The sequence below is a fragment of the Capricornis sumatraensis genome, chromosome 9 (assembly GCF_032405125.1).
Source record: "Capricornis sumatraensis isolate serow.1 chromosome 9, serow.2, whole genome shotgun sequence".
Taxonomy (NCBI): Eukaryota; Metazoa; Chordata; class Mammalia; order Artiodactyla; family Bovidae; genus Capricornis; species Capricornis sumatraensis.
The window spans coordinates 95,028,365-95,100,453 of NC_091077.1; the positions used below are offsets into that span (position 1 = coordinate 95,028,365).

At 40.5% G+C, this 72,089-nt stretch overlaps 1 protein-coding gene across 1 annotated transcript; it reads right to left on the minus strand.

The window, feature by feature from the left end:
* Positions 1–1,955: 1,955 nt before the first annotated feature.
* On the minus strand, positions 1,956–51,492 carry PCSK1 (proprotein convertase subtilisin/kexin type 1). Its single transcript, XM_068980228.1, has 14 exons — positions 51,313–51,492; positions 48,086–48,190; positions 43,994–44,104; positions 41,692–41,838; positions 39,617–39,693; positions 33,374–33,462; positions 30,016–30,188; positions 28,784–28,996; positions 26,221–26,321; positions 10,346–10,579; positions 7,906–8,063; positions 6,454–6,587; positions 4,558–4,719; positions 1,956–2,333 (listed from the first exon to the last, which is right to left on the minus strand). The coding sequence occupies exons 1-14, from the start codon at positions 51,490–51,492 to the stop codon at positions 1,956–1,958; spliced, it is 2,262 nt and encodes a 753-aa protein (XP_068836329.1).
* Positions 51,493–72,089: the final 20,597 nt, after the last annotated feature.

The window sequence follows — 72,089 nt, forward strand, 5'->3', positions numbered from 1 at the left end:
TACCTTTGGATGTGCTGCAATTTTCCAAAATTCTATTTAACACTGTGAATCATACAACATGTAATACGTCCATGATAGAGAGACACTGCTGCTCCTTCAGGGGCACATCCTCAATACATCGTGCATATTGCTCTAGAAATACCCTCATTCTGCACAATCGGGGGTGAAAGTCTGTCTTACCAAATTCACTTTAAAGCAAGTGACAGACACTAGGGCTCTCCTGATCTAGTTCAATGGAGTTCTCTTCCTGGTCCAGCGGCCTAAGGAAGTTCAGACTTCATGGAAGGATCGCAAACAGCCGACTGAGTGGGAGAGTGCAGGTACGGTCAGTGACTGGAGCCTTTGTGAGAGCGGGAAGCTAGGGGCTTGGCAATTCGTGAATTAGAATAAGTGAGCATCTGGGTGAGGTGAGATAAAACATGTACGTCAAATAAGATTTCAGAGGTATTTTCAAGGGTCTAAAATACCTTTTCTTTTTCGGCCAATAAATTAGATCGTGACAAATTCTTGTAATTATTATCACACTGTTCCTATCTGAAAGAAGTTGGGGATTTTTTTTTCCTAATGCTTTTACACTGTGCATGTTCATTTAGTGCAGGAATAGGCAAAACCAAATGCCTATTGAACGCGCACCGGTCAGGTGGCCGTGATAAGCAGCATGGGTGAAGAGGGCACCACGGGGACGTGTGTCCAAGTCTATAACTGCTAGGCAGCTGCTACTCAGCTCCGGCCAGCTGTTCCTGCGAGGGAAGATGCACTAACAGTCAGGTTTTATGTGAAATCTCATAGTTTCAATAATCACTCCCATTTTTAAAACATTTAACTTGACAAACAAAATCTAGCTGAGGGTCAGATGCTGCCTGTGGGCGGCCAGCCTGTGTCCTCTGAGTTGAAGCTTGGAAACAATTTGAGAATTTGGAGACTATTATCCATAAGACTGGAGAAGTGCCTTCGGTGTCAAGGAAACTCAAAGATCCAGAAAAAACTGCTCTTTATGCAGTTTAAAACACAACAGATCTTCCATTGGCTCTCCCTGTGATGAACACGTTCCTGTTATTACTTTCCTTTTCCATGTTATGAGTGGTGGTTTCCTGTTATGACTATTTTTTAAAAAATTACGACTAGGAATTGGCCAAGTCCCTAATCAAGTTTGTTCTAAGAAAGCGGTATCAATAGCTCTCTCAGTATTTAGTTTGTGGCTGAGAAAGGAGAAGGCGGGGGGGGGGGGGGGGCCGGTGGGAAGAGAGGAAGGCCAGCGCTCACAGCCTGAGTAGCAGTCACCTTCAGATCCATGGAGGCCTCTCCATGGTACACCAAGCAAAGAATATTCTGAAACTGCTCACACCAGCCAGTGCAGGGTTTGAGGCCTGTTTCTGGATCTGAATAACCCAGCCTTTCCCCAAAATGACCTAACGGCCTCTTCCTGAATGATCAGCACTTTGGAGCAGAAAAGCCTGGGATATGAATCTAATTAAGAGCTCCTTCATTAGAGACTTTCCAAGCCCTTCTTTGGCATCAAAATTTGAAGAACTGTATGGCAAAGACAGGGAACAAGCTATTAGAAACTGTCTTCCTTCCTCTCATTTTTTTGCAGGTTGCTTTTTCAAAGTAATCTATTGCCCTGTGTACCTTTTATTTTGATACATGAAATGGGAGGCCTGAGTAGGCGTTCTCGTGTGGTATGAGAACCAGGTGTGAACTGTGGCCCCAGAAAGAACAAAACATTTGACTTGTGCAAGCAGGGAAGACGAGCTTTGTGCAATCAATTCAGGAAGTTGGATTTACTGCATGAGCTCCTAGCTTTCAAATATCCAGTTTAGGGAGAAAAAGAAAAAGTACTGCAAAGGATATTAGAAGCAGAAGAATCAAGGACAAAACACCCACTTCAGACACAGGCAAAATCTAAGCGGGGAGGAAGAAGCGTGACTATCTCCAGCGTTGGACCATCACATATTTTAATTTTCCTCCCTCAGAAGGTCCACCAGGGCTTGGAGCAGCCGGTCGTCCCTGTGCTTGTAAGGTTTCGTGTTGTAGAAGCCATCAACATAGTCGTTATACAGACTGTCCTCAGAGTCTTTAAGCTGGGAAGGTTTGTTCAGCCTTTCCAGGGCTTCATAGAAATTTTCGTAAGAGATGTTGGGCTTCGCACTTAGGGGCTTCTTTGGTGATTGCTTTGAGGGTGAGTTTCTGCTGAAAGCGCTCTGCAGGAGTCTCAGCATGGCCTCAGAAGGGGCACTCTCTGCCAACTCATCCCTTCTGCCCCCGACTCTACTGCCGCTGGGGCTTTGGGATGCCTGAGCATTCTCATTCGGGCCCTCTTGTGTAGGCTGCTCCTGAAACACAGAAAGCCACCGGACAGGGGGAGAAAGCTCGTTATTTAGGAGCCAGCAAGGCAGCTACAACACACATCCACTGCCTGTGCCTCGCAAGGCCGTCTGGGGAATAGAGAGAGTGCAAAGCTTGGACTCACACTAACTGGGGTTTCAGTCTGCATTTCCCCATTCACTAATGCATCTTTGAGGTGAAGTGAAGTGGAAGTCACTCAGTCGTGTCCAACTCTTTGTGACCCCATGGACTATCCAGTCTATGGAATTCTCCAGGCCAGCATACTGGAGTGGGAAGCCTTTCCCTTCTCCAGGGGCTTTGGCACCTTTTTAATCTCCCCGTCATGTGGCAGGAAGAATTCCTCCGTTTCTGTGGGTTTTGAAGCCTGAATGGAATGATGTAGGTGAGTACGCACACCTGTTGGTTTCCTTTGCTTTTCAGCCTGCTGTAGTAGAATGCATGGTAGGAAATTTGATAACATTGAATTCATTCACTTTAATGTCCTAAGTTCTGGATGGAAAAGTTAATTGTAAAAGATAGTATGGTCTTATCCTATGGAAAATCCACAGTTTGCCACTCCGTTTCCTCCCGTCCGTGTTTTGGGAAGGAGCTGCTGGTAAGACAGGCAGGAACTTCCTGCAGAGGCACCAGTAATGCTGTCGTGTGGCAGCTCTCTGGAGGCCTCTTGCTCGGTTAGGAGCTGCCCTTTCAGCCGCTGAATTGTCAGAAAGGGTCTGGGAAGAGACTTGGGCAGTGGTCCAGGAAAGGGGGACACTGGAGAGATCAGAGAAATGTTTCTTGGTCACCTGTTGTGGAAGTATTTCACTATTTTAACAATCAAAAGAAAAGTGAAAGTGAAGTCGCTCAGTTGTGTCCGACTCTTTGTGACCCCATGGACTATAGCCCACCAGGCTCCTCCGTCCATGGGATTTTCCAGGCAAGAGTACTGGAGTGGGTTACCATTTCCTTCTCCAGGGGAACTTCCTGACCCAGGGATTGAACCCAGGTCTCCTGCATTGTAGGCAGACATTTTACCATCTGAACCACCAGGGAAGTCCTAAACAATCAAAGGGTTCTGTTAATACCCCTTAGGGAATCTTGGAGGAAAAAGTTCCTGCAGGGCGCCCCCTGCCTCCAGGACTGTGCCGAGGAGGCCTCCGGGATAGGGCCCCAGCGGAAGCTATTTTGCAGAATGTAAACGGGGCCAGAATATGAGCTGAGGCCGTCACACAGCTAGTTTATACATTTCTTGAATAAAGAATGTCTTTGTATCTTCCAAAACACCCGTCACAGAGCCAGGCCTGTTCAGGGAATGTTGTCCTGGAAACTCTGATAACCTACCTGCTACAATCTGAGGCACAGTGCCAGAGGCCTGGGGGACACATAGATAAAGAAAATGTGTTTTCTGCCCACCATCTGATAAGGGAGAAGCCAGTGGCTTCTGGCTGAGACCCAGGACTGTAACTGACTGACTTCAGCTTTCCTCAGCAAGTTTCTGAGAAAAACCGAGATTCTGTAGCTCCCCTTGGAGTTGCCAAGAAGCATCAGTTAAGGAATTAGTAAAGAGAAGCATGCATGATTTGGTCACTTGACCTTTGGTCTTCTTTCTGTAAAATGGACATACTGAGATCTATCCTTTTAGGTTATAAGCATTATAAGTTAAATGAGACAGTGTGGAAAATCCTTTAAAACTAGGTGCAATACAAACATTAGGTATATGTGAGCATACAAAAAGATAGCTTTCTTTAAAATTTGATACTCTTGTAAATGGAGAAAATTCATGTTTGAGAATTGAATAATATTGAATTCATTCATTTTAATTTCTAAATTTTGGATAAAAGAGGAGGTGAGACAATTTTCTATCAAAAGTAAAGTTCACTTCTACTTCCTTTCCTCCCAACCCATTTTTTAACTCACGTCCTGCCTAAAAGTTAGGGGCAGGTTCACCCACTACACTGTTGATTGTGTGTGCATACTAAGTCGCTTCAGTCATGTCCAAGTCTTTGTGACCCTATGGACCGTAGCCCGCCAGGCTCCTCTGTCCATGGGATTCTCCAGGCAAGAATCCTAGAGTGGGTTGCCCTGCCCTCCTCCAGGGGATCTTCCTGACCCAGGGATTGAACCCACATCTCTTATGTCTCCTGCACTGGCAGGCAGGTCCTTTACCACCAGCGCCACCTGGGAAGCCCAGTTCAGAGAAGAGCATGCCAGGAAGAACAGAGCCACACAGACCTCCCTGGGATCCACCACCTTCTCCACCCCTCTTCGGTCGTTCTGCACAGTGTTATAGGACGTGTACACCCGGGGCTCTTTCATGTGCTCTGGTTGGGAAGAGGTCCCGTGCAGGATCAGCTTCCAGTTCACGATTCTTCCTTCGTTTTGCATTCTTCCAGACTAACGAATAAGCATACATAATGTTAGTGTGTGTTCTGAGCAGTATAAAACACATGGCTTCAAGATAGCTGAGAGATTTTATAGTGAAAATCTAATTTTCAAATTCTGTGCATTCCGTGTGTAGAGCTCTGTGTACAAAGACGTAAATCGCTAGACTCACTCTTGCTATGAAAATGAGTAGTTGACAGGTTCAGAGATTTACAAACTGGTTGTTTTTAATTTGAAAAGGAGAACTCTCTACGTGAACCTTCTTTTCTATATTGGGTGTGTTCTTGAAAAGTTGATAGTCCCTTATATAATGGGAATTATATTTACCAATTATCAACTTGTAGAAACATTCCACTGGAATGAAAGTCTGGAGTATTATAAATAGCCTTCAACACTGAGCAGTCCTTAGGAACTGTATATTTATGGGAATAATAATTTTTACAGGCTCAACAATTATGTTAAAAATAATATGCTAAAATCTAAAATATTAAAAAAAAGACTACTCTAAAACAGTAGTCAGATTTTGCAAACTTGATATAAAACAGTCCCATCTTGGTTAACAGATTTTCTTAGTTTCCTTGTGGTGACGTTGAGTTAAAGAATGGAGGCCAACTTCAGGAACAGAACCATCAACTAAAAACATTTTCTTCTTCCCCGTGTGAGAGCAGAAATTTTTACCACTTCCATGGCTAAATCACAATTTTAACAGTCTTTAGGTGAAAGCTGTTCTCAGAGAAAAAAGTAACAATGACTGTAGAATTTGTATTAATTTAATTGACATCTTCAAGGATTTTAAATCATTTATTTTTGAAAAGTTATCTAGACATTAAATCTGGTGCTACTGATCCTTATAACACTGCTAGCTCTGGAGAGCTTGAACCCGAAACACCATTCATTTATATGTTCACCTATAGAAAATGCTAGAGAAATGATACAAAAATAAATGAGTCAACTGAATTTGAATTTTGCTCTGAAACTATTTTTAGGGACTGTGTTACAATTATAGAAGAATATCAGAGTGTTAGCAAACAAAGAAAACTGAGAAATACTTTTGCTTGTTTCATAACTGAAATAAAACAAAAAAATCATATTAAATAAAATATTTTGTCTAACAAGTAAACTACTTCTAAATAACCACTGTAGTAAATATTGTTAAGAGTTTCTTTATATGACCCCAGCAGATATTAGTTGCTCAGTCATAACTCTTCGCAACCTCTTTGCAACCTCATGACCTGTAGCTTCCCAGGCTCCTCTGTCCATGGAATATTCCAGGCAAGAATACTGGCTACTTCCTACTCCAGGGGAAGCTCCTGACCCAGGAAATGAACCCCCATCTCTTGCATCTCCTGCACTGATAGGCAGATTCTTTACCACTAGCACCACCTGGGAAGCCTTGACCCCAGCAGAGTGTCATAGTTAAGCTGGTGTAGCATTCACAACCACGCTTATGAATACAGCTGATTCTGGTGTCTGAGTAGCTCATGTGGCTGGCTGTGTTCTGACATGGAAACATTTGTCCCACAGTCTGTCATGATATGTATCAAAATGTTTTTTCTTCCTTCTTACATGGCTGGTGCCTAATTTTTTAAAAAAATTATTATTTTTATAGCCAAGTGGGCATAGCTTAAAACATATATACCTTCTCCTTGGCCTCTCTAAGAAGTGATCAAAGTTCCTTTGGGTCCTTACTGATGCACTAACTTTAAAAGTGAGCTTGTGGTTCAGTATCCTCTCATTCATACTTACCATGTCTGTAATTTTCAAAGTCCAAGTGCCTATGGGATTCTCTCCCCATGTGTGAACAGACATGAAGTCCCAGTTCTTAAAGCCATTGGGAGATGTGTCCCGCTCTCTTTCAGCCAACAGTACGGTACTGGTTCCTGTTTTCATGCAAGAAACACAAGCTAATGAGTGTCCTGAGAGAACGCATAGCAGGACGCACTCCAGTGTTTGATAACTGAGAGTGAGAGGGGGAAGACATAAGCCTTCTGAATTTCCCCTTTGAATATAATGCCAGGATGGCAACATGCCCAAGGGAAAAAAAGTTTTATTCACAGTACTTAGTGCATTGCCTGGCACATAATAAGTTTTCAGTAAATATCCTAGAAAAATACATAATGGATGGATATATTGAATAAGGTTTATTTGAATAAGGAGAACTCAGAGAACTATGCTTATGAACTACATTAAAGAGAGTCAGAGACCTAACATACATATTAATGGAACTATCACTTTGAAATTTAAGAGAAAAATTTTAAAATTTAATAGGTTCCTGAGTCTATAATGCAGCATAGACCTAATAAAACCATGTATAATTTACTAATATCTTTTGATATAAAAATTCCTAGTAAAAGTTACTGTAAATTTTCACATCCAAGTTCTCTATAGATCAGTAAATAATATTTTCAAGAGAAAATGTCAGTGGAAAAGCATTCTACTAGTATTTGGGGCCAGTTCCCAGATATTAAGAAAGCACATTTCCAAAATTAACAGAGCCAGCTCCAAACCTCTAGTAAGTTCATGTTCTAGAAGGATGTTATACAGATAGCTCATCTTTTTCATACATCATTTATGGGAATTGAATTTAGTCAGTTGAATCCTATTAAAGTATAAAAAAGGATTGGGACAGCTTCTCCTAGTTGGATTGTAGCTTATATTTCACAAACTCTTTACCACCCATGATCTTGTTTGATTTAGTAACCTTTCAGGAAAGGACAAATGTCAATATATCATACCATAAACCCTTAATCATGTAATTGTGGAAAATTTCTGTAGTCTTCTCAACTCTCATAGGTCAGAATTCTTGGTTTTTTAATTAATTCCTTGGATGTGTCTGATGTATCTGTCAGTTTAATTATTAGACTAACTTTCACTAATGAGAGAAATGAATGATATAGATCAGTGACTTGGGAAAATGAACACAATTTGAAAATGCATAACTCAGAGGGTTTATTAATTGGTATTATTTGAGTAAACGTCATTCTTTGCTTATCTAAGGATCAGTTGAAATAAGCAAGGTAAATAGAGTTCTGATGCCCAAAAAAATTAAGCATATTTTTTAAGACCTGAAAGTATCTATTGAAAGACTTAGGCCTATATAGAAGCAAATATCAATCATTGATTTGAAAGCATTTAATTTATGCTTAAAATTTTAAACACATAGTTTAGAATAAATTGAATTTTTTTTTTTAAACTTACCAGCGGCCGAAGTGAGGGTGACATGAAGGTCTCCTCTGCGGGAATATTCAATTGTTGCTTCAAATTGCACATGTTCCAGTGACTTGATAGCATTTTCTTGACCTTCACAAGCTCTTGTTGGAATTTCTATGATGACTTCTCCATTAGCTTTCAGGGCTCTAAATACATTAAATAATCATCAGTGAACAAAGTTGTATCTCTTCCTTACATTTTATGGAAATGTGTACACAGCACTCTTAAGTAGATACTCAGCTAGGCGTGTTACCTCTGTTATGAGAAGAACCCCATGAAGACAGGCTGATAAATCCCTGGAGGAGGAAATGGCAAGCCATTCCAGTAATCTTGCCTGGAAAAGTCCAAGGACAGAGGAGCCTGGCGAGCTATAGTCCATAGGGTCTCAAAGAGCCAGGACTGAGCATGCAAGCACACATACATACAGATAAACAGAACAGAGTGGAAACCCAGAAATAAACCCACCCATTAGACCTGAAACTGCAAAACTTCTAGAAGAAAACATAGGGGAAAAGTTTTATGACATTGGTCTTGGCAGTGATTTAATGGATATGACAATCAAAGCACAGGAAACAAAAGATAAATAAAAATAAGCAAGCAGGACCACATCAAAGGAAACAAACTGAAAAGGCAACCTAAGAACACTAGACAATATGTGAGAAACGGTTAATCTCTAAAATACATAAGAACTCCTATAACTTAATAGCAAAAATCCTAACAATCTGATTCAAAACAATGAGCTGAGGACCTGAATAGACATTTCTCCAAAGAAGACATACAAGTGGCCAATTGATATTTGGGGGGTGGGGACAAAGTTCACCATAATTAATCATCAGGGAAATTCAAATCAAGGTCCAAATCAAGATACCCATCAAGATCAGGATGACTTTTACTTAAAAAAAAATAAAGATAAAAAAATAAGAAAAGACAAGTGTTGGTGAGGATGTGGAGAAATTGGAGCTCTTGCACAATTGGTGGGCATGCAAAATGGCGCAGCCAGTATATAAAACAATATAAAACTTCCTTAGAAAATAAAACTACCATATGATCCAGCAATGTCACTTCTGGATATTTATTCAAAGCGATTGAAATTGGGGTCTCAAAGAGTTACCAGCATCCCCATGTTCATTGCAGTATTATTCTTAATAGCCAACATAGGGGGACAACCTAGATATTCCTCAATAGATGAATGGATAAGGAAAATATGACATGTATATACAATGGAACGTTAGCTTTAAAAAAGAAGGAAATTCTGCTATATGTGACAGTATGGATACAATGGGAAGACATTATGATGGGCAAATGAACCAGTCACAGGTAGATAAATATTGCATAATTCTATTCATACAAGATTTCTGAAATAGTTGAATTCATAGACTCAGACAGTGGAATGTTGGTTTTCTTGGGCTTGTCGGGGTGGGAGATGGAGAGTTACTAATCAGTGCGCATCAAGTTTCAGTTAAGCAACATGAGTAAGTTCTAAAGATCAGCTATACATTGTACCAATAGTTAACAGTTATGTATTGTACACTTAACAATTTAAGGGGGTAGATCTCATGTTGAGTTCTGAACATAAGGGGAGAAAAGCAAATGGTAAGGAACACAAACACAGATATTTGAATGCAATAAATCATTTGTTATGGCATCAAATTCAAACAGGTTTGTCTTATATTAATCCAAAAATGGTCCATTACTGAAACATAACTTTTTCAGAAATGATTTTATCTCCCTAATGCATGCCCTCCAAGCCTCCCACCCTTGGATATTTTGTGTGAGTGTGCCTTCAATATAGTTGTGGTTGTCTTGATACCAGATTCTGCTTCTGCACCTAAATGTAGTGGGACAAGTATATTCTAAATGAAAGCCTTGGGGCATAAAGCAGGGTTCTTTTGGAAGTCGGTTTTGGGTAACACTGGTTGGCAAGTGCTGCATCTCATCAATTCTAAGATGCATTAAAAAAAAAAACTTAACATCTTTGAATTTGGGATGAATTTTAATAAACTGATGATTTGAAATCGTTTAATTGGCAGTGATTTTTCTTAGTGGTCTATAGGACAGTGGAGCACATTCAGTTCGGTTGCTCAGTCATGTCTGACTCTTTGCAACCCCATGAACTGCAGCATGCCAGGCTTCCCTATCCATCACCAACTCCCGGAGCTTGCTCAAACTCATATCCACCGAGTTGGTGCACATTAGCTTACTGCCATATTGTTGGAGATGGGCTATGAAAGGAAAATACAAGTGTGTTGTTAACATGATTTGCAAATCTTTGGTCTCTGTGACCTCTCATGGAGCCATGGGGAACACTGGAAAATGCCATCCCCATCTACTTCAGAAGGGTAAGGGTGAAAAATTAGGCAGAGTGACAAGCATCATTCTCAAATAGTGCCATGGCACACAATTGTTTAAAATTCCTGGAGACACTTACCTGGGCTTAAAGTCATTGTCCTTGACAACACATTCCTTCTTCTCAGGCACACTGCTCCAGGTGCTGGGATCAGCCAAATCCACCAGAGCTTTGGCATTTAGCAGCCCGAATCCAAATCGACTGTTCACCATCAAGCCTGCTCCGTTCTTTTTCCATCCAGGGTTATTGGCCAGCGGGTCATACTCAGAGGTCCATACAACCAGGTGCTGCATATCTCGCCAGGTGAGAGTTGGACTGGACAGGAAGCGACCGAAAAATGTTCAGGGACAAAAAGGAGTTTCCTTGCAAAAGCAAGTGTTGAAAACAAGCATCTCCATTCAGAGATGGCAAAGTGTCTTTTGCAACTGTGCCTCCGCAATTTTAGTGTGTATCACTATTGGTATCACTTTCATTCAGAATTTAAAATTCAGTCTTATAAATTATTAAATTTTGGTTTTCAGTACTGTAGAAATGTAGGACCAAGTTCTAATGACTTACACTTGACTGGAGCAAAAATTAAAAATGATGACACTTCCTTTGTGTCCTCCATTCTTATGCAGTCCATTAACAACCTAAGAATTTTCAACATTATGAACCCACAGTTGAGGTCTTGACTTCCTTCTTAGGAAGACTCAGATTTAGACATGGACTGGTTACCCGCTCCTAAATATTTTTTTGTCTCTTTTTTAATATGGCAAAAGTGTCAAGAAGCTCTTAGCGACTTGAGCTCATTCTTACAAGGCAACTTGCTGAACAGAGTGGGAATATGCAAGGAAGTAGTTCATGTCTTTAAGAAGCTTCAGTCAGTTCAGTTGCTTAGTCATATCCAATTCTTTGAGACCCCATGGACTGCAGCATGCCAGGCTTCAAATCCAGTAAAAGAACTAAGTCTTTTTAATAACTGTATCTATTGAATCCTGCATTCATACCATAATGTATTGTTGGACTTTGAAGGAGAAATAATTCTTTGGGGATGGAAGGGTTCTAGGAAGGCTCTTCTAGGAGGAAATATTTTGAGATGAACTTTAAAGAATGGGTAGAACGTTAAGAAGTGGAGAGCGGGAATGAGAGAGATTAGTCAACGAAACAAAACCTCTGAGCAGGGGAAGTACAGGATATGCCCAGAGTACGGTAACCATCTGGTTTACCGGAGAAAGGAAGAGGCAAAGAGGAATACTGAGCCAGGTGGTGAGGACCTTGAATACCAGGAAAAGGAACTTATACTTTATCCTTTGTGCAAGGGGGCGCCATAGAGGATTTTTGAGCAATGAAATGGTATAATCAGAAGTCTTGGTAAAATTAATTTAATAGCAATATAAGGATAAATCAGAGGTACGTGGGCGTGTTGGGTCTGTTAATAATGAAGACAAAGCCTTCCCTGATCACCTTATTTAAGATTTCAACTCCCCCATAATACTCCTGTGCTCTCTTATCTTGCTGTGCATTGTTTTTCTTTTATACTGCTTATCATCTTCTAACATACTGAGCAACTCATTTGTTTTGTGTGTTATTAGCATCTGTCTCCCATCCTAGAATCGGCAATGAAAAGGGCTGAGATTTTTATCCTTCTTGTTCTCTGATGTGTACCAACCAGTCAGAAGAATGCCAGGCACAGGGTATTTGCTGGGTAAATATTAGCTGGTTGGATGGTTGAACGTGTCTAAGTGTTAACTAGCCTTAAATACAATTTTAAAACTTACTGCCGTTAGTCATTAGAAGTCTTTCATGATCTCAGGCCTTTCCTTAGCTCTGAGACCTGCATTGTTCCTATCAGGCCAGTCAAGCCTTATTTAGATAAAGAAATGCCTAAATTGCATCCTCCAGGGTTCTATCTTGCCACTAGGTTGTGAAACAGCCAACAGGGGAGTCTGGCTCAGTTGGGTGTTGTCTCCCCAGAGCTGGTCATGGACTGGTTTAACAATCCCTTAGTGACAACAGGGGGCAGAGCACGCTCCTAAACATGGAGGAGTCTGCTCCTTGTTGAAATCCCAGTCCTCATAAGAAGCTTTACAAAGTCTGTAGCTGGTGGCCTCGTGGGCACGCTGCCGTCTGCATGCCAGCCTGGGTGCCAAGCCCACGCATCACCCTCTCTGAAGGAAGCTGTAGTAGTCAAGGACTCCAGTCCTCCTCTCCCAGCAAGCTCTTTGCATATTTACATTCCTGGGCCTTCTTATCTGAGGTCATGGGCACCTCGGCCAAGGCTTCCTGATGGGCGGAAGAGGGGGAAACCTTGAAAATACCTCTCCCCACTCTGACTCAGTGCCCAGGACTTCTCCACTTCCAGCCTCCCCCCTCACCCCCACCCTATCCCAGAGTCCAGGAAACTATCAGAGGCTTGCATTGGCTCCCTCAACAGTGAGACAACAAGCCCCCATGTCCATACTTTTAACCTGACCTTCAACTGGTGCACCTTTCCATGGGAGAGGGTGGGGGGAAATGGAACAGGGAAAGTTGGTGTTTTCTCTGGCTTATACCATCGTGGTATGTGATTGAAGGCTTAACTCTTTCATTTTTGGTGTGTTACTTTAAAGCTGCTCTGACACCTAGCAGCTTAATATGCCCTCTCTCTGCTCAGCTGAGCTCCTGGCAAATGGCATGCTTCAACCCAGGGAGTGACTGGTAGAACCCTTGGAAAGACTCTAGTTCAGTGATTCTCCAAGGTTCAAGGCTGCTTGCATCATAATCACCTGGCACACTTGTAAATAATGAACATTCTTGAGTCCCACCCTGAACCTACTGAGCCAAAAATACCTGAGGGTAGGGAGGGATTTTTTATCTGAAAAAGCTGTCTAGCCAGTTTTGTGTTACAGCTACAATAATAGGAGTTGAAAGAAAGAATACAAGTATCGACCTAATTAAGGTAATTAGAAGTCACTGGGGTCAGAATCATGGCGTCAGAATAGGGAGTAGTAAAAAGCACATTAAATTATATTCTATTACCAAGGACCTGTGTGACCTTAAGCAAGCCACTTCATCTCCCTGGGCCTGAGTGGACTCACCTCTAAGATGAGAGGTCGAGTATGACAGTCTGACCTCCAATCTGCCCAGGATCATATATATTATCCTTCATTGTACATCTCGTATCCACATTGGCCATCCCATGTTGACGAATAATTAACTAGCTGAGCGGAAATGGCTGTTTTCTCCATGTGGAAACTAATTCTGGCCTATATAGCATGTTATTGAAATTCTTGCTTCCTTCTAGTCTTTTAAAAGGAGTTTTAGGTAAAAGCTTCTTACCAAAGGTGGACTCACTGAGGTAGTCTGTGGGCCACATGCCAGTTTACCCCTTGGACTCTCATGTGTGTTTGTGTGTGTGTGTGTGTGTGTGTGTGTGTGTGTGTGTGTGTTGGGATGAGGGTAGGTACCAAGGAGGTAAAAGTCATGGTCTTGATAATGATTCTAATCAAACACGAAGCAGATTTCTATAGTTAGAGCATTGGTTTTTATTCACTTGCAGGTTTTGTTTTATTTTTGATTATTTTCTTTTACCTATTCTTTGCAAAATATCCAAAGAGGCTTCATTGTCAGGCAGTTAGGAAAATTAAGGCTATTTCTCTAACAGAGTTATTTTTCATTTGAGTGATTGCATTTCCTAATGTGAAAAGGACCTTCTTCTAACAGCAATGCATCTCTTTCCTGACAGCCTTCCTCTGTTAATCAGCATCTCGCTCATCAATGGCATCCACAATAATTAAATTTTTAAAAATATGCATTGGGTTGCTAATCAAGGATATGTTTACAGAAAATAAGGGCTGTGGAATTAAACATTGAAATTAAGCATTGCTTCTATTAGGAAAATTTAGGTAAAGTATTCTGGAGACAAAATTCTAAAATGAAAAAGTCTTAGAGGCTACCTGGTTTAGCCTCTAATCACAACTAGGTAAGCCTGGCCGTTAAAGATTTTAGTCATTTCTTGGTTACATTTCCCAACCTCTCTAAGCCTCAGTTTCATCCTTAATAAAATGTAATTAATAATTTATATGTCACAAGGATGTTGTAAGAATTGGAATTAGCATTGTATATAAAGAGATTAGCACCGGTTATGGCCGATAGTAGTAGCCTGATAAATGCTGAATGCTGTTATTGATGATAAATTTAGCCCAGAGTTGTTCTTCATTCTCCATAGTTGTTACTTAAGGAAGAACACAGGGTTAAATGATTCTCCCAATCATGTTTGTCTAGGACTCTTCTAGAAATTCTGGCATTCAGATTTTCTGAAGTAAAATTAGGCATCTGGTATAGACAACTGAATAGAGCAGAGAAAACTGTCCATCTGAGAACAGACATCTCAATATTTGTATGTACTTTGGCAGGAAGTTTATAAATGTTAAGATAGATTATGTCCATCTTACGATGACTGAATCAAAATTAAAGGAATTAAATTCTTATTACATACACCAGGGAGATCATAGACTCTTAATGTCTCTTAAATCATGAGCAGCATAAGAATCTGATGGAACCGCAAACGATTCTCCCCAAAATGCCAGACACACACTTTTAAACATTTCTGCATCTAGTTGCAAATAAGTTCTTGGACCTCATATGTTTTGTAACAATCTGTGGAGCCCCTGCTTTATAAAGTGATCCATTAGGAATTAGCTGAGATTAATGAGGCTAGATCATCCTTAGGTAATTTTCTCTTTATACTGAAAGAGGAGGCTTGAAATTTTAGAAATCAGATATGACAATTTTAAAATTTCAGTTCTTAGTCAAAATAACATTACATCTGTTCAGTTAGATGAATGTTTCTACTATTCTGGTCACTAGAGAAGATGGCTAGGTCTGGCTGGTTATATTTGTATGCATCTGATAGGTGTTGGATAGGGAAGACAAGATTTTTAAGGAAAGTTTTCTTCTAAAAGCTCCCTGGAGCTAAAACTTATATCCTAAAGTCATAAATGACATGATCTTTTTTCACCACCTGTGTAACTACTTGCTTTCATAAGATCTTACTTCTTCCACTCTGGACCTCTTCCCACCAATCTCAGCAATTCATGTTAGATGATCTGTATAAGCTGACACCTTCAATTTCAAACTGGAGGATCCTTTTAAAAGGAAAAGGCTAGAAAAAAAAATGATCTGATCTGGCCCCTCTATTTTATAAATGATAAATCAAGCACTCAACTGGAGGTTAATTTGCCTAAGGTCACATAGCTAGTGGCATGCCTGGGACTTGAGGCCAAGAGTTCCCTGCCCTCTTCACTGCTTAGCTGATCTTCCCTTACATGTGGTTTGGGGCTGCCGATGCTAGTCTTTGCTTGTGCCTGTAGACTTTGCTCTCTGTCCATCCTCTACCTGTTAAAACTGAGCTCAGATTCTGAGCACAGCTTTTCTGCTGGACCCAAGAGCTTCAGATTTGCTTGTTTCTGATTGAGCATCTGGATTTGCTCTTCCCTAATCAGATACCTTTCCAGTTCCTCCAAGTAGGTAGGCTTTGATACGAGCCTCACTCAGCCTGTCTTGCTTAGCTGCCGTGGCATCATAACTGAGATACCAGAGACTAAACCGCAACTCCACGGGTGGTCCCAGGGCTCCTGGAGTGATGCAGTGCACATCTAGCAAGTGCACACCTTTTCCAGCTATGGCCCAGGCCAGGCGTTCTGTTCTGCTACCACGAACCTCATCTACCGAACATGACATGAGGGGACTGCTTTGTCTTCTCTGTAGAGAAGATGGATGGTATTCTAGGATTACCTGCTTATTAGGAAGGATAACAGTAATCTGTAAGTTTAAACACTTCCTCTATCACTCAACCATAGCACCCGACTTAACATTTAAAGATTTCTCACCACACAACATCAGAAAGCAGAAATAAGGATGAATAAAAAGGTGTGGGCATACAGTGTGAGACAGAAGGTTTTTCCTCTGTATTAAGTATTAGACTATTGAATAACGATTTTGAAGGGGAAATGTTGCTAAATCCCTATTTGGTAGCATACACTAAAATAAATTCCAGGGGGATTTAGAAAATAAATATCTAATAAAAGACACATAAATGTATATTTATATACTTTGGGGTTGCAAGGATTTCCCTGAGCATAAAAAAAGGAAAAAAAAAAGAACTTAGAGACTGATAATGGTAACTGTATACATAGTAACTTCATTAAATTAAAAATTACATGTAAATAAAATTAAAAGGTAAATGCCAACTAACTGAGCATTAGTAGCTTTTCTAACTAAGACCATAAAACAAAATCAATGTCATAAACAGCAATCACAGATGATAAATGGCAAAAGAACATAAAATATTGAGCTTCATTAGTAATAAAATAAAAGCATATAAAGATGAGATGCCATTTTCACCTATCAAAGTAGCAAACATTTTAAAAGATAATAAATATAGGTTTGATAAGGCTTTAGGAAACTGACACTTTCACATGTATATTGCTGATGGGAATATAAAATGGTACAGTCTTTCTAGACTAACTTGACAATATGTATCAAGATCATTAAAGCATGCATTCCTTTTGACACCAGAATTTCAGTTGTAAATGTTTATCTTAAGGAAATTATCAGAAACAGTAACTGATATCAATGGACAAGGGTGTTTAAGCATGAATGGCTTTAGTAAGATTTGCATTTATATAATGGTATATATATGCAGGACAGGAAGCAGCAGTTAGAACTGAACATGGAACAACAGACTGGTTCCAAATAGAAAAAGGAGTACATCAAGGCTGTATATTGTCACCCTGCTTCTTTAACTTCTATGCAGAGTACATCATGAGAAACGCTGGACTGGAAGAAACACAAGCTGGAATCAAGATTGCCAGGAAACATATCAATAACCTCAGATATTCAGATGACACCACCCTTATGGCAGAAAGTGAAGAGGAACTAAAAAGCCTCTTGTTGAAAGTGAAAGAGACTGAAAAAGTTGGCCTAAAGCTCAACATTCAAAAAACGAAGATCATGGCATCCGGTCCCATCACTTCATGGGAAATAGATAGGGAAACAGTGGAAACAGTGTCAGACTATCTTTTTGGGCTCCAAAATCACTGCAGATGGTGACTGCAGCCATGAAATTAAAAGATGCTTACTCCTTGAAAGAAAAGTTATGACCAACTTAGATAGTATATTCAGAAGCAGAGACATTACTTTGCCAACTAAGGTCCATCTAGTCAAGGCTATGGTTTTTCCAGTAGTCATGTATGGATGTGAGAGTTGGACTGTGAAGAAGGCTGACCGCCGAAGAATTGATGCTTTTGAACTGTGGTGTTGGAGAAGACAATTGAGAGTCCCTTGGACTGCAAGGAGATCCAACCAGTCCATTCTGAAGGAGATCAGCCCTGCGATTTCTTGGAAGGAATGATGCTAAAGCTGAAACTTCAGTACTTTGGCCACCTCATGCAAAGAGTTGATTCACTGGAAAAGACTCTGATGCTGGGAGGGATTGGGGGCAGGAGGAGAAGGGGACGACAGAGGATGAGATGGCTGGATGGCATCACTGACTCGATGGACGTGAGTCTGAGTGAACTCCGTGAGATGGTGATGGACAGGGAGGCCTGGCGTGCTGCGATTCATGGGGTCACAAAGAGTAGGACACCACTGAGCGACTGAACTGAACTGAACTGAACTGAATGGTATACTACAAAAAAGATAAAAGTCCTGTTTTTAATTCTTATGTCCCCTGATGTGTTTTGTCAGTTCTACGACTGGGCTTATATAACCTAAAAAGAAAAGGGATAGTTTTTAAAACATGTTATTCCTAATACTACCCACAGGAGACTATCTGGACAAAGTCTGTCTCGGTGGGAATAACCAGAAGTGAGAAGGCCTTAGAGCTGAGTGGGAGGAGGGCATGTGTTTCTAAAGGTCAGGGAAGATTGATTTGGATGTGAGAAGGTGCTCTTAATATAGACGGACTAAAAAAATTACAGCATAGGGGGCGGTCCTAAGATGGTGGAGGAATAGAACGGGGAGACCACTTTCTCCCCCACAAATTCATCAAAAGAACATTTAAATGCTGAGTAAATTCCACAAAACAACTTCTGAATGCTGGCAGAGGACATCAGGCACCCAGAAAAGCAGCTCATTGTCTTCAAAAAGAGGTAAGAAAAAATATAAAAGACAAAAAAAAAAAGACAAAAGAGGTAGGGAGGGAGCTCCGTCCCGGGAAGGGAGTCTTAAAAAGAGAGAAGTTTCCAAACACCAGGAAACATTCTCACTGCCGAGTCTGTGGCGAGCCTTGGAAGCAAAACGGCAACATAACAGGGAGGAAAAATAAATAAACAATTAAAACCCACAGATTACAAGCCCAACGGTAACTCCCCCAGCGGAGAAACAGCGCAGATGCCTGCATCTGCCATGAGCAAGCGGGGGCTGGGCAGGGAAGCACGGGCTGCATTGCTTTTTAAGCATTGGGCCTGAATGCCCCGAGGGTAACCAGAGCGAACTAACCTGGGCTAACAAACCAGACTGTGGGATAGCTACCATGTAAACCTCTAACAGAAGACACCACCAGGACCATGCAGAGAACAAAGGATGGAACAGAATTAGCCAACTGCAGATCATCCCCCTCCAGTGACAGGCAGCCAGAGCTGGAAGGGCCGGAAGGGGGCAATTACAGCCCCAGAGAGACATTATCTACCAAACTGCAAGCAGGCTTCTTTGCTAACTAAGACTTCTTGGGGTTTTGGACAGTCATCATCTGCCGGAGAAGTTGCGTCAGTTGTACACTCAGAAAACTGAGCAGCAGGGACGGGAGAGGCGATAAGTCACAGCGACCACGCTTGCCAAACACCTGAGCTACTCGGACCTGGCAAGGGCACAAAACACAGGCCCAGCCGAGTCTGTGCCTGAGGACTACATGAGTGCCTGAGCCTGAGCGGCTTAGACCTGGGAGGTGCATGCAGCCCAGGGCCGGCACAGACGGTTCCCGGAGGAGCAACCTAGAGCCTGAGCTGTGTACACCGTGAGCGGTGGCAGGCCCAGGGTGGCTGGGACACTGCGAGCACATGCTAGTGTTATTTGTTTGCAGCGTCCCTCCCTCCCCACAGCGCGACTGAGTAAGTGAGCCTAAAAGAAAGTGTCCACCACCGCCCCCCTTGTGTCAGGGCGGAAATCAGACACTGAACAGACCAGCAAACAGAAGAAGCTAAAACAGAGGGAACCACCTTGGAAGTGACAGGTGCAATAGATTAAAACCCTGTCGTTAGTACCGACTACATAGGAAGGGGCCTATAGATCCTGAGAAATATAAGCCAGACCAAGGAACTATCTGAAAATGAACTGACCCCACACTGCCCAAAACACCAGAGAAAGTCCTAGATATATCTTTACTATTTTTACGATCATTCTTTTTCTCTTTTTTTTCTTTTTTCTTAATTAAAAAAAATTTTTTAAGTCCTCTATTACTCCTTTAATTTTCATTTTTATAACCTACTGTTACTTTTCAAAAAAAAGACTCTATTTTTAAAGCAAACTTCATAAATATCTATTTTTTTTAAATAATTCTTGTGACTTTTTTTTTCTTCTTCTTTTAATATTGTGTTTTTGAAAATCCAACCTCTACTCTAGATTTTTAATCTTTGCTTTTTGGTATTTGTTATCAGTTTTGTACCTTCAAAAACCCACTCTTCAGTACCTATTTTTACTGGAGAGTGAGATTACTGGCTTGATTGCTCTCTCCTTTAGACTTTCCGTTTTTTTCCACCAGGTCACCTCTGTCTCCTCCCCCGCGCCCCCTTCTCTTCTCTACCCAACTCTGTGAATCTCTGTGTGTTCCAGATGGTGGAGAACACTTAGGGAACTGATTACTGGTTGGATCTGTCTCTCTCCTTTTCATTCCCCCCTTTTACCCTCCTGGCCACCTCTGTCTCCTTCCTCCCTCTTCTCTTCTCTGTATAACTCCATGAACATCTCTGAGTGGTCCAGACTGTGAAACGCACATAAGGAAATGATTACTGGCTAGCTTGCTCTCTCCTCTTTTGATTCCACCTCATCTCATTCAGGTCACCTCTAACTCCCTCCTCCCTCTTCTCTTCTCCATGTAACACTGTGAACCTCTCTGGGTGTCCCTCACTGCGGAGAAACTTTTCATCTTTAACCTAGATGTTTTATCAATGGTGCTGTATAGAAGGAGAAGTCTTGAGACTACTGTAAAAATAAGAATGAAAACCAGAAGCAGGAGGTCTAAGTCCAAATCCTGAGAACATCATAGAACTCCTGACTCCAGGGAACATTAATCAATAGGAGCTCATCAAATGCCTCCATACATACACTGAAACCAAGCACCACCCAAGGGCCAACAAGTTCCAGAGCAAGACATACCATGAAAATTCTCCAGCAACACAGGAACACAACCCTGAGCTTCAATATACAAGCTGTCCAAAGTTACTCCAAAACCATTAACATCTCATAACTCATTACTGGACACTTCTTTGCACTCCAGAGAGAAGAAATCCAGCTCTACCCACCAGAACACCAACACAAGCTTCCCTAACCAAGAAACCTTGACAAGCCACTGATACAACCCCATCCACAGCAAGGAAACTCCACAATAAAGACAACTCCACAAACTGTGAGAATACAGAAAGGCCACTCCAAATGCTGCAATATAAGCAAGATGAAGAGACAGAGGAATACCCAGCAAGTAAAGGAACAGAATTAATGCCCACCAAACCAAACAAAAGAGGAAGAGATAGGGAATCTACTTGATAAAGAATTCTGAATAATGATAGTGAAAATGATCCAAGATCTTAAAATCAAAATGAAATCACAGATAAATATTCTGGAGACAAGGATTGAGAAGATGCAAGAAAGGCTTAACAAGGACCTAGATGAAATAAAAAAGAGTCAAAATATAATGAATAACGCAATAAATGAGATCAAAAACACTCTGGAGGCAACAAATAGTAGAATAACGGAGGCAGAAGATAGGATTAGTGAAGTAGAAGATAGAATCATAGAAATAAATGAATCAGAGAGGAAAAAAGCAAAATGAATTAAAAGAAATGAGGACAATCTCAGAGACCTCCAGGACAATATGATGCTCCAACATTCGAATTATAGGAGTCCCAGAAGAAGAAGACAAAAATAAAGACCATGAGAAAATACTTGAGGAGATAATAGTTGAAAACTTACCTAAAATGAGGAAGGAAATAAGGACCCAAGTCCAAGAAACCCAGAGAGTCCCAAACAGGATAAACCCAAGGCAAAACACCCCAAGACACATATTAATCAAATTAGCAAAGATCAAACACAAAGAACAAATATTAAAAAAGCAGCAAGGGAAAAACAACAAATAACACACAAGGGGATTCCCATAAGGATAACTGCAGATCTTTCAATAGAAACTCTTCAGGCCAGGAGGGAATGGCAAGGCATACTTAAAGTGATGAAAGAAAATAACCTACAGCCCAGATTACTGTACCCAGCAAAGATCTCATTCAAATACGAAGGAGAAATCAAAAGCTTTAAAGACAAGCAAAAGCTGAGAGAATTCAGCACCACCAAACCAGCTCTCCAACAAATGCTAAATGATATTCTCTAGACAGGAAACACAAAATGGGTGTATAAACCAGAACCCAAAACAATAAAGTAAATGGCAACAGGATCATACTTTTCAATACCTTAAATGTAAATGGGTTGAATGCCCCAACCAAAAGACAAAGACTGGCTGAATGGATACAAAAACAAGACCCCTGTATATGTTCTCTAAAAGAGACCCACCTCAAAACAAGGGACACATACAGGCTGAAAGTGAAGGGCTGGAAAAAGATATTCCACGCAAATAGAGACCAAAAGAAAGCAGGAGTAGCAATACTCGTGTCAGATAAAATAGACTTTAAAACAAAGGCTGTGAAAAGAGACAAAGAAGAATACTACATAATGATCAAAGGATCAATCCAAGAAGAAGATATAACAATTATAAATATATATGCACCCAACATAGGAGCACCACAATATGTAAGACAAATGCTAACAAGTATGAAAGGGGAAATTAACAATAACACAATAATAGTGGGAGACTTTAATACCCCACTCACACCTATGGATAGATCAACTAAACAGAAAATTAACAAAGAAACACAAACTTTAAATGATACAATAGACCAGTTAGACCTAATTGATATCTATAGGACATTTCACCCCAAAACGATGAATTTCACCTTTTTCTCAAGTACTCATAGAACCTTCTCCAGGATAGATCACATCGTGGGCCATAAATCTAGCCTTGGTAAATTCAAAATTTGAAATCATTCCAAGCATCTTTTCTGACCATAATGCAGTAAGACTAGATCTCAATTATAGGAGAAATACTACTAAAAATCCCAGCATATGGAGGCTTAACAACACGCTTCTGAATAACCAACAAATCACAGAAGAAATCAAAAAAGAAACCAAAATATGCATAGAAATGAATGAAAATGAAAACGCAACAACCTGAAACCTGTGGGGCACTATAAAAGCAGTGCTAAGGGGAAAGTTCATAGCAATACAGGCATACCTCAAGACACAAGAAAAAAGTCAAATAAATAACCTAACTCTACACATAAAGCAACTAGAAAAGGAAGAAATGGAGAACCCCAGGGTTAGTAGAAGGAAAGATATCTTAAAAATTAGGGCAGAAATAAATGCAAAAGAAACAAAAGAGACCACAGCAAAAATCAACAAAGCCAAAAGCTGGTTCTTTGAAAGGACAAATAAAATTGACAAACCATTAGCCAGACTCATCAAGAAAGAAAGGGAGAAAAATCAAATCAATAAAATTAGAAATGAAAATGGAGAGATCACAACAGACAACACAGAAATACAAAGGATCATAAGAGACTACTATCAGCAATTATATACCAATAAAATGGACAATGTGGAAGAAAGGGACAAATTCTTAGAAAAGTACAACTTTTCAAAACTGAACCAGGAAGAAATAGAAAATCTTAACAGACCCATCACAAGCACAGAAATTGAAACTGTAATCAGAAATCTTCCAGCAAACAAAAGCCCAGGTCCAGACGGCTTCACAGCTGAATTCTACCAAAAATTTAGAGAAGAGCTAACACCTATCCTACTCAAACTCTTCCAGAAAATTGCAAACTTCCAAACTCATTCTATGAGGCCACTATCACCCTAATACCAAAACCTGACAAAGATGCCACAAAAAAAGAAAACTATAGGCCAATATCACTGATGAACAGAAATGCAAAAATCCTTAACAAAATTCTAGCAATCAGAATCCAACAACACATTAAAAAGATCATACACCATGATCAAGTGGGCTTTATCCCAGGGATGCAAGGATTCTTCAATATCCGCAAATCAATCAATGTAATTCACCACACTAACAAATTGAAAAATAAAAGCCATATGATTATCTCAATAGATGCAGAGAAAGCCTTTGACAAAATTCAACACCCATTTATGATAAAAACTCTCCAGAAAGCAGGAATAGAAGGAACATACCTCAACATAATAAAACCTATATATGACAAACACACAGCAAACATTATCCTCAATGGTGAAAAATTGAAAGCATTTCTCCTAAAGTCAGGAACAAGACAAGGGTGCACACTTTCACCACTACTGTTCAACATAGTTCTGGAAGTTTTGGCCACAGCAATCAGAGCAGAAAGGGAAATAAAAAGAATCTAAATTGGAAAAGAAGAAGTAAAACTCTCACTGGTTGCAGATGACATGATCCTCTACATAGAAAACCCTAAAGACTTCACCAGAAAATTACTAGAGCTAATCAATGAATATAGTAAAGTTGCAGGATATAAAATCAACACACAGAAATCCCTTGCATTCCTATACACTAACAATGAGAAAGTAGACAAAGAAATTAAGGAAACAATTCCATTCACCATTGCAACAAAAAGAATAAAATACTTAGGACTATATCTACCTAAAAAAACTAAAGACCTATATATAGAAAACTATAAAACACTGAAAGAAATCAAAGAGGACACTAATAGATGGAGAAATATACCATGTTCATGGATCAGAAGAATCAATATAGTGAAAATGAGTATAGTACCCAAAGCAATCTACAGATTCAATGCAATCCTTATCAAGCTACCAGTGGTATTTTTCACAGAGCTAGAACAAATAATTTCACAATTTGTATGGAAATACAAAAATCCTCAAATAACCAAAGCAATCTTGAGAAAGAAGAATGGAACTGGAGGAATCAACCTGCCTGACTTCAGGCTCTACTACAAAGCCACAGTCATCAAGACAGTGTGGTACTGGCACAAAGACAGAAATATAGATCAATGGAACAAAATAGAAAGCCCAGAGATAAATCCACATGCCTATGGACACCTTACCTTCGACAAAGGAGGCAAGAATATACAATGGATGAAAGACAATCTCTTTAACAAGTGGTGCTGGGAAAACTGGTCAACCACTTGTAAAAGAATGAAAGTAGAACACCTCCTAACACCATACACAAAAATAAACTCAAAATGGATTAAAGATCTAAATCTAAGACCAGAAACTATAAAACTCCTAGAGGAGAACATAGGCAAAACACTCTCCAACATAAATCACAGCAGGATCCTCTATGACCCACCTCCCAGAATATTGGAAATAAAAACAAAAATAAACAAATGGGACCTAATTAAAATTAAAAGCTTCTGCACAACAAAGGAAACTATAAGCAAGGTGAAAAGACAGCCTTTGGAATGGGAGAAAATAATAGCAAATGAAGCAACTGATAACTAATCTCAAAAATATACAAGCAACTCCTGCAGCTCAATTCCAGAAAAATAAATGACCCAATCAAAAAATGGGCTAAAGAACTAAATAGACATTTCTCCAAAGAAGACATACATGTGGCTAACAAACACATGAAAAGATGCTCAACAGCACTCATTATCAGAGAAATGCAAATCAAAACCACAATGAGGTACCATTTCATACCAGTCAGAATGGCTGTGATCCAAAAGTCTACAAGCAATAAATGCTGGAGAGGGTGTGGAGAAAAGGGAACCCTCTTACACTGTTGGTGGGAATGCAAACTAGTACAGCCACTATGGAGAACAGTGTGGAGATTCCTTAAAAAACTGCAAATAGAACTTCCTTATGACCCAGCAATCCCACTGCTGGGCATACACACCGAGGAAACCAGAATTGAAAGAGACATGTGTACCCCAATGTTCATCACAGCACTGTTTATAATAGCCAAGACATGGAAGCAACCTAGATGTCCATCAGCAGATGAATGGATAAGAAAGCTGTGGTACATATATACAATGGAGTATTACTCAGCCATTAAAACAATACATTTGAATCAGTTCTAATGAGGTGGATGAAACTGGAGCTGATTATACAGAGTGAAGTAAGCCAGAAAGAAAAACATCAACACAGTATACTAACACATATATATGGAATTTAGAAAGATGGTAACGATAACCCTGTAGGTGAGACAGCAAAAGAGACACAGATGTGTAGAACAGTCTTTTGGACTCTGTGGGAGAGGGAGAGGGTGGGATGATTTGGGGAAATGGCATTGAAACATGTATAATATCATATAAGAAACGAATTGCCAGTCTAGGTTCGATTCAGGATACAGGATGCTTGGGGCTGGTGCACTGGGATGACCCAGAGAGATGGTATGGGGAGGGAGGTAGGAGGGGTGTTCAGGATTGGGAACACATGTACACCCGTGGCGGATGCATGTTGATGTATGGCAAAACCAACACAATATTATAAAGTAAAATAAATAAATTTTTAAAAGGCTTAAAAAAATTTACAGAATAGTGTGTGAATTAAGATCCCAATTTTGTAAGACAAGTGTGCATGAAACCTACCTCAAGATGTTAACTGGAAGAGAACTTATTATTTTTGGTAGTTTTTTTCTATAACCATTATTCAGAAAAGAACATATGCTATTTAAAAAGAAGGAAAAGCAGCTTTTTACAGGTGATTAGAAGCGTTCTGGGCCTTACTTTGCTTCCAGGGCTAGAGCGAAGATGCCCGCGGCCAGGGGTGCAGAGGCTGAGGTGCCCGTGTGGGTCTCCGTGCAGTCGTTGTGCAGGTCAGCGCTCGTCTGGGGGGTATCAGGAGAGAAAGAAATGTGGGAGAACATGTGAGGCATGTGATCCTGTCCCTGGGGGTTAACCCTACCAAGGGCTGCATCTGCTCTGATCAGGAAGGCCAGCTGATTCGATTCGCTACTTCCTCTTCTGGGCCACAGGCGGATGTTTGCCATCTGCTGATATTTTAGCTCCCTCTCCTCTATATGCAACTTGTCTATAATTCTGGCATCAGAATGCCTTTTCTGGGGATGAAGTCCTCCCACTGTGATTTTTTTTTTTTTTTCTCTACTGAGATTCCCAAATGAAATGCTGTCTGTGAAAAAGGGACTGTTTCAGAATCGCTGTGAATCATGCTGGCCCATTAATCATCAGGTCCATTGTGTTTGGCCTGGCATATTTAGAAATTTTGTCTCATGCCCAATTCCCCATTACCTTCAGATTGACATTTGACTGCCTCTTCAGCAAAAGGAAGTTGTGCTGATTTTGGCCACTTGAACTACTTGCGCAAAACGTGTTGAGTGTGTTTCGCTTGCACTCACTGTTGATGTCTTTGATGGCCGGGAGTTAGCATCATGTTTTTACTTTGAAAATGGTGAGTTTTTCAAATGAAAGTGTGCTAGACACAGATCAGGGCTCAAATTCTAAACCTGCCACTCAGCAGATGTGTCCCATGGCAAGTCACTTGGTTGTCCCTGTCTGTCAAGTGAGGTTGACATTTCTTGACTCATATTCTGAAGCTGAAATGAGATCCTGTCTGTGAAAGCAAATTTTGACACAATGGCATTGCATGTAAGGAATTACCCGGGCTAATTTTAGCTTACTGAAGAGGTTGCTGAAACGAAGGGAAGAAACCAAAAAGACTTCCAATTAGTCTTCCTTAAGGACCACAGTATTGTTGGTTGAACCAGAAGTTGGGCCAAAGGATTGCTAGCAAGACACCCACCCAGGCTCTTGCACTGTGATTTTTAGCTAGAGATTTCAATGTGTGGGAGGGAAGTGTAAAAAAATAATTTGTTCCATTATCACCTCCTTTAGCTTCCCACTTGGAGTCACTGAATATCTCCAGTGATAGTGGCTCTGTTCCTCCGAGGGCTACAGAAGCAAGTTTGCCCTTTTCACCTGCTGACGTAAGTAAGCCCTCAGAGATGACTGTGCTGAGGAAAAGGTTTGTGTAAGACAAAGGGTGTGTTACTGCAACTGTCTCAAATAGAAGCCACCAGCTGTCTCTTCTATGGCTTGTGTACCTAAAAAGAGGGATCTTTACGAAGATGCAAATTCTTCCTCCTTCTTCAGAGCAGAGTAGCTCAGATGAGGTCTGTCTATGAAATGGTGACTCTGAAATGGACAACAGGCCATTTTTTTTGAAAAGCTACTCTGGACACCCTTGGGTTTATTAAGAGCTGGAGGCTGTGCATGCAAGCCAGACACATGTCTCATAGGCTTCTTTCAAAGGCTCTAAGTTATCTCTGCTGTCAAGAGTCCATGGGTAGAATGTCACTGTCTCTTTGAGTAATTGAAACTACCAGAATGAGAGGGAGGCCAGGGCTTCCAAGTTGAGACCCCAGTTTTACTGTCTTAACTAGAGTAGGTTGCAGAGTGGTCCTGCATGAAGATCTTAATTCTGACAATTGTGTTGAGATGTCATTAATATGAATTTTACACACATTCCAAAGGCTAATTATTAGGGGGTTGACCCACAGTCTAATTAGATCTTGACCTATTATTTTATTAAGATCTACATGCTTTAGCTAGTTGATTCTTCTCTGTGTCAGGAGTTAAGTTTGAGGCTTTCCATTTTTAAATTAAAAGTGCCTCTCTTTGTTCTCAAAGCCCCCGAATGGCCCTTCATCATCGTGCCCTTGAAGGGAAATCCAATAATTGCCCTTGGCAGTCTGACTCATGGAAGAGAAGGCACAGCCAAGCGTGGGCTGGAGATGCTCTCTGAGCATATAACCTTCCTAAGCTGCTTATTCGGATGCTGAGAAGTTCATCTCAGGGGAAACATAGGCTGTTATTTTCCTGTAGGTCATCCGTTCTTAGGAGACATAGCTGGTGCATGCTCCATACTTTTATCATCCACTAAAGGGCAAGTCAGACATTCTCCCTGCTATTAAAGGATCAACAAGTACCAGGGTGATAAGCCCCCACAACCCTAAAATCTCCTTTAAGGCTGTTTGCAGGGAGGCATCACACAAGCTGAAGAGCCATTTGGAGTCTCGGTCATCGAATGACAAGTTGGTGGCTTCTCAGGGCTGAGTTTAGACATGACCGCGGGGTAACAGCATCTTAGCAGATGTATCATTATCCCTGAGAGAGAAGACTTCCCAATACACACCCACCCTTCAGGTGAGTAACGTGTGAGTCTCCCCAACTGAGACAGGAAGCTTAAGCAAATCCATCTGACCCAAGGATCCTTTGGAAGGTGAACCGTGCTCTCCTACCTAAGCAGAGAGAGGCAGAAAAAGCAGCTTACAATTCGCTGGTCAGTGTAGTCCCCGCTGCTGTACGAGGTGGCCAGCGTGGAGGAGCACTTCTCTGCGTACCAGGGGGATAGGCCTTGCTGTGAGGCACTGCTGATGGAGATGGTGTAGATGCTGTCCGTGTACCCATCGCAGTCACAGTTGTCTCCCTGACGCCCCCCATTCCCGGAGGCCCAGACGAAGATAGAGCCCTTTCCTTGTCTGCCCTAAAGGAAAAGCCAAAATTTACCATGTCTGTTATCATCTGCTGAGATCGCTGTCATCTCCCAATAAAATCCCCGAGAAGTATATCAATGCATGCATGAAGTTCTCAGAGACAGGAATTTGTGATCAGTTTTGTCTCCAGGTCCTCCAGCAGGAGGACTGTCCTGAGACTATGTGTTACAAGCCCCTGGTGGGCTCTGGCGTGCTGGTCCTCCTCCATCCTCCTCTCTGGGATGGTGTGAAGTGAGGACTTTTCTTTTTTTTTTCTCTTTATTATGTGGATTCATAATCTGGCCTTCAGCACTCACTCATTATTATTATTATTTTTGGGGGGGCCATTCCCTTGGCTTATGTCACTCCATTTGAGTCTTTGAACTTCCTCTCTTCATTTCTGGTTGAATCTTCTGGCTGACTGATAGTGTGACAAAATCAGGCATTATTCAGATCTGCTTTGCAGCTGCGTTTAAAGGGACTCTTCAATTGAATGGAACTCGTCAAGGCTACTCTTTCTATGGTTTTTCAATTTGTGCTCTCCAAAGTTTCTACTTTTGTTTCGTCCTGTGCAGAACTGGGCCTTAGAATCTTGGCAAGGATGCCCTCAAACCCAGTTTTAGAGCAACACAACCAAGGCACAAGTGTCCACCAGGCACGTGTAGAGAGGGAGGCGGCACGTTCCTGAATTAAAGGGTGCCTTTTCAGAGTATCTGAAAGAAGTCTGGGGAGTAGTTTACTTAGTGTAGACATTCAGAAGCAGCAGGAAAATGAGAAAGGACCTATCCAGAGTACTTTTGAGTAAATATTCTAAGAGGAATGAATATCTGTTGAATGTCAGGCCCAAATGGGGAAAACATTAACTTCCATCCCTCTGAAGAATGATTTGGCCCCTAAATGCAGCTCAAATCATTAACAGCAGCAAGAAATTCACAACCATTTCTTTGCACATAAGCTAAGCGTTCTTCCCTTCTTTTCCTTTTCCAGTGATCAGGTTTCATTTCAGTTGGGTCTGTGTTAAGCATCTCACCTGTTTGACACCATATTCAAAAGCCTTCTGGGCCAGTCGGCCAGGCCCCTCCACAGTTTTCCCATCATCGTTAGGGCCCCAGCTCGCACTGTAAATATCCACATGCCCAGGATTAAATCCAATTGAGCTGGCTTCAATAGCATCGGTCACAATGCCATCTAGCATTCTTATGCCTGAACAGCAAAACAGACAAATACAAAATATGTTGATATCAGTGTGTGCATGCAGGATGGCACAAGGCTCTTAATATTTTATTATTCAAAGGACTCTCCAAAGAGTCAAAAACAGGGTAACCATTGTATGTCCCAAATGCCTGTGACCCAGCTGCTAACAGCACCATGGGAAGATACAAGTCACTGCCTCCAAAAGCTTTCTTTATCTGCCCTTTAGAGGTAACTATTTGTGCTATGCAGTGGGCACGGTTCTTGTCAATTATAAAAATGTCATGGGCATGTAGACACTGCTGTATTTAAAATGGGTAACCAACAAGGACCTACTGTGTAGCACGGGGAACTCTGCTCAGTGTTATGTGGAAGTCTGGGTGGGAGGGGAGTTTGGGGGAGAGTGGATACATGTATATGTATGGCTGAGTCCCTTTGCTGTTCATCTGAAATGATCACAACATTGTTTGTTAATTGGCTATACCCCAATACAAAATGAAATGTTTTTCAAAAAGCTAAAGTATAATCAGTAAGAATAGAGGCTTATTTTTCCACTGGGAAAAAAAAAAGTCTCCCTTCTCCCTGCTGACCTAATAACCTGAAAATGATGGGATAGTTTTCAGAAAGAGGCATCAAACAACCCTCTGTCAACATGCCTGTTCATGACTATACCATGAACAGCTGTGGCCCAGCCAGCGCTTTACAAAGGGCTCTGTATGGGAGCCCGGGCAGCTTGAGAAGACCTACCTACAAAAGGAGACTAACAAATAGGGAAAGAACTCCTGTTTCTAAGCACTGATTAAAAATAACCCAGAGGCCATTCTTTTATGTGTTTGCTAAGAAACATTTGCAAAGGAACATGCTTCCTTTTCTCCTAAATCATTTCAAGGATGAAATCATTGCCATGGATTTCACTCCTGAGGGGGAATCATTTTTCATCAGGAGAAGGCAGATGCAGTGGCTCGTTGTGCTTTCCAACAGGCTGTCACCCATCATCAGACTCATGGACGCAAGAGCCAGGAAGGCAAAAGCAGTTTAGACAGATATCGGCAGCTACCTGCTTATTGCTGGCTTCAGGCTAATGATGCGATGGAGTGCACAGCCTTAGGTTTTCACACTACTGTTTACGATGGAGCATGGGTAAAGGAACGTGGAGCTGACATGACTAGTAGAAGTCATATTTATTTTTTTAAGAAAATTGTTTAAAATGCATTTTTGGGGAAAAAAAGTCCCAGCTTTACTCTTTGCTAGCTCTGTGATCTTGGGCAAGCCACTTCTTTGTGCCTCAGTTTCTTCAACTGTAAAATGGGTTTGATCACAATGGCACCCCACTCCAGTACTCTTGCTTGGAAAATCCCATGGACGGAGGAGCCTGGTAGCCTGCAGTCCATGGGGTCACTAAGAGTCAGACACAACTGAGCGATTTCACTTTCACTTTTCACTTTCATGCATTGGAGAAGGAAATGGCAACCCACTCCAGTGTTCTTGCCTGGAGAATCCCAGGGATGCGGGAGCCCGGTGGGCTGCCATCTATGGGGTCGCACAGAGTCGGACACGACTGAAGCAACTTAGCAGCAGCAGCAACATGTGCATTGAGGATATACTGTATGCAGCTACTATTACACAGGCCTTAAGTGTGTGAACTTATCTATCCATATGAGAACCATTTGAGGTGGATGCTGTAATTTTTCCCAGGGAGAGAGACTGAGGTCAGAGAGGGATGGGGACTTGCCCAAGGCCACACGGCTTGCAACTGGGGAGCTGGGACTTGAAGCCCAGAAATCTGGCACTCAGATCCATCCTGTCTTGGGAGTTAAATGCTGGACACACAGTAGGTGTGTTTTAGTTTCCTTGAGGATCTTGCTTCTGATTCCTCCTCTGTAAAATGAAAGGGCGAGATGATTCTCTCACAGACTATAGCTACTTTGTTCATCACCCCTTAGAAAGTGCTGTCTTTTTGTAGGTGATTATGTAATTGGTGCTCCTGCCTTCATTTTCTGTAGATTAACGTGTCACTTTGACAACACTGGCATCAAAGGACTCAGGAAAGACCCCTAAAACCTAGGAGTATGTGCTGTGTTAGTGAGAGATGCATTCTGTATGCTAGGATGTATATTTATTTGATTTCTGAAAAGGATTACAAAACCACATTCAAGGTATGCTCATGTAGAGCTTGAAAGAGTCTCACCTTCGTGGCCATATTCTACAATGAATCTTTTTTGTTGTGGTTTTAGAAAACAAATTAAATGCAAAGTTAATAGTGTATCCATGAGCTCCAGAGAAATGGCTAGAGTGAAGAGAAGAGGCAAGTGCTTTATTCTCTCTGACCCCCTGCAGATCCAGAGGAACGTGAATGGCAGCAGTGGGCTCCCTTGTCTTCAAGTTGGTGTCTGCCGACTGACACGGTGGCAGGAGGCTAGGGGGTGAGAGGAGAAGGAAGTGCTCCTTTCAGGATCCTCCCTGCCTCGAAGCAGCTCTGCTGTTGTGCTCCGGGCCCCAGCTCTTGTCCTGTGGCTGTCTCGTGTGGCCACAGCTTTCTCTTCCCAGTTTCCATGACTACTTCCTCCCTTGGCTCCACTAGGTCTGAAGGTGGTAACATCTGCTTACAACAGTCACATGGCTGTTCAGTTCCCTTGAACTCTTGTAAATAGTTCCTTTATCAAATTGTGCTGATGGAACTTACCATATGCTTACCCATGAAGACATTGAAACAACCAGAGATTCTAAATTCTTGCTACTACAGATAACCTTTGTCTTCTTTCTGTAATACATATGCATTCTTTTTATTTATTTTTTGACTATTCTTTGTTGTGAACTGAAGGACTACAGAACCCAGAGGCAAGGAAAGTCTTTGCCTAAATTTACCTTTTTCCGTCTGTTCTCTTAGCCAGAACTCAGTAACAAGCCCTTCTAAATCAGAACACAGAGAAAATCAGATTTGCTTTGAAAGCTATTCAACATTTCCATCCTCCCTCTCCTCCCCCAAAAGAGATGTATGGGCTTTATTCAGGTATCATTTTCTGAGAACCCAGATCCATTGATTTGCACATTTCAAATCACACTCAAGTTCTGTAGCAAATTTTGCATGGGGTTCACTTCTTCCTCTGGTTGTTGAAAAGTCCCCTCAGCCCACCCCATTTACACCACTTTACACAAGACTCAAAGCGTGAATCTATGGGAACAACCCTCTGCTTTACCTCCAACTCTGGAATTGTATGCAACTCCGACCCCACACTTGTGATTATTTGCTTGCATCGCAATTTCTCCTGCACATCTGGTCCCATGTCTGAGGATGAGAAAATAGAATTTATAAAATGTAAATGAGGGCAAACATTGGTTTTGCATACAAATCGATGGTCCATGGATATACTACTTTTTGTCAGCCTTGTTGCCAGTTTTTATCCCATCAGTGTTAGATGACATGTAGATAGGTGAAGGGAACAAGTACCTGAGACCAAGCATATGAGTTTAAATTCTAGCTTCTGCCACTAATTAGGGATATGACCTTGGGAAAGTGACTGTTCCTCCAAAAGATGTGGTATCCCATGAAATACTAAGTATGCAGAACACTTAGAACAGTGGCTGGTATACAGAAAGAACCAGGAAGTGTTAGCTATTAATACTTACTATGAGCAGCTCTGACACTTTCAGAAACCACATGAAGGAAATGGTTTTGGTCCCATGTTTTTGGTGTTGAAGTGACCCCTTCCCTCCCCCCTCACTGGTGACTTCCTTGGATCGGGTTAATCTGGACCAGTCTTAGGGGGATATGTAGAACAGAGCCCCCTCTCAAGCCCTCCTCTCCTAACCATACACCAGACTAAAACATCTGAAGTTTTCCTGGTCCCAAGGGGATTTCAAATTTTTTAACAAGGTACTCCAGGCTATTTGGGATGCCAGGGTGCTCCTGCAACTCTAACTGGGACCAGCAGCCTGAACAAGACTAGTTTTGCAACCAGACGATGAGGGTAATTTACGACTTCAGAATATTTGGGGGAAAAGAAAATCCATCTCTTAAACAGACCAAAGTCTACTGTTAAAGTATCATTTCTGAAATTCTAGAGATAGTGATTATCTTTTCCTGTCACCTTCCTGACCTCAGGAAGGTCAATAAATTGAGGGAACTTTAATGTGAACTTGGTTGCTTCATGCCTTTATTCCACTGTGAAAGCTCCCAGGAGCAGCATGAAGGCTGTGGACGCCTTTGGAGGAGCTGCTGACCACATATGCTGACACAGAGGGAAAAGAGCAAGGGTTAGGTCTGAGCAAATGTCAGCCAGCTCCTTCTGATTACTACTCTACTGGACATCTATTAATTTAGGCCAGAATGAAATAGAAAAATTCTTAATTGACTGGTCTTTTAAAATAAACCTGTTTCACTTTTCTTTTTTTACCTAAAATACCAAAGATGATTTCCTGGTCTCCTTCCACTGAATGATGGCCTCCTTTATTTTAATACTGAATAGGAGTCCTAAGTCAGAACAATGCAATTCACAGTCTTCCCTGATGAAGCAGGCACCGACTTCTTTTTGATTTTCCAGCATTTTCCCATTTGGGGAAGTAACCCTCAGCCACTCATTGTGAGTCTCTATCATGAGATTTGTCCTCCCAGACAGCTCTCAAGAACTGATGCTTTAAGTTCCATGTGAGCCTTGTGGATCTTGCTATGAGGCATTCTCTGTTGAGAATGAAGCTAAGTAGAGGTGAGCAGCGCTAGGAGATGGAGATAGAGTAATAGGTGTCCTCAAGGAGTATTATTTGAGTTTCTGGATCTTGCCATGCTTGCAGCTGATCATCTCTTGGGTAAAAAATATTTTAAAATCTCCATTTTCAAGTTAGGATTCTCTCACTTGCAACTGAAGCTGTCCTGACCAATATACATTCATTCTCTGCAAAATGGATGCATATTGAACTGAAGAAGGCATCTTATGCTTCTTTGGGGGCTTAGCCCTCTCTACCTTTGTAGAAGGGAAAATTCAGTTGCCATTCTCTGAGAAATATGCTACCAGAAGTCACCACCACCTGACTTTCTGTTCATACAAAATGGAAGACAGGGTCCAAGATAGCAAGGTCTCCAGGTGGATAGATAGAGCTTACAGAATCAGCCTGTGGGCAGACATCTCCAGCACTATACCTCTGTCCTAAAAATGATTCAACATGATACTACCCATTATTTATCTCTCTTTACATGCTAAGGACTATTTTCTTTAAAAAATGTAGGATCATGTACAAATAGGAATTGATATCTTTCCCTCCTCTTATCCTCACTTCTCACCTCCGTACCTTGAGAAAAAGAAGACTTTATCAAAGTGCTTCCATGTCATTCTTTTTAGACATATGGCTTTCTTCCCTTAAATCAGCCTCTGGGGTAAAAGCAACCTCTATTATCTTAGAACACAATGGTTGTAACTGGCATTTAAACACATTTATTTTTAAAAAATTATTTCAGATGGTAATTTAAAGACTACCATGGCACTTGTTAAAATATCCTTGCCATATATGTTACATAGCTAGAAAAATAATCTGAAATTTTTGTTGAAATATTGATTACAAATTCATGCTAGATTACTAGTAAGAGTTACCTGCACTTTTAAGATTTTGTTATTTAGTGATGCCTCTCTTGATTTGCAGAGAAGAATTCAAATGCAGCTTTTATTAACTTCATTTACATAGTAATAAAGAACAGCAGCAACACAGATAGTTTGGAGAGATAAAGCCCTTGGAACTGGGAGATAATAGGTCTCTAACTGCTATGATGGCCAAAACAAAATGGGGCAATTCATTTTCTAAACCTAAGGGATTTATTTCTGACACTATGCTGGAAGGGTAACTAACTCTATTTTTTATTGTGCCTTTTGATAAATGATGGGGATGTTAGCTTTTTGGTTGATGATCAAGAGGACCCTGAGATATAGTTGCTTTTTGTGTAATTTTCAAATAGCAGATTCTGAATTGGCTCAGAAAATTGACTTGTCTCTGCTTCTGCTCTTATCAGATGATATTATTCTTGTCATGCTTTTTTCCTCACTGAAAGGAGTTCTACCTTAGTTGCTAAATGAGAAGCCTTAATCATCATTATCATAGTACATGTTTAACTTGTTCTATGTACCAGACACTATGCAAGTCAATTATATATATAAACCTATTTAATCCTCACAAATCCCCAGTGAAATAGGTACCATCATTATCTCTTTGGCTGTTGTTCAGTCGCTCAGTGGTGTCTGACTCTTTGTGACCCCATGGACTGCAGCACACCAGGCTCCCCTGTCCTTTACCATCTGCAGAAGTTTGCTCAAACTCAAGTCCATTGAGTCTGTGATGCCATCCAACCATCCCATCCTGTGTCATCCCTTTCTCTTCCTGCCTTCAGTCTTTCCCAGTCCCAGGTCTTTTCTAATGTGTCAGCTTTTTGCATCAGGTGGCCCAAAGTTTTGGAGCTTCAGTATCAATCCTTCTAGTGAATATTAAGGATTGATTTCCTTTAGGATTGAGTGGTTTGATCTCCTTGCAGTCCAAGGGACTCTCAAGAGTCTTCTCCAACATCACAGTTCAAAAGCATCACTTCTTCAGTGCTCAGCTTTCTTTATGATCCAACTCTCACATCCATACAGGATTACTAGAAAAACCATAGCTTTGACTATACAGATCTTTGTCAGCAAAGTAGTGTCCCTGCCTTTTAATATGCTGTGTAGGTTGGTCATAACTTTTCTTCCAAGGAGCAAGTGTCTTTTAATATCATGGCTGAAGTGACCATCTGCAGTGATTTTGGAGCCCAAGAAAATAAAAGTCTGTCACAGTAGATGATAAAACTAGTCACAAAGAAGTTAAATAATTTGCTCACGGTCACTCAGCTATTAAGTGAAAGATCTAAGAATTGATCTAAATCTAACTGCAAAGTCTGTGCTCTTAAGTGTTTGGTTATGCTACCGTAACCCTATACTATGTGCATGGCCCATGGTCTGCTATGCTCTGGAAGCTCATAATTTTCAGGCACAAATTAAATAAAATTGTATAGGCTGCTACCTTGGGGCCTTTGAAACTCTGTGAATTGGCTATCATCAGTACCATGAGTTGCAGGTCCCTTTTGTTTGGCAGTGGGAAAGAATGACATCCGAGTTCCCCTTTTCACAAGTACAAAACTCCAAGAATATCATTTCACCAGGTATTCACCTATCGTGCATCTGCCACACGAATCATCACCCACATTGGATCCTGGACCAGACCCAAGGCACACTGCCTAGGAAAGAGGCTGGCCTGACACCTCCAGCTAACAGTCTCCTCAGCTGAACCCATGTGGGTGGGAGCAGATTTCCCTCTTAGTCTTGACCAAGGGAAAGGAATGAGAATTGTCACTTCTAGTTCATTCTAGGAAGAATGCCCTTTTCTTCTTAGTACTTATTGCCCATTTCCTTAGGTTGTTTCTTTTAGGAGAGTAGGTAAACAGGGATCGTGTCACCTTGTTTTGAGACAAAAAACAAAACAAAACAAATAGAGGCAGAGTGAGGTGAGTGACTTCCTCAAAGCCATCCTCCTTTCTGGTGATTGGCAAAGCTCTCACTACCAGCCAGGCTAACATTGCAAGGTATTGCTGTAAAAGGATAGAAGTTCCTCCCAGTCCCACACTGCTCTCACTCAGAAATATGGCTGAACATTTTTCTGGGGGAGTCCTGCTCTAAGTTTCTGGGACATCGCACTTTCCTCCAAGGGCCATGCGCCCCCCCCCCCTCCACCTCATGGCTCCTATTGTGTTGTTACTGGAATATTCTAACCTCTAGGGCTGCTTGTGGTTGACCCCTTTAAAAGATAAATGCTAGAAGAAATAAATGGTACTGAAGGAAAGTAAATGGTACCTCCCCAAGCCTCCCCTTTCCCCCGAGGGAAGAAATATCCACCCAGAAGTTGAAGCCAAGTCCTGGAGCTCCAGACTCCCTTCCTGGGGTTTGTCAGCCTTCTGGAGGAGGAAAATCCAGTGTAACAGCTTTCGGTCAACAGTACCACACCAGCCACGTGGGAATTCTGAGACAATCAGGGAGAAACTGGGAGTGAAAGTGAAAGCGAGAAAGAGAGAGAGCTGATTGACCCAAGTTGGATACTAATCCAAGAGGGAGGAAGAAAAGATAGGGAAGTACATTATATGACAGCCACAAAGAGCTTGTCCCTGCCTGCTTCCCCCCCCCCCCCCCCCCACTTGTAGCCGTGCTCATTTTGCCTTGACCTTCTCTTTTGGTGTGAGTTTCTTTTGGGTGAAGCAAATGAAAAGGAAAGAGTGAAATGTCTCTTTCAAGTCTGTGAGAGATGTCTTTATGCACAAAGATGAGTTTTCCCATGGGCATGGACACGGGGCTGTGTGACTAGAGGGTGAAGTTCCTTTGGAGCTAAGAAAAAAGGTTAAAATGTCTCCTGCCTTTGGGTCTTCATTTGCTTTGTTGCTTTGCCAAGTCTGGCTCTTAGCCTCACTCATTACCCAGTGGACACTATGGAGAGTTTGTTTAGGAGTCAGAAGATGTCCTTTGCCTCTTCCTTTTAGCTTTAAAATGCCCAGAAGAAACTCTGGAACAGACTAATTAGCCCAATGCCCTGAAGACTGTGATGGATTTGAATGCCAAGCCTGACGGTATATTTCTCTTGTCTGGTGCCTTGCCATGCTCTTCTGAGGGGACTAGTGAGCATGGTTGTGGCTACCATAGGAAGTTGTAGGGATTTGTTATTTTGGCCATCTGTATTTCTCTTCATGGCTAACAACAAGCTTGTTGCTAATAGTGAAAGATTCATAGAGGAACTAGGCACAATGGTAATGGAGTGAAGATTTTTATTCTTTAATGCTTTGGACTGCAAGCAAATCAAACCAATGAATCCTAAAGGAAATCAGCCCTGAGTATTCATTGGAAGAAGTGTTGCTGAAGCTGAGGCTCGAATAAATACTTTTCCACCTGTTGGACAGCCGACTCATTGGAAAAGACCCTGATGCTGATAAAGACTGAAGGCAAAAGACTGGGGCAGCAGAGGATGAGATGGTTAGATAGCATCATCAACTCAATGGATATGAGTCTGAGGAAGCTTTGGGAGATAGTGAAAGACAGGGGAGCCTGGTGTATTGCAGTTCATGGGATCTCAGGGCTGAACACGATTTAGCAACTGAACAACAATAAATGTCCCAAATATTTCTTCTAAAGCCCTAGATATTCAGTAACATTTTGAGGGGAACATTTCATAGTATAAGAAGAAAGTTTAATTGAAATATAGTCCTGTAAGCCAAAAGGAATATAAAAATAGAAGCTTCTGTTTCCTGTTTTAAAAGCAACAAAATGTTGTAGTATGGATGGTGTACATGAGCATTTTCTGAGAGCAAAAATGTGGATCATATTTATAGTGTAGTTTTCTCAAATAAGATGAAAGCATTTTAAAGCACTTACCCCACCTCCAAATCCACATTTACTTACTTGTTCTCATTTGTGGGATCATATCGGGGAAATGGATCATGGTCATTATCGTTGAAATCATAGCTGGCCTCCGGATCCTAACGAGAAAGCAAAAATAACACTGTACCATCAAAAAAAAAAAAAAGGCAGTGCTTTCCAAGTCTTCTTCAGTTCAGTTTAGTCTCTCAGTTTGTGTCTGCCTCTTTGCGACCCCATGAACCACAGCACACCAGGCCTCCCTGTCCATCACCAGCTCCCGGAGTCCACCCAAACTCTTGTCTATTGAGTATGTGATGCCATCCAACCATCTCATCCTCTGTTGTCCCCTTCTCCTCCCGCCTTCAATCTTTCCCAGCATCAGGGTCTTTTCAAATGAGTCAGCTCTTCGCATCAGGTGGCCAAAGTATCGGAGTTTCAGCTTCAACATCAGTCCTTCCAATCTATTCCCATCCTGGCTGATGGCTTGAGACTCTGCAGTTTAGAGTTTCTGGCCCCATTTTTGATCATTCATCTTAGCCAGAAACCAGGCAGAGATGACGTGCACAGAGAAGTGAGCCAACAATTCTCAGTGAATGTTTCCAAACCTATAGAATCTCATAGGCTATTAGAACAGGAGGAGTCAGAGTTTATTTAGTTCAACCATGTCATTTTCCAAATGGGAAAATTGAGATCCAGAGAAGTGGAATGGTTCAACTGGCTGTAGAGCTAGTTAGTAACACTTTGACACTCATCTTTCCTAAGGATACAGGTGCAAAGAGCTGGCCGTGGGGTGGGGCTCAGGTCTACAGTGAGCTCCTTCAGCCACCCCAGTTACACTAAATAGACTCAAAACAGACTGCTATTCTCTGTATTTCTCTGCTGCTGCTGCTTAGTCACTCAGTCACGTCCAACTCTTTGTGACCCCATGGACTGTAGCCTGCCAGGCTCCTCTGTCCATGGGATTCTCCAGGCAAGAATACTGGAGTGGATTGCCATTCCCTCCTCCAATAATGAAGGCTGAGTGCTGAAGAACTGATGCTTTTGAACTGTGGTGCTGGAGAAGACTCTTAAGAGTCCCTTGGACTACAAGGAGATCCAACCACCTTTTAATAATTGTGTCACCACTCGGGCTGTTCTTTATGTTTCTCTGTCTTAATAATTGCTAATCGCTTTCGTCTCTTCTTTTCCACCCCATTTCCTTTGTTCTTCAGCTTTGGAACGTTGGTTGAGTAGAAAGGCTGGGATAAAGACAGGAGGTAGTATTCAAGATAAAACACAGATCTGTAAATCAAGACCTGAAATATTTTTAATTCATTAGTTTGCTGGGTCTCAGGTGTGGCTCATTGGGTCTTTGATCTCTGTTGCGGCGTGTAAGAGCTTTTAACTGTGGCCTGTGGAATATTCAGTTGTAGTGTGCGAGCTCTTAATTGTGGCATGTGGGATCTATTAATAGTTCCTTGACCAGGGATCGAACCCAGGACCCCTGCTTTGGGCGCATGGAGTTTTATCCACTGGACCATCAGGGAAGTCCCCTAAAGACCTAAAATATTATGGAGAACTTCATAAACAAGTATATAATTTACTTACTTCCCATTTTTGGTAAACTTTTCTCAGCTTGTTATTTTTGCACCATGAAGTACATGCTCTGATTTGCATGGATGGAGTCACATTCATATAACTTCACAATGTGAGAGCTATTGACCCACAGGGAATGTGAGGAGGATGAGTGTGCAAATGACCTCAGACATGAGGCTTGATCTGATTGCTTTCATGTCTCCCAGTACTGAGTGGCATAGAATTTGAATGGCTTTTTAATCATCTAGCCGGTGTAAGTGCCTCCTCCAACCACAACACACATAACTTTTGTACAGTCCTGGCTTCAATGAATCCTTTCAAAGTCTAGTGATACAAAAAAAAAAAAAAAGAAAAGAAAAGAAAGAAAGAAAACAGAAAGAAATTTATGTGCACTGGCAGAGGGGTGAAGGAAGTAACCAAAGCTTGGCTCATCAACCCCAGGGCTCACTCAGAGCACCTCCTGCTTGAGGGAAGTGAAGCCCTAATTGTATGTCTGTGTAGACAGCTCCCTAAGCTGCAGCAATAGGAGGGCTTAGACTCACATAGTTGGCATAGATGTCTGTGTGGTTCCACTCCAAGCCATCATCCAGTACAGTGATAACAACGCCTTTGCCTGTGATGCCTTTTTGCCAAACAGGTATCACATGGAGATCCAGCTTGGGCAGGGTTGCAGTCATCCTTGTATCTTGCTGGTAAAAAAGAACAAAGAAGCATTGGTAAAATCATAATTTGTTTGTGCACAATAAGAACTGAAGCTTCAGTCTTGAGACCCATCTTTCTTTTTCCTGGGGTCATTCTATTCTTTAGAAGCAGACAATTAGGTGAAATAAAAGACAAAGTTGAGGGGAGGACCAAGTGAATCATCACAGTTCTGCTCTTTTTCCAGTTGTTCCAATGGAAAATCACTTGAAAAGATGAATCACCCTGTGTCCCTTGTCTTTGAGCTGTGTGGCTTTGAAGAAGTTTATCCCTAAGTTGCTTTCATTTATAATTACATGCTCAAGCTTTTCATCTACTGAAGCTCTATTTGCTGCCTTAAGTTTCTGTCTCCCCCAGATCCTAAACCTTCACTGCCACATTGAACGTACTTTATTTTGTCTGGTTCACAGTTACTCGTGGATTTTTTTTTATATATAAATTTCTAAAAGAAAAAGCAGAACCTGGAATGCCCATGAAGCTGTGGTCTTACCAGGACTTGGAATTGAACTGCCTGTTTCCAAGTATGAGTGATTTAGGGAGTCAGTATCTGTGAGAGGTGATTTAGGATTTTTTTTTTTCAGGTAACTTTTCTGAGAGTTACAGTATGTGGGGCTGTAGGGAAGAGAAATTGGACAGCACAGGAATACAGATATGAGCACATCCCCAAGCATTCAAGAGAGATGCATTAGAAGAGAGCCAGGTTTTTAGTGAAGGGATCAACAGGAAACTTACAAATGACAGCAATCAAAAGTATCAGTGAATGCATTGCCCCTTGGCTGATGCCCATCAGAAAGAAGAGGAGCAAAACCAGAATTTTCTAGGCCAACATGAAGCCAAATCCCGGGAGGCTGGAACTGCACACAGATCGTTGGCCAAAGCCAGAGAAGGACTCTCTGTCAGTGGGAGGAACAATCAAAGACTGTGGCTGTTAAGAGTATGGTCTCTGGAGCTATGAACTATGGTCCCACCACAAGAATCATGTGATTTTTGGCAAGTTATTCAACTTGCCAATGTCTCTGTTTCTTCCTCTGTTAAAAGGGAATACTTATTATATGAACAACAAAATGTAGCGTGGGAACTAAATGAGTTAATTCATGTCAAACAGGATAGTATTAATATTTGGCACATGGTAGACGCACGGGTGTCAGTGTCTTCTGCAGTGAGCAAGTGTTGCTTAGGTTAGGAGAGTTTCAAGAGGAATTGATCTCCTTTCCTGTCCGTTCTGCAACAAGGATGTCTAGCCCTCAGCTTATGGCTCTCATGAAATTTTATCTTTTACAATATTCTCAACAATAAGCACGTCTATTCCCATGTGTTACTACAGTAGAGGCTTAATGTGAAAACAGAAGGGAGAGCACTCTGCAGGCAGGCAGGCAGGAGCATGTACAGTTTCTCCACTCACTGCCCACATTCCTGTAAGGATTTGGTAAACTGTCTTAAAGGTAGAGTAAGTGTGTGTTAGTTGCTCAGTCGTGTTCGACTCTCTGCGACCCCATGGATTGTACCTTGCGAGGCTTCTGTGTCCATGGGATTCTCCAGGCAAGTATACTGGAGTATGTTGCCATTTCCTTCTCCAGGGGATCTTCCCGACCCAGGGATCGAACACATCTGCATTGCAGGCAGATTCTTTACCGTCTGAACCACCAGAGAAGCCCCTTGAGGTAGAACTGGTTTGTAAGTCTAGACATTCACAAATAGATGCCTTTTGTCTTTCCTCATGTTCCTTCCTTTAGCCTAGTTCAGAGATTCTCACCTGGGAGCATGTAAGAATTATCATTCAGGGCTATATATACTGAGTCACGTTCACTGTCCTCTTTGGGTAATTTAAAGGGTTCTCAGGAGTAACCTTGAGCAGGTCTGATTTTTGCCATGAATGCTGTTTTGCAACCCTACCTTACAAGACCTGATTCTTCCGTACTTATTCCAGATAAATGTAAGGAGACTTCCTCTTGTAGAAGCTAAAGATCTGTGTTTTCAGACGTTCTCACACAGAGCCAAACAGAAGATCCAGATCATGGAAGGTCCCATTCACCCTAATCTCTGGGTAACACAGCCCTGTATTGAATTATCTGTTACTTAAAAATATCTATTGTTCAGAGATAACAAGTAGCCCAGGGCCTATGCAGTCCTCATGCAAGTACTTACCAAGTACCACTGCTGATTCCACATCGGATCGTTGAAGAGATCTAGTGCTGAGTCTCTCAGAACTGAACGTTTACTTCTTTCTTTTTCATACTGTTGTTCTGCCCATATCACCTACCAGGAGTTTTATAGCAAGAAAATCAACAGTTAAACAGCCACCTCTGGTGTAATCATCTTCCCTCTAACTAGCTCTAGTATTCTCTCCATCAGTGTTTTCACCTGACTGCAGATCACTGGCAGCTCAGTGAGAATAAGGGCTTGCCCTCTGCGGAGATCACCATTTCCTCTATTATGGTAAAGTGTGCCTTTACGAGGAGGAGAAATAGTCAGTGAAGTGATGGTTCCCTCAAATTATTGACACTGTGATTCCAGTGGAAGTAAAAGTTCAGCCTGCTTTCATCAGCAAATGGACCATAATACCCGTTTTTATATTGAGGTTCCAGGGTTCCATAGCTGAAAATGTGTCCATTTGCACAGAATGAGTCAACAAGCTAAGAGATCTCAGAGATGCTGTTATGTTGCTCTTACAGCCTAATTTCTCTTTCTTTATTCACAAAAATAGAAATTGCAGATGTGACAAAAGACGGGAAAGGTGCTGTGTCTTTGCCGATTCAAAATTCTGGCTCCCCTGTGCTTCAGGCTTCTGCTTAAGAATATTTAATATGAGAAACAGATCTGGGATGATGGATGAGCCCTGCTGACCAAGCACACTTATCATTAATTTCGTTTCATGTATTATGCAAGGAGATCTGACAATACAAAAATTACCTTTCCAACATTTATAGCTTAATCCTATTACACTTGAGGCCCCGAGGTGAGGGGCTGCCTTGTGGTTATATTCATTATGAGATGCTACTGTGCTCTGATTCTGCTGAGCAACATGACTGTTTTCTACACAAAACATATCCTGTCTTTCGTACACATGATGATAGTCCAGTGTGTGATAGGATATTGCTAATGTGAGAATACTAATGAGTCAGATCCAAAAATAAAACTGAGAAATAATTTGCAGCTAAAGGATAAAACCGTCCAGTAAGACCATCCTGAATTTCCAATTAGAAAACATACTGCAAAACTATTATAAACATTGGGAGGGACTTGAGGGTTGGAAATTAGTCATTATAATTTATTTTTAAAGTGCCTGTATTTTCAAGCTTAATTTTTTTGGCGTAAAATACCTCAATGCTTGGAATATACTGCCTGCCATCTGAGTTGGTCTTTGGAAGCTGGCTGCTAGAGAATAAGTACTAATCTTTGAGGGAAAGAGTCACTTACAGTTAGAGGTTTCATTAACAGACTTACGGATAGTGTATTGGCGCACTTCAGAGTGCTAATTTGGAAGAATATTATCCCTATCAAAAAAAAAAGAGCAATAAAATGAAAATCAAGAGCATTTTTTAAAAAGCGGAAAAATAGAAGAGGCACTCTGCCATCTGATCAGGTAAACAACCAATTGGTGGAAACAGAGTTATGATTAATGTCATTAACCCCAAGTCTCATATTAGTCTCTGTAAGAGCAGACCAAATGGAAGAGAGCAAACTGTATATATAGTAAGTATCATGTACTTACGGAGAAGGCAATGGCACCCCACTCCAGTACTCTTGCCTGGAAAATCCCATGGATGGAGGAGCCTGGTGGGCTGCAGTCCATGGGGTCGCTAAGGGTTGGACATGACTGAACGACTTCACTTTCACTTTTCACTTTCATACACTGGAGAAGGAAATGGCAACCCACTCCAGTGTTCTTGCCTGCAGAATCCCAGGGACGAGGGAGCCTCGTGGGCTGCCGTCTATGGGGCTGCACAGAGTCGGACATGACTGAAGCGACTTAGCAGTATCGTGTACTTAATGGTAAATAATCCTTTTGGGACTTAATGCCCTTTGAAAAGGGCATTAAAAAGCATCTAGTCCAACCTTCCACTTCAAGCTTCAATGGGTTCTAGAATTTTTCCTGAAATTAAATTATTCTGGGGATAACTTTCATAGGATTATATAGACTCCCTTCTAATGAAGTTATGCTAGAGAGTAAATTCTTAGCTCTTCTTCATTGTTTTGCGATTTCTCCCCCAAGTCAATTACTAAGGAATTACAAATCGATTATCTAAAGAATAGAACTGGGCCATCTGTTCATTTTAGTGAGATACTTTGAATAATAACAGTTATGTCTGCTTCACTCTATCCCGTTTTCTCCTATGAAGATGAGAAGGGAGCCCAGTTTGACTTCCTTGTACATTAATGTCAGGCATGGATTTAGGCAGACAAGGAAATAGTTCTCGTTTTTTTGTCCAAAGACTAAGCCTAGCTAGAGTACTGGAAGTTGTCATACTTTCAGAGCCCATATACAGTTAACCATTTGCCCTGGGACAGTGAAGGGAAGATTTTATTGGACAAGAAACTTTTAAAGTGATGTTAAGGGCCTCTGCTTAGGTCTGTCCCTTCTAATCCATTCACTTGAGTAGAAGCCAGCAATGGTTGTTTCTGAGCTGCAGGTTGCTGCCCATGGTCCTGATACAACGTTCTTGGTCTGGGTTAGGTTGCTGCTTTCATGTTGGGACACTGGTAACCCAGGCCCAGTCATTTCCTACTCTCATAATTTGTCTTCCTTTTCCTCTTCTTCAAAAAATTCTATCAGATGCATAACAAAGTAGCAAATTATTTTACAGCGATTGTGAATTCCATGAACTTTCAACAATTTTAGCCCTGTTTTGTCACTTTTACTTTTCTTTATGGGAAGTTGAACATGTATGTTTTATCTCTCACAAAGCTTTCATAATTCTTGAGAATGTCCTAGGCAACAGAAATCATGTATGCAGATATCAGGCCTCCCAGGATAAATTTTCATCAGTATGGCATATTATTGGGAAAAGGCAAATTTTTCTCAAATTTTACTTCAAATTTTTATTTCATATCAGCATTTCTATTGATGTTTATGACCTCAAAAACAGACTTCAAAAAGACCCTGAGGGATGGGATAGGGAGGGATGTGGGGGGGGGGGTTTAGGATGGGGACCACATGCACACCCGTGGCTGATTCATCTCAATGTATGGCAAAAGCCATCACTGCTGCTGCTGCTGCTGCTAAGTCGCTTCAGTCGTGTCCGACTCTGTGCGACCCCATAGCCGGCAGCCCACTAGGCTCCCCCGTCCCTGGGATTCTCCAGGCAAGAATACTGGAGAGGGTTGCCATTTCCTTCTCCAATGCAAGAAAGTGAAAAGTGAAAGTGAAGACACTCAGTCCTATCCGACTCTTAGCGACCCCGTGGACTGCAGCCTACCAGGCTCCTCCGTCCATGGGATTTTCCAGGCAAGAGTACTGGAGTGGGTTGCCACTACAATAGTGTAATTAGCCTCCAATTAAAATAAATAAATTAATTTTAAAAAATCAAAAGGTACATTAGATATACATGAAATTAGCCCCACACTTTACCTGTGTTCATTCTAGACTTTTCCTGCTGGTGCCAAATCGTTGAATATGTATACAAACCAGAATAAAAGGAGATCAAATACTCTGGGTCAGATAATACAATACTTATGGAAACATTTGCCTCCTGAAGACATCGATTTAAAACTCTCTCAAAAACACTAGTTCCCTATCTAACCAAATCAGATAGAAACAGCAGAATGTATTTTCAGATAACACTGAAATGTTATTAAGAATGGAGTTTCTGTATTATATTTGTTTGGCATCATTACATTGGATATCAAAATGCTTGGTACATAGATAGCCATGTAATAAAAGGATGTTGATTGATTGTATTGTCAAACAGTTCATTAGTGCTGCCACTTGATTCTCAGGATTCATTTTCCTGCTCTTAGACTGAATTTGTGAACTGGTATTATGTAGTTCATATATATGTGTGTGTATGTGTGTCTGTATGTGTCTGTATGTATATACACACATATACCGTAGCCAACCAATTAGATTCAGTTATTATTAGGTGCATTTATAACCCTATGGAAATGATAAGAAACACTACAGATAAATAATTGTGAGAACAAGAAAAAAGAATAATACTCGCTTTTGTTCTTGTTAGCAAGCACAAAGAAAGCAGATAAGTCAGATTACTGGCTTGAAGACAAATGTACAACACTTACACGATCATCATCAGACAATCTCTTAGTGATGTGAAGGGCACTCCTTCGAGACCTCTGAGGATGGTTTCTGTGTTTGAATAAGTAGTGATTTTCAAGTGATCCAATCTATAAAAGAAAAAATTAAAATAAACATCCTCTTTCCAAAATAAGTGTGTATAGGTCAGATTGAAACCCAGCTAAGTTGCAAACAGGCAATTTTTATTAAGTGCATTTCTTGTACTCGAAGGTAACCTTTTTCTTGATGAGGAAGACAGTGTTAGAAGCCTTCCCTTTCTTCTTAGTCTGTTCAGTGAGATGAGCTTCCCAATATTATCACTTGGGGTCACAGCATTCTTAAGGGCTGATGATGCTTCTGTCTTTCATATTTCAGAGAAACCACATTTTCTTTTCTAGGTGATGTTATTGTGTAGAAATACATTTCTAAAAAAATATATTCACTTTATAAAATGTATCCTGTCAGAAAATGATACTGTGTGGAAAGCAGGAAAACTCTTTGGTACTATACATGTGTAGTGCCACACTCAGCTAGAACAATTTGTTGTTATAAAATACAGCAATTGAATCCATAGTGATGATTGTTATAAGCTACTAGTAATGACAACTTGCTTCCAGTAGTTCAAAGCTTTGAGCTACATTTAGGACAGGTATTCCACCTTAGAGTGTGTAAATTTCTCTAGATGACTATTAATACATTTGGTATCAATACAAATGGTCCATTTAGAGCTAAGTTCATTATTCTTTTAAGATAATTTCCCTTTATTCCAAATAGTATTTAATTTGAACCTACTAAATTCTGTAGATGCCCTGTATTTTTTTTAATTGAAACAAGCAATTGACAATGGGTTATTTCAGAATTACTTTCTTTAAATTAATGTTTCTCATCACCTAGAGACTTTTTTCATGAGATGCTTAGGTCCTGCTCCAAGCCTGAATCTCTGGGAGTGAATCTGCTATAAGCTTTACGTGGAGTTGGGGAGAGAGAACAGTAGCCTTAAGAAAGATCACCAGTGCTTAGCTCTGTTTCTGCTATCAGTTGGTTTTGCCTTTTGTCATCCCCTCCCTATCCTAGCTTTATCTTGAGGCCTTAAGAAGTTCAAGATGGTGATGCATCTAAGTGTAAACAAAGGAAGAAATAAACAGAACCAGGAAAGCACCATCGGTCTTTTATAAGGAATTATTATTTTAAAAACATTTATTAGTAATGTCATTTAACTGGAAATATGTGTATGCAAGTCATATGCAATTTTAGGTAGATTTTCTCATTCTTTTCTAAAGTTTCTTGTTACTATGCCACCCCTTCCTTGAAGATCCTACCAACAGTACTGATTTACTGTTATTTATTTGTTTATTGGGACTTGTGATTTTAAAAAGCAGTTCCCACAATGAATGGTCTGGGTTTTGATGAATGTCTGAGGCTAATAGGTAAGAAAAGGAAGAAGGAGTTATTTTTTGCTCTCTCCTCCAGTCTCCTTCCACACAGTTACCAATGTTATTTAGCTTCAGCCCAAAGGATTAAGTTCCCAGGTTGTTTTTTTTTTTCCCCTTCATAGGACACGTAAGATGTCCATGGTGCCCACAGTACCCACTAGTACAATTCTACCCACTACTCACTCTCTTTTGAGACTCCAAGAATTCCTTGCAGTTTCCTGACTTCTAAATAAGTCACTTTCTTTGTATCTCCCTGGTTTCCCACAAGCTGTTTTCTATGCCTTGAGTGCCTTCCCCAATCTCATAGTATTCCCACCTTTGACTCTTCTTCCTAAACCCTGTGCAAATGTTTCCTCCTTGGATTGTCTTCTTTCCCCTCTTTCCAATTCCCTTCCATCTTCAATCTTTCAATCAAGACTCAAGGAACAGTTTCTGTTGCTATACCAATTACTTGCAATTGCAATCATTTATTTTTAAATCAGTCTCTAGACTCTTGGTTCCTTGAAGGTTTGTTTTCCTCCTATTATTCCTTAGCCCCCAACACGGAGCCTAGCACAGAATAAGGACTTGGCAAAAGCAAAACTATTGGTCTGCTACTGGTACACAGAGAAGAGAAGTCAATATGGGCATTGACTTTCGTGCTGGGCATTTCAGGCAGTTTGGCTCATAAAGTTGGAGCATGAAGCCTCTGGCAAGAGAAGCACATTCTCCAGAGGATTTGAATCTATGGAATCGCAACGCCCACACCGATTACTCATCCCTGACTTCAACTGCATCTCTACCACCACCTCTAGAAAAAACGCGCCAAAATGTTTTACAACTCCCTCCTCCCTCATTTCAGCGAACAACTTACAAGGCAAGAAATAAGGGCTTGATTCTGAGCCAAGGGAAAGGAAAGCTTCCATGAGAACTCACAGCCCCCTACATAATGGCTCAATGCCCTCACCTCCCAGATACTTATTAACCCAGTCCTCACTTGAGCGGGCAACAGTTTCTTTCCCCCCATCCCCCCAAATGGAAACCCCTGGGAAGCTAAAACACGTTTGGCTGAGGAACAGAAAGAAATCCTTTCCCCACCGTCACTTCGGCAGCCTGACCCTTCAGGTAAACTGACCGAGCGAAGTTGTGAGGCTCGGACTTTGCAAGTTTCCAGTGAGAGCCCGGAGCTTGCAGTAGAGGGCTGGAGAGTTGGTCCCATCCCTCTCACCCACCTCATCTACCACTCCGAAACCCCCAGCCCCGGGTTGTGAGTCGAGGCCACTGGCACTCTCCAGGGAGAGCTGAGCCGTGGGCGTATCTGAGAAGGCTGCAGCGAACATCTCCAAGCCTACTTGGCCCCTTGCAGCAGGACTTGGATCTGATGCTGCCATATTGAAAAGAAGGAAACAGCCGGCTCCTGACGCAGACCTGCTGAGACCCAGGGGGACTGAGCGCACTGCCTCTCTCAGTCCTGGTGCTGGTTGGTAGGAGCCTGCACGCATCTCAAGTTGCGTGAAAGACAGTGGAGGGATTTTTCTTCCAAACCGCGCGGGAAACGGATTTCAGTTCCAGAACGGACAACAGCCAAGACTCAGCTGTACCCAGCTGCAGCGGCTGGGTTCTGCCTGGCTGCGCCCAGCCCAAACAATAAATAATGCAAGGCTTCTGCAAGCGCGCCAGGGGCGAGAGCCGGAAAAGCTCCTGCTCTTTGCCACTGGGCTCAGGAGAGTGCAATCTGGGACTCCCACTTGGGAGATGGCGCTCCAGTCCCTCCAGTCCCTTCGGGCCCCAGAAAGTTTCTTGAAAGTGCAAACTCTTACCTGACCCAAAAGGTCATAGCCTAGCTCCTGGGCTATCGCCGAGGCTGCCTCAGGTCCCCCGGGGATCTCCGCCGCCCATTCATTCACAAACTGCCTCTTCGCTTTTACACTGTTCATTGCACACCAAGCGCAAAAGAGAGTGAAAGCAGTGCACTGCAGAGTCCAGGCTCTTCGCCCCATGGCTCTCACACCAGCTCGCACCCAAGTGGGGAGGGAGGGGAGCGAGAAGAAAGCCAGAGAAGCCAGAAAGGACCACCCCTTCCACTGCGGGGCTCGGGACCACTTTCGCTCGGGCTTGCTCTGCGATGAGATAAGAGACGCGCAGGAGACGCTGGGCGGTGGCGAGCGCTCAGCGCAGCGTTTCGGTCTCCCTGCCGAGTGGAGCCCCAGCCCTTCCGAGGAGGAATGGAAATGAGTGTTTACACGTCAAATCTACGAAAGCCATCTCTTGACGTCAGATCTACCTGGACTGAGATCTGGATGGTATTCCCGGCGGGGTGGAGGAGCTGCTAAAATAAGCAGCGAGGGATTAAGAAAAGGAAGGAACATTTGCTGGTATTGGTTAAGTCGGCTCTCTTTCCGACCGTAAATTTTGCAGCCGCGAGAAACACCTTCACTTCTCTTTGAGAAGTGCCCCCCATTTGAATATAACTACCAAGAATTAAAGACCTGGAGCGCAGCACACTTTCCTTCCCTTTTGTCCCTTTTGTCCATTTTCTTGACCTTTGCTTGATTATCTCCTGTGTGAGGGAAGGGAGAGAGGAGGATTTTTATAACGACCCTGTGGATATCAGCACCTGCTCTGAGGAACAGGGCCTTTCTGTCTTTCAAATGGGACAGTGGCTGGGAAGGCAGAGACCAGAAGGGAAGCTTCTGACCTAATTTGCCCAAGAGAATGAGCATCTCTGGGAAGACAATGTTAAAGCAACATTTTAAAGAACATATTTTTAACCATTCAAGACACCTTAGTTAACAAGTTTACATCCTTCTCCCCTCTGTTTCTTAACCTCAGTAAAACAATATCTAAAATTCTGTCTCAGATATTGCAGCACCCATTACCACCCACTTTACAGTCTTTATCAGAAAAAAACGATTAATCACATTATTTAAAATTGTTATTTATTTTTATCATACAATTTTTTAAAAATTTCCTTTATTTATTAACAAGGAAGTGTACCCAAGTAGTATTGTGTTAATTCAGAGAGAGACAAAGAGTAGGTTTCATTGACTCTGAAATTTCCATTCTTCCTTCAGGAGACCTTTTCACTTTGGTGTTGAACTGAAACTGTGCCATTACTTTCCCGTAAGAGGCACAGTTTCTTTTGGTGGAAGAGTGTTTTCTTATTTATTTATTTATTTATTTATTTATTTATTTATTTGAAGAGTGTTTTCTTATGGAAAGAGAATAAGAAGATGTCTAAATGGTCCTCTATCCCAGAAAAGGGAAGTGGGTACAGTGTCCTGTGGCTGAACCTTTTCTAATCCTAAGAAGTTGAGCCTGGTGGTAAATGCTAGGGTCTCTCTGCATTCAGCACCAAGGAGTGGACAGCGCCACCAGCTCTTGCCTGCGGGAGCTCGGCTTCTGAGTTCCAAGAATTGCCGTCTCCCCAAGAATCAAAATATTTCCGTTTGTCTGGTACCATCCCCCTCTTTAAAAAGGAAAAACAGGAACTTGACCACAAGGGGAAAGTATGGTTAGGTCATGATCGTGACTAAATTGCACTGGAATTCTCGGGAACACAATGCACTCAGCCCCAAAATAAAATTGCAGGGGATTCAAAGTCTTGCCCGAGAAAGGTTTTTTCTTTCTTGTTTTTCTTTTTAAAGCTCCCAACCGCTGGGGGGCGCAGCCTATTCTAGAGAAAAGAGAAAAGTGTTAAGAGTGGGAGAAAGCATATGCGCTTGTGGAGAAAGGAAGCAAGAAATAACTCTTGACAGAAAGCAAATGAAATGGAGGCTTGGTGGAGGATAAGGTTAATAATGATTTTTCATTTGCCTCCATGTTTTCAGAAATGTGGAGGAGATCAATACTTTCTTTAAACATAAAGCTTCTTAATGAGAACAAATGCCAATGTTAATAAACCATGTGATGCAGTTAAGTCTATTACAATAATGTAACTCTCACATGAAGTGCTGTAGAATGGACTCAGACTGATAGTTTTTCTGTTGGCACTGTAAATTCACATGTGTGAGTATTGATGGCTAGGTGAGCTGTCTTTTCATATCTCAGCTGAGTTGTGGACTCAAGCTGTCTAGGGTATTTCATTCTTACAGCAGACAGATGCTAACTGTGTGCTAGCAAAACATGAGAAATCTGTTGCAAATGTTTAATAATGGTAGGAATAGTTAGAGCAGGAACATGTTTGCCCTTATTATTCTTCAAGTAAATCAGTTGGGAGTTCAAGTAAATCATTAAGGAGGCCAGTGTCTCATTAAGGAATCATTTATCTTAAATGGAACAACCTACGCACCTGGAATAAACATTAAGTTGATATACTTAAAAGTGCATACTAAATTCTCACAGTAGAAAGATAATATCCATCCAAATATATATATATAATATATATATATCAGTAATTTATTTTGAAATTCTCTGAATTTTATCTGATGGACCTTAATTGCCACAGTTTCTGGGATGCAGAAGGGATGAAAGTTTGCTGAGGCTAGGGGTGCAAATATAGATGCAGGAGTCATCTTAAATTTGTCATATCAAGGGCTAACCCTGTCCTGCTATATAGATCATAGTAATAACCTCCAAGCCTATCACGGTCATATTTTATATCATGAATTAGAAGTCTCAATTATCACCCTTAAGTTGGTTTTAATAGCATTTGGTTCATCTGATTAATTTATGTAGGAAACAGGATAATTCAGAAACTGCAAAGGACTGTTTCTATTATGAATTATCAAGTCTCATGCCTTTCATGACTGCTCCCAACTGCCCAGTGATACAGTTAATCATTTATTAGGTATTCTTGGAGGGTGGTGAGGTATTATAAACAGGAGGTAAAAGATGTTCAGAGATCTGTAGATCACCATATCTCTTTAGTATTAGAAAATAAAAACTTCAAACCTTTTGTTACAGTGAAATAAAGTAGGTATACTAGTGTATACAAAACCATGTACCCAATGATTTATCACAAAGTGAACACCATATAACCATTCAGGTCAAGAAAAAGAGTATTGCCAGCCCTTCAGAGTAATTTTTCAGTTTTGTTTTTTTTTCAAGAAGCATAGTGGAAGGAGTGAGGAAATAACTTAGGTCTAACATTTTCCAATTGTTATGTAGACTTATATGTTTTCTTTGGGTAAATTTCCAGTTTTTAAAGGAATCACCACAGTGTTCTCCATAGTGGCTGTACTAGTTTGCATTCCCAACAGTGTAAGAGGGTTCTCTTTTCTCCACACCCTCTCCAGCATTTATTGCTTGTAGACTTTTAGATAGCAGCCATTCTGACTGGTGTGAAATGGTACCTCATTGTGGTTTTGATTTGCATTTCTTTGACAATGAGTGATGTTGAGCATCTTTTCACGTATTTGTTAGCCACATGTATGTCTTCTTTGGAGAAATGTCTAGTTTAGTTCTTTGGCCCATTTTTTGATTGGGTTGTTTGTTTTTCTGGAATTGAGCTGCAGGTGTTGCTTGTATATTTTTGAGATTAATTCTTTGTCAGTTGCTTCACTTACTATTTTCTCCCTTTCTGAAGGCTGTCTTTTCACCTTGCTTATAGTTTCCTTTATTGTACAGAAGCTTTTAATTTTAATTAGGTCCCATTTGTTTATTTTTGCTTTTATTTCCAATATTCTGGGAAGTGGGTCATAGAGGATCCTGCTGTGATTTATGTCGGAGAGTGTTTTGCCTATGTTCTCCTCTAGGAGTTTTATAATTTCCGGTCTTACATTTAGATCTTTAATCCACTCTGAGTTTATTTTTGTGTGTGGTGTTGGAAAGTGTTCTAGTTTCATTCTTTTACAAGTGGTTGACCAGTTTTCCCAGCACCACTTGTTAAAGAGACTGTCTTTTTTCCATTGTATATTCTTGTCTCCTTTGTCAAAGATAAGGTGTCCATAGGTGCTTGGGTTTATCTCTGGGTTTTCTATTTTGTTCCATTGATCTATATTTCTGCCTTTGTGCCAGTACCATACTGTCTTGATGACTGTGGCTTTGTAGTAGAGCCTGAAGTCAGGCAGGTTGATTCCTCCAGTTCCATTCTTCTTTCTCAAGATTGCTTTGGCTATTTGAGGTTTTTTGTATTTCCATACAAATTGTGAAATTATTTGTGCTAGCTCTGTGAAAAATACCATTGGTAGCTTGATAGGGATTGCATTTGAATCTATAGATTGCTTTGGTTAGTATACTCATTTTCACTATATTGATTCTTCTGATCTATGAACACGGTATATTTCTCCATCTATTTGTATCCTGTTTGATTTCTTTCACCAGTGTTTTATAGTTTTCTATATATAGGTCTTTAGTTTCTTTAGGTAGATATATTCCTAAGTATTTTATTCTTTTTGTTGCAATGGTGAATGGAATTGTTTCCTTAATTTCTTTGTCTACTTTCTCATTGTTAGTGTATAGGAATGCAAGGGATTTCTGTGTGTTGATTTTATATCCTGCAACTTTACTATATTCATTGATTAGCTCTAGTAATTTTCTGGTGAAGTCTTTAGGGTTTTCTATGTAGAGGATCATGTCATCTGCAACCAGTGAGAGTTTTACTTCTTCCTTTCCAATCTGGATTCCTTTTATTTCTTTTTCTGCTCTGATTGCTGTGCCCAAAACTTCCAGAACTATGTTGAATGGTTCACTTGTGGTGAAAGTGGGAACCCTTGTCTTGTTCCTGACTTTAGGGGAAATGCTTTCAATTTTTCACCATTGAGGATAATGTTTGCTGTGGGTTTGTCATATAGTATGTTCCTTCTATTCCTGCTTTCTGGAGGGTTATTTATATCATAAATGGGTGTTGAATTTTGTCAAAGGCTTTCTCTGCATCTATTGAGATAATCATATTTTTTTTCAATATGTTAATGTGGTGTATTACATTGATTGATTTGCAGATATTGAAAAATCTTTGCATCCCTGGGATAAAGCCCACTTGGTCATGGTGTATGATCTTTTTAATGTGTTGTTGGATTCTGATTGCTAGAATTTTGTTAAGGATTTTTGCATTTCTGTTCATCAGTGATATTGGCCTATAGTTTTCTTTTTTTGTGGCATCTTTGTCAGGTTTTGGTATTAGGGTGATGGTGGCCTCATAGAATGAGTTTGGAAGTTTACCTTCCTCTGCAGTTTTCTGGAAGAGTTTGAGTAGGATAGATGTTAGCTCTTCTCTAAATTTTTGGTGGAATTCAGCTTTGAAGCCATCTGGTCCTGGGCTTTTGTTTGCTGGAAGATTTCTGATTACAGTTTCAATTTCCATGCTTGTGATGGGTGTTGGAGAAGACTCTTGAGAGTCCCTTGGACTGCAAAGAGATCTAACCAGTCCATTCGAAAGGAGATCAGCCCTGGGTGTTCTTTGGAAGGAATGATGCTAACGCTGAAACTCCAGTACTTTGGCCACCTCATACGAAGAGTTGACTCATTGGAAAAGACTCTGATGCTGGGAGGGATTGAGAGCAGGAGGAAAAGAGGATGACAGAGGATGAGATGGCTGGATGGCATCACCGACTTGATGGACATGAGTTTGAGTGAACTCTGGGGGTTGGTTATGGACAGGGAGGCCTGGCGTGCTGCAATTCATGGGTTCACAAAGAGTCGGACACGACTGAGCCACTGAACTGAACTGAACCGAACTGATGCGTCTGTTAAGATTTTCTATTTCTTCCTGGTTCAGTTTTGGAAAGTTGTACTTTTCTAAGAGTTTGTCTACTTCTTCCAAGTTGTCCATTTTATTGGCATGATAGTAGTCTCTTATGATCCTTTGCATTTCTGTGTTGTCTATTGTGATATCTCCATTTTCAATTCTAATTTTATTGATTTGATTTCTCTCCCTTTGTTTCTTGATGAGTCTGGCTAATGGTTTGTCAATTTTATTTATCTTCTCAAAGAACCAGCTTTTGGCTTTGTTGATTTTTGCTATGGTCTTTTTTGTTTCCTTTGCATTTATTTCTGCCCTAATTTTTAAGATTTCTTTCCTTCTACTAACCCTGGGGTTCTTCTGCCATATGACCCAGCAATCCCACTGCTGGGCATACACACCGAGGAAACCAGAATTGAAAGAGAAAAGTGTACCCCAATGTTCATCACAGCACTGTTTGTAATAGCCAGGACATGGAAGCAACCTAGATGTCCATCAGCAGATGAATGGATAAGAAAGCTGTGGTACATATACACAATGGAGTATTACTCAGCCCTTAAAAAGAATACATTTGAATCAGTTCTAATGAGGTGGATAAAACTGGAGCCTATTATACAGAGTGAAGTAAGCCAGAAAGAAAAACATCAATACAGTATAATAATGCATATATATGGAATTTAGAAAGATGGCAAAAGAGACACAGATGTATAGAACAGTCTTTTGGACTCTGTGGGAGAGAGCAAGGGTGGGATGATTTGGGAGAATGGCATTGAAACATGTATATTATCATATGCGAGATGAATCACCAATCCAGGTTTAATGCATGATACAGGATGCTCAGGGCTGGTGTACTGGGATGACCCAGAGGGATGGGATGGGGAGGGAGGTGGGAGGAGGGTTCAGGATGGGGAACACATGTACACACATGGCAGATTCATGTTGATGTATGGTGATACCAATACAATATTATAAAGTAATTAACCTCCAATTAAAATTAATAAATTTATATTTAAAAAAGAAAAAAATAGTATCTATATACTAAGACAAGTATGTGATTAATTAGTCTGTAATTATACTAGAGATATTTGGCAACAGAACATATTATAGAGGGAAATCTACCTATAGCAGTATTTTTGCCCCAAATAGAAAATTATAATATTTTCATGACACACGGGGTAAGCTGGAAGACATTTGGGAATATCTGTACAGCACTTACTAAAGCTATTTTTTGCATTTTTAAAAATGTGATACAGTTTTGACAAGAAAATACAATATAATATTTGGAGCAATATATTAAAATTGAATATAAATAACATTAAATTAAAAACTGTAAATGTACTTCCACCAGCGTAACCATTTAATCTCAGATTTTATGCTTGAAAGCCTATATCATTTCTAATCAAAACATTCCAGTGTCAGTCTTTTTGAATTGTTTATGGCTGCTGTCAGTTAAAAAAAAATTTTGTAGACGAGAATAAAAATTTTGAAACAACTTTTACAATCATTAAAAATTTGCAACATTTGATCTTAAATATAGCAATTCTTCCCCTTAGCTCCTTGCTAAATTTACCTTAGGAATTTCATAAGAGGTTGCTGTAAATTTAGAATTCACCTAAATTTTATAAAGTATTACAAAATCATTTTTCTAAATTGAAAAACACATGTGCCTTTTGGAAATGGTACCATGAACCTACTTTGCCACAAATGGATAAAGGTATTTAATGCATGGGAAGACTGACATTGGTGCCATTGCCTAAAGATATACCTGCCAAAATCTTCTTTCTCATTGTCTAACCTCCCATGGCCAAATTTTGGTGGGGCTGCTATGCTAATTAAGCACTTAGGACAGGAACTTCTCCAACAGATCCATAGTTCCTTCTCCTAAGATAAAAACAGACGTGCTTGCAGCAAGTTGCTGAAGGTGATAACAAGATAGACGTTCAGCTTGGTTGAGCTCACTCTCTTGAGCCCAGACCAATGAGTGCTATGTGTAACTCACTAATCATGATTGACTAATTGCCGTCCTGGTTGAATCTTCTCTCCAGGAGTCCAGGATCAGGCTGCTTGCCTGGCCCTCCCAAAGGATGAAAAGACCAAATATCTTGAAGCACATCTATAATCCTACAGGCTAGGAAGTTCTATCTACAGGAATGAAGGTAAGAGGGTAATAAAGCAAAGTCTGTACACTGAAAGGCTCCAGAGAGGATGAATAATTATAAAGCACTTATTGAGTGAACTGGACAAAGTACTGAATTTAATACAAAGTTGAATTATTAAAATTGAAAAAATGAGTGCTATTAATTCCAATTATTGAACATGACTTGTCACTTCTAGTGAGAGTAGATAATTAAATGTAGTCATGTACAAATATTTATTAATACTTCTTTTTTTACTTTAGAATGGGGTCCTTAAAAATTTGCATTTACTGAGAAAGTTTTGAATTCCAGGCAATACTCTTGCTTCCTCTGTGCTCTCAAACACTACCATTTTCATATGGAAAACACAGAATATAATTGCTTTTTCTGTTCCTGAAGTGTATTTTTTTATTTTTTAGTGAAAATTATAGACTGTCAGTATCAAAAAGTAACCTTAACAGTTATCTGGTTCCTTGCTTCTCAGAGTATGGTTCACATACTACATGATGGGCATCACTTTGAAGCTTTTTAGAAATTCATTTGGTCTATCAACCCCTACACCAACACTACTGAGTCAGAACTGTTTTTTCTGAGTCCATGTTGATTCATATACAATTAAAGTTTGAGAAGCATTGATCTAGTTAACACATTCTTAAATATATGAAACTCTAAGGAATATTCCTTTTTACCATTGAGAATGACATTAACAATGGCTTTGTCGTGTATGACCTTTTTTGTGTTGGGATAAGTTTCCTCTATTCTCACTTTTTGGAGAGCTTTTTATCATGAATCAGTATTGAATTTTGTCAAAAGGTTTTTGTGCATCTGTTGAGATGATCATATGGTTTTCATTCTTCACTTTGTTAATGTGGTGTTTCACATTGATTGATTTGTGGATATTAAGGAATTCTTGCATCCCTGAGATAAATCCCACTTGATTGTGGTATATGATCCTTTTAGTATATTGTTGGATTTGGTTTTGTTGAGTATTTTTGCGTCTATGTTCATCAGTGATACTGGCCTATAATTTTATTCTTTGTGTGTTATCTTTGGTTTTGGTATCAAGGTAATGGTAGCCTCATAGAATGAACTTGAGTTTTCCTTCCTCTGTGATTTTTGGAAGAGTTTTAGAAGGGTAGGAGTTAACTTTTCTCTAAATGTTTAATAGAATTCACCTGTGAAGCTATCTTATTCTGGACTTTTGTTTGTTGGAAGTTTTAAAATCACTGTTTCAATTTCAGTACTTGGGATTGGTCTGTTCATGTTTTCTATTTCTTTCTGGTTCAGTCCTGGAAGGTTTTATCTTTTTTAAGAATTTGTTTCTTCGAGGTTGTCCATCTTTTGGCATGTAGTTGTTTGTAGTAGTCTCATGATTCTTTTAATTTCTGTAGTGTCAGCTGTAACTTCAAATTTTACCGATTTGAGTGGATAAAAAATACATGGTGCCAATAAACAATGAAATATTACTTACCTATAAAAATAAAATAACACCATGGATCTAGAGATTATCATAACATGTGAAGTAACTCAGAGAAAGACATGCATGTGATATCACTCATGTGTGGACTCTAATAAACAAATGAAGATAAAAATGAACTTATTTACAAAACAGAAGCAGACTTACAGATAGCAAGAACAAACTTATGGTTACCGAAGTGGAAATGGAGAGGGTAAATCAGGAGCTTGAGATGAATGCATACACTCTACTATGTGTAAGACAAAGAACCAGCAAGGACCTACTGTGTAGCACAGGGAACTTTACTCAATACTCTGTGATAACCTATGTGAGAAAAGAATCTAAAAAAATGAATAAATGTGCATATATCACTGAGTCACTTTGCTGTACCACTGAAACTAACACAACGTTGTAAATCAACTATATGCCAATAAAATTAGAAATTTTTAAAAAGGAATATTTCTATCAAATAGGTAATTCAGAGTCTCTCCCAAAACAGCCTATTCTTTGGTTTGGGTTAGCTCAAATGGTTACAAAACCTTTCCTTATAATGACATAAATCTTTGCTCATTTTTTTCCTCCAGTCATGCTAATTTTTCCCTACTGCACCACACTGGTAGGCATTAAGCTCTTTTTTTGTGTGACAGCTTTTCTGATTTGGAAGACAGATTTATTATGTCTTGTCTAAGTTTTCTTACTTTAGGTTAAACATTCTCAATCTGTTTTAATGATTTAGCATTCTGGTTACTCTTGTCTGAACAGGATCTTTTAAAGATACTTTTAAAAATATGGCACCCAGAATTAAATGTAATATAGTCAGCCAAACCTGTGTTGATTAGAGCAAGAATTTCAACTCTTTCTCGAAACTATCCCTCTGCCACGATAGCATAAAACTGAGTTAGCTTTACTTTTTCCTTGTTGAACAAATAGTTTACAATAATCTCTATTTATAGTCACATGTGCTATTAAGCCACATTTCCACCCTGATTTGCACAGTTTTTGTGTTCTTGTTATCTGTGTATATGGATGCAGGATGTTTGGAATCTTGATTTTATCATCCATTGATTTGCATGAGCTTTATGGTATATACAAATGAAGTCAGCTTTCTATTAGTAGCTTTGTTCAGGTTATTAATAAAAAGATTTCAGTTAGTTAATTTATTGAAAGAGAAAAGATAGAACTACTAGAAACTTCCTTACAAGTTAATTTAATAATAGTATACTTTAGAAGCAGTTTCAACTTTCCCTCACCAGTGACTGTTCCAAAGAGTAGCAGAGGACCTTGTTACATGTTATGTAGAGGTCTAGATATACAGTTTCTACAGGATTGACTCTCTCTAGGTCATGCTGCGTGTCAGTGATCAAAATTTATTGTGTGAGTAATTCAAACCAAAACTTTAATAACTTGGAATTGATGATTACTCATTGATCTAGCTCATAAAACTTACTTTCTTTTCATTCTTGGAACTGAGAATTTTTGACCAGTTCATCTTTCAGCACTGATCTTTATTCTGCCTCCTAATATTCCTCAGTGATCTTTGACACTGGTTCAGGTGTCTCCCTTTTATAATGAATGTATTCTTCATTGACATTTACCCATATTATCTGTCCCCTCCCCTTGAATTAGTCCCAGGTAATAGTGGTATACAACAGAAGTCATCTTGGATGAATCAAAATTATTTTTGTTTCAAAAGACAAATAGCTGTGTCCTAACTAAAACTAGCTTAAGCACGAGAAGGAAAATATATTGGGTTATGTTATTAAAGCATGAAAAATGAAATATAGAACTGGCCCAAGGGACTGTAATCAGAGACTTAAATAGCTTTTATCAAGTGCCCTCCTCATCCCCTCTCTCATTTCTCAGCTTCTACATCATCATAGTTCTCACTTCTCAGGCTTTTCCACAGGGTGACACATGTGACCATTGACACTTCTGAGATCACAGGTTTTGAGTTCATAATATAAGGGCGAAAAGAGGATTTCCTTTCAGTCCTCAATGTGAAAGTCCCAGAGCAAAACTATGGGTGCTAGGCTTCACTGATACTGATACCTTCACCCTGGGCCAGTCAGTGTGTTCTGATTGGCTAGATGTAGACCATGTGACCAACACTGTATTTGAAAGTGTGAGGAGGGTATTAGTTTTAGTATGACTTGTAGCTACATCATTATTTCAGTGGTTTCAGTAAGGAAAGAGCAATTCCCCAAAGAAAGGGTGAAGTGGAGGTTTGTATAATAAAGAAAGGAAAAGTGTTTAGAAACAAAAGGAAGTTCCCATAACTAAAAGAGAAAAAAAAAAGTCTAGAAACATAAACAATCACCATGCCCTTCAGCAGACAGAAAGTAAGTAAAAAATAGTCATTGACAATCCATATTTTCCCATTCTGTGGTATTATCTTTCCTGTGGTTCATGCATTTAAGCATCGTTCAACATTTAAAAGCAAATACTGATGTTGAATTAGTTAATTTAGACAATATAAATATAGCATGTAGTAGATTTAAATCCTTTTAAATTGTTTAAAAAAGACTTAGGGGTGAGGTTATAAAAACAAGATCTTTTCTAGCTTTTCATCTTGAAGTAATTTTAGATTTACAAAAAGTTGTAAAGACAGTATATACGACTCATTTATCTTTCACTCAGCTTTCCCATGTCATGTATCTATAGTACTAGTTAGCTTAACCAAGACATTACCATTGGTATACTACTATTAGATATTCTAAAGAGCTTCTTCAAATTTCTCATGATTAGGTTAGAATTATGCTTTTTTTTTTTTTTTAGTAGGAAGTGATGTTATGTCATTTTCACTGCTGGTGTCAGGAGGTACCGATATCTACATGTCTAAATTACTAGAGATGCTGTTTCTGATCACTTGAATAAAGTGGCGTTGTCCAGATTATTCTCCACTACAAAATTACTGTTTGAGAAAAAAATATTTCAGCACAAAAATAATTGTTTAAGTCATGATGAAAAGAACCAAAGTATATTAATAATATCCAATTTGAGAAAACAAAAATAATTTCACTTCCAGAGGCCCTTGTATCTTGTGATCCTCTTTATTTATTATTCCACAAGCCAGGAGATGGCTTTTCAGTCTTACTGAGTGTATTTCTTACTTGTCATATCTGGGATCAGGGTTGGTCCACTCTTAGAACCACAGTTAGAAACAATTGTTTGAGGCCTGCTTTTTCTTGCCTATTTACAACAGCTTCAGTCCAGTCCTTCAAGGATTACATTTATTTTAACAACAGGCAGATTAATCCCAGCATTCACTGGAAGGAGACAAGAAGCAAAGGAAAAGTTCTATTCAGTTCCGTTAATTTCAGTCACTCAGTCGTGTCCGACTCTTTGTGACCCCATGAATTGCAGCACGCCAAGCCTCCCTGTCCATAACCAACTCCCGGAGTTCACTCAGACTCACGTCCATCGAGTCGGTGATGCCATCCAGCCATCTCATCCTCGGTCGTCCCCTTCTCCTCCTGCCCCCAATCCCTCCCAGCATCAGAGTCTTTTCCAATGAGTCAACTCTTTGCATGAGGTGGCCAAAGTATTGGAGTTTCAGCTTTAGCATCAGTCCTTCCAAAGAATAGCCAGGACTGATCTCCTTTAGAATGGACTGGTTGGATCTCCTTGCAGTCCAAGGGACTCTCAAGAGTCTTCTCCAACACCAAAGTTCAAAAGCATCAATTCTTTGGCACTCAGCTTTCTTCACAGTCCAACTCTCACATCCATACCTGACCACTGGAAAAACCATAGCCTTGACTAGATGGACCTTTTTTGGCAAAATAATGTCTCTGCTTTTGAATATGCTGTCTAGGTTGGTCATAACTTTTCTTCCAAGGAGTAAGTGTCTTTTAATTTCACGGCTGCAATCACCATCTGCAGTGATTTTGGAGCCCCCAAAAAATAAAGTCTGACACTGTTTCCACTGTTTCCCCATCCATTTCCCATGAAGTGATGGGACCAGATGCCATGATCTTCATTTTTTGAATGTTGAGCTTTAAGCCAACTTTTTCACTCTCCTCTTTAAGTTAGGTTCAATCTATTACTGTTGTTTATCCCTCAGTGGTCCTGCTAGAAATAGAACCTGAAGATGACCAATCCTACAACTGACCCTGGGGGGTCTTAGATTGCTTCCCACCCTGGCACAGATGTCTCAGTCCTCAATTGCCTTCCCAGGCCTCTTTGAGCACCACTAACTCACTGCAAAGGGCAAACAGGTCTGTGAAAGTAGAATCGGTCCACCACACATTACTTTAAAATTCTGAGTTGATTTCTGACACTTAAACTTGGGAGTTGTTTAATGCAAATCTGGTTTTCTGGCTTCTTAAAAAAGACATTAAAAAAAAAAAAAACTAAGAAATACAGGTCTGAATTCCCACCAGTATCAGACACTGAGACAAAGGGTAAATTTCTGCAGTTATGTTGACCTCCGCTTTTTTTTTCTCATGATAAAGTTCAGGCATCCTTGACTCTATCAAACGTAGGAAAACAAAGCATAGCGGGAGTCAGAGATTTAAAGAAGACTTTGTCTTAAGCTTGACTGACACAATCAGTTGTGGTATCTGCCTGTCTCCTCTGAGCATTTGTGTCTGTACCCTTTTCCCTGAAGCCTCCTGCAGACTCTTTCCTGCGTTGTCCAAACCCAGTCACACTGCAGCCATGGCTGTTTACTCACAACAAGGAAGAGGACAACAGGTCCAATATCTTAAACAAACGTGTATTGGCCAGGTCTGGGTTGTTACATCCCAGGGAGAAAGTTATATCCCAAGAAGTAATGGTATGTCATTTTCACTGCTGGTATCAGGAGGTACAGATATCCACATGTCTAAATTACTAGAGATGCTATCTCTGATCACTTAAGTGGCATTGTCCAGATTATTCTCCACTACAAAATTACTATTTGAGAAAGTATATTTTGGTGCAAAAATAATTGTGGCCAAGAGTTCCTTCCCAGCCCACAAATTTGGGAAAGAGATGGACTTGTGTGTGTGTGTGTGGTGGTGGTGGTGGTGGTAGGGAAGATGGAACAGATGTTAGCAAGGTGAAGGAGTCAATTTAGGCTATTGACTCAGCTTCAGTCCAGGTTAATCAGGATTCTGGGGTGGGGCCACACCTATACTTGGGGAAATATGGGGCTTTGTCACTGGGAAAGCTTGGGGAAAATAGCTTTGAGAAAGTGGTTTGTGGATGGTGGTGGCTGGTGATCCAGTTTCTTCTTTCCTGGTGCTTTATCACTAGAAAAAGCAGAAGCAGTGCCTTTAATTTTATTTGCAAGGTGAACTGAGAGTTGATTGGAAAAATGACAGCATTTGACAAACAGATCCCAAACTCTACATGGACACTCTTTTGAGAAGCAATAAGTGCAGAGGCAAGAGCAGGCTCTCGGGCCAGACTGCCCAGGGCAGAATCCCAGTTCTGCCACTTTTTATTCTCTCGGGATGTTTGGTCATGGTGTGTGCTTTCATTTCTTCATATGTAAAAAGGGCTGTAATGGTAACTTACCTGATGCAGTTATATGATATACCTAGTGCAAGTTAATGAGTTACTTTTATTGAGAAAATAGCACCTTTAGTTATGCCACAGTTTGCTGTCAAAGCGTTTTTCCAGTGGGGAGGATGTGGTACCATTTTGGAGGCACGTTGGTTGAGTGATTTCCAAGCTTAAACCTGCCTGGCTCTGGTACCCAATTCACACATTATTCTCTTTTCTTCTACTCCAATATGCTCCCCTTCCTCTTTTCTTTCGACCATAGTCTTGAATATTCTCAGTAAAATTTCCCCGTAATCCTGCTGAGAGAAGCAAGACAGGTTTGATGGGCTCCAGTGCGCTGAAATGCAGAAGAGTGAAGTGAGTTAGCTGTGGCTCATGCAGCCGGTGTGACCAGGGTACCAGCTCCTTTCTCTTTGAGCTCTTGGCATTTGATTTCATGGTGGAAAATAGTCACTGAGTTTCGGCTATTGGGAAGAACTAGAAAGACTAGAAAGTTGCTCCTCCAAACACAGTCTCTAAAAATGGCACTTTAAAAAAATTAGGTACTGTGCTGAGTTGATGTGTGAAATATGATGGAAATGTATTGTGAAAGCTATAGTGGATCCTACAGTCAGTATCAAGAGTGGCAGTCAGACCTTGAGGCACACATAGACAACTATCAAAGGAGCACCTTTTAGAAAACTTGACTTCGCCCCTGCATTTTGCCCTCCTGCTATTAGAACCTGCCTGTGATTCTACTTGTGTGATTGAACAGTAACACAGTCACTTCATTTCTATTTCTTTACTTCATCTGGGAAGGTTTAGATCTGGCCCATGTGCACCATGATTACAGGAATATAATGATAACTGGCACTTATACCATACTGTATGCTCTTCACAAGGAGTTAACATTTACTAGCTTCTCACTACACTAGTACCACCAATTCCATTCTACAGACACGTAACCTAAGTCATAGGCTGAGTCCACCAGAGTTTGCCTAATTGATCTGATAGAGCTAAAAGGAGAACTCAGGCTTGCAGTACTTCTATCTTCATTTGCATGGAATATTTTGATGTTTAGTAGTTTGAGCAGTTGAGGGTATGAGTCCCCTCTGCCCCTTACTAGCACTGTTGTTTTAACCTGAAACTTCAGCTTCCTTATCTGTGCACTAGGGGAAATAAAACAGGCAACTCTTCATAAGAACTGGAGGTGTCTCAGTCATGTGGATCTTTTAGAACAGGGCTTGCCACATGCTCAGGAAAGGCTAACTGTTGCCTCTTTGTCTTCCCTGGTCATTTTCTTGGAGTTACAGCAAAGAGAACTGCCCACGGTTTGAGATTAATCCTAGAAACACCATGCTCCTGAGTTTATATTAACTGAAAAAATGATTGCCCTTTGTTGCTCTGGCAAGACTGGGAGCTCAAAAAATAAATTGATTAAATTGAACAGCATCCCTGACCGTTGGCACTAGGCATATCTTGAGGCCAGTAATTTTCAAACAGTTTATTTTGCGTAAAGCTTATCTCGGGTGCTTGTCTAAAATGCAAATTGCCAGGTGTCCCTCTTCCCATTCTGATTCTTGGATGGCATGGGGCCTAGGAATGTGCAAACTTTAACCAATACCCTTGGAGGACATAGGAAGCTCGGGAAGCCCCTCAGCTAGTGTTGGCTCCTGTCCTGCTGTTGCTTCTCCTACTCCTTTTCCTTCTGTTCCTCTTTTTATTTTTTTTGCCATCATGACCATTGCCCTCTTCATCACCTGTCTTCTCTGTATTCTCATTGCTTGCTTCTTCTCTCCCCTCCCAGCCCCCCACCCCTGCCTTCCACATAGACTGCCTGTTATTTTCCACTATTATGGTAACTCTATTATTATCTCTCTAGAGAAAATGCCACTGAACCTGGGGGAAAAATACAGAGTAATTACTCAAAGGGGAAATATATATATATATATATATATATATATATATTTATATATATATATATATATATATATATATTTATATATATATATATATATATATATATATATATATAAAACTTCCCTGGATCCAATTAGGAAGACAATCATTAAGTTGAAGTGATCATTTTGCCCTCACATCACTGTAAGACTCTGGCCCTCTCACAAAGAGTAAAATAGCCCATGTTTGTTTCCTGAGCTTATCAATGTTAGACCCCAATTTAATGCCCTGACAGTAAATTTTAAAGTCTTTCCCATTAAGATGCAACTAAGCACACCCACACAGGTATAGGATTGTTATCCAGACAATCCAATAGAAATCTTACTTATATTGCTATTTTGCTTCGAATCATCCAGGCATCCCAAGAAAGCTATTCTGGGTTCCTGTCTCCCCATTCCAACCCCCAGCTTATTGCACCTTATTGCTGAGAAACTAGAGAATACAGCCAGGTGCTGGCTATGAAACCACTTTAACAAAGGATGGTCACCTATCTGGACACTACATCTAGATAGCTTCAGAGTAAGTAGATATTTAGCAATTACCAGCTTTGAAAGAAATATAAATAGCTGATCCAAAGCATGAGTTTCCAAGTGATTTTAGCCCAAATTATAGATGTGATTATCAGTGGTTTTCAGTTCTTTCTGTCCATTAGGGTCATTTAAGTAGCTTTTAGACAATATTAATGCCATGGCCTTACACCTAGAGATTGTGATTGAATTAGTGTGTCACAGAGCATGCTACTGATGCCGCTGTTGTTCAGTTGCTAAGTCGTGTCTGACTCCTGACTCTCTGGGATCTCATGGACTGAAGCATACCAGGCTCCTCTGTCCTCCACTATCTCCCAGAGTTTGCTCAAATTCATGTTCATTGACTCGGTGGTGCTATCATCTAACCATCTCATCCTCTGCTTCCCCCTTCTCCTTTTACCTTCAATCTTTCCCAGCATCAGGGTCTTTCCCAATGAGCCAGCTTTTCGAATCAGGTGGCCAGGGTATTGGACTTTCAGCTTCAGCATCATTTTTTTTTTTTCAGTGAATATTCAGGGTTGATTTCCTTTAGGATTGCCTGGTTTGATCTCCTTGCAGTCCAAGGGACTCTGATGAGTGTTTTCCAGCACTACAATTTGAAAACATCAGTTCTTTGGTGCTCAGCCTTCTTTATAGTCCAGCTCTTACATTCATATATGACTTGGAAAAACCATACCTTTGACTATATGGATCTTTGTTGACAAAGTGATGTCTCTGCTTTATAATATGCTGTCGAGGTTTGTCATAGCTTTCGTTCCAAGAAGCAAGTGTCTTCAAATTTCATGGCTATAGTCACTGTCTGCAGTGATGTTGGAGCCCAAGAAAATCAAATCTGTTATTGCTTCCACTTTTTCCCATTTGATTTGCCATGAAGTGATGGGACCGGATGCCATGATCTTATGAGCATGGATGGCATGGCTCATTGAATTATGCAAGCCTGGCGTGCTGCGATTCATGGGGTCGCAAAGAGTCAGACACGACTGAGTGACTGAACTGAACTGAACTGAACTGAACTTCGCCATGACAAGGCCATGGTCTGTGAAGGGGAAGCCAGTGATAGGGACAGAGTAAAGGGACAAAGTAAATGGCTAAATAGTTAATCTCACTAGGGGATTGTCAGTTAAAAAAAAAAAAATTATGGGAAACCCCTGTAAGTTAATGATTACTCAAAAAAAGCAGGTTTGCTTAACTGCAAAGCCAAGCAGGCTTACTTAGCTACAAAACAGTTTAATGGAAACAAGAAATATCTCTAAACAATGGAACAATGCTGGTATGAGATTCATATCCTATCCAGTGAGCTCAGTAAATTAATGAGTCCTAGGACATTCTCCTCTGTGTGCACTAAAAACAAAAATATAAGCAAAAGGTGACAGTATACTAAAACCTGAGATGATTTACCATTTATAGCATGTGTTATGGCTTTTTGGCTCATTTCCATTGCACCATGACAGTCCCAACTTGACCATGTAAGGACAAGAAAACCCCCCTGTCCAGTGTGGAAGAGGAACTGATGCTGGAAGCATGATGTCTACTCAAAAATGAGGAAGAAGATGACCTTTTCCCTCCCCATTTTTCCTTTGATTATAAAGCTGTAGACCCCTAAGTTCTCAGGGCAAGGGACCCTCTCATATGTCTGTTTGTAAACCTCACAAGAATCCTATTCTATCTAGTAAATCACTTCTTATCTATCACTTTGCCTCTTGCTGAATTCTTTCTGCACTGAAACATAACAAAAAAAAAAAAAAACCCCAGAGCTCCTTGGAGCCCCCTCCAAATACCACCTAGCAATTTCACTAGGAATTCTCCTGAGCACCAAGGAGTAGTTATTAATATACCTGTGTCAGATTTACTTGACAGTTCCCGCTTTCCACCTCCTTCTGCAAGGCTGAGGACAGATTAAGATTAGAAATAAACTAAAGCGGAGAATTTTAAGAACATGTTACCCTCAATTCCTGTATATTTTAGGGAAAGTGAAATACTTGGTCTAGGATTTCTTCTTAATTGCCACAATTTTCTGTTTCATTTTGCTAGGGTATACTTGATCTTGTCAGAATACTCTGAACATCTAACAGTATGTGGAATCACAAGGACATTCCATGTGAATCTTAGCAATACAAAGAATAAAGGTAAAAGGCAAGTTACATCTGCTGGTCAATAATTTCTCATGGCTGAATCCACGTAGTCCTAGAAGCAGCCACCGGAGTTGAGAGTTCATTTATTCCACCTCACTCTTTCTAGAGCTTGTGAAGATTAGCTGGAAGGATTTACATAAGGAGGCTGTTCTTTGCCCTTGTCTCATTTTTGGCTTAGGCCTTTTAAGCTCTCATTGAAAATAGGTGCATTGAAATCATGATTTGCCAGTGTAAAAGATTTTTAACTTTGCAGGTAGTAGGCATTAAATTTACTTAATTTAGAAAGGTCGCTAATTGAGCTCCAGTACTTGCTGTCTACCTAGATGTTCTGGCACTTGAGAATAAACTTTTCCTGTTTTCTGTATTTTAAAGGTCCAAAACCTTTTAGGAACTGAATTCTTTTCTGATTATATCCAACACTACAAAATCTGTTGGCTTATATAGTTTAAAATCTTTCTTTCAAATATTTCCACCAAATAATTTTTTGTAATAAATTTAAAAAATCCTTTCTCATTTACAATTTTTTTTTGCTACTAGTTCTGGAAATTTTTCTTATATCCCAGCTCTTCCACTGAGTTCTTCGTTTTCATTTTTGCCATCATGCTGTTAATTTCTAAGAGATCCTTTTTGTTTTATGAATGTTCCTTTTTATTTGTCCTTGTTCTCTCATCACTGCAAAATGTTCTCATGCCTTTGAGAATATTCATGCCAGTTTTTTTGCTTTCAAGACGTTTCCTCCCCCTGTGCAGCCCACCAAGTTGTTGTTTTCTATTTCTGCTCTGTCAGAGCAAAGGCATTCTTCAGATCTCCGGCAATCCTTGATTGCCAGACCGTGTTTAAGAATGAGTCAAGAAAAGGGTGGTTGGAAGCTGTGGTCCTTGCAGAGGGAACTGGTGACCCTGACCTTTGCCGTCGGATGGCCTAGCAGACAGTTGAGGCGAGAAAGCTCTGATGCCAGGTCTTTAAGTCTTTCCTCTTGGGTTGTTCAGGTGCCGCAGAGAAGATTCTAACCTCCAGCCTTCAGTCTGGGGGGAGCAGGGCTGGCTGCAGAGGGAAAAGTATCCTGGGGAACTTAGCATCCCTTTGCCTCACTCAATTCCATACGAAAACCCCCCCCTTTAGTTGTGCCTGTGTCCTGGTGAATCCCTGTTTCACTCTCTCTAGGGAAGAATCCTGCAGTCTTTGGCTGAGGTAGCAAATGAGTGGTTTTCTGAGAGTGATGAAGGGATCTGGGAGTATGGTTGCTTCTGAAACAGACTTTCGAGTAATCCATTTTATTTTTGCATGTCTTTTCATCTCAG

Bases quoted from the DNA above. Each gene is read 5' to 3' on its own strand.
- PCSK1 (XM_068980228.1), bottom strand. From the start codon at position 51,492: ATGGGGCGAAGAGCCTGGACTCTGCAGTGCACTGCTTTCACTCTCTTT. The intron at 41,839-43,993 runs GTAAGTACTTGC...CTTTTTTACCAG, and splicing joins GGAATCAGCAGTGGTACTTG to CAAGATACAAGGATGACTGC. The intron at 4,720-6,453 runs GTAAGTATGAAT...CTTATTCGTTAG, and splicing joins CTTTGAAAATTACAGACATG to TCTGGAAGAATGCAAAACGA.